Consider the following 72089-nt stretch of genomic DNA (forward strand, 5'->3'; position numbering starts at 1 on the left):
ATTTTCTAAAAAATTTAAGGTTGAAACGCAAGAGTTGTTTCAGTATTAAACAATGGAAATAATTCAAGTGCACACATCAAAGGGCGGACTTTCAGATGAAGTAACTGAAGGTCCCTTGAACTATAACAGAAAATGCAGTCCGCCCCGATAGCTGAGTGGTCAGCGTGACTGATTGCCAACCTACGGGCCCGGGTTCAATTCCCGACTGGGTCGGGTTTTTCGCCGCTCAGGGACTGGATGTTGTGTTGTCTTAATCATCACTTCATCCCCATCCGGCGCGCAGGTCGCCCAATGTGGCGTCGAATGTAATAAGACCTGCACCAAGGCGGCCGGACCTGCCCCGGCAGGGGCCTCCCGGCCAATGACGCTAAAAGCTCATTTACATTTTTCAACAGAAAATGTAAACAATGTAGTTTCTACTACAAAATAGTAATGGAGAATTTTGGTATGAAAGTGATATGAAAACTATAGAATGCATCTGCGGTGGAAAACTAGATGATATAATGGACAAGGCTGAAAATAAATAACTCGTTAGCAGAATATACTTCTAAAACGACTTTTTGCCATTTTTTTCCAGAAGAAAAATTAATAATATATTTGGCAGCTATCAAGTAGACTAAAATACGAACCTGACTGTTATCTTCACACAATACAGAAGGACTTGAGGCTATGACAGTCTAGAATGTTTTTAAAAGTAAAAGTTGGCATGGACTATTAAAGTAAGGCCACAATAGACACAAAGCTAGGAGCAGAGTTAGGAAGCCTAAAATGTAGATTGCTGAAAGACAATTTTTATACTTTTCGTAAAGTTAGAGGACATCACAAACTCTGATAAAGCATCAGCTTTAAAAAACACCTAACGTAATAAAGGTTTGATTAAGAAACTACATTCTTCCTAAGTTGGGTATAATATGTAAGATATTGTACAAATTTTTCTAGTTTCTCTTCATCCTATCATTCTCTGTGATATGATTCCACAAATATTTTAAGAGAAGCGGAGAGGGTATACTGTAGTAAACCCGTTGATGAAGTCATTATTAAACAATATACAGAGTAATCTGTTGGATGTTTCGGTGAATGACATTATAAAAGGCATCACTGATTAGCAGTTACTCATGGAAAACAAACAGTAGTAAATATTAATTACTGTGAAACGTCTCGGCAGATTATAACTTTGCTGCAGGCTGACACTCAAATTCACAACCCTCCCATTTGTGCGAACGCTCTTACTGACTGAGCTATGCAGGCACAACCCATCTTAACAGCTTTAATTCTGCTAGTATCTCTCCCAGTTTCACATTTTCACTAGAGCTCTGCTACAAAATCGTCAAATAAAAAATATTGTGGAGAACTGGTAAAGATGCAGCCTAAGTGTGGTTTCCAGAATGTTCACTCTCCAGCAGATTATGTATTACTTTGAAACTTCCTGGTACACCTGAACTGGATCGTAACAACTTTTTATCATTATCACCATTAGTATATTCTACTAAAATATTGTTATAATTATGACTATCTGGACATACATGCACCGTTGCAACCGAAAGAGTTGGTTGATTTCAGAACTGACACCGTAGGCTGTATTGACTTTTTGGAGATAAATTTTTTTTTCTGAAATAGTCAATGCTTCAGTGGTTTCACATTACATAAATTCCTCCATTGTAACATACAGATTATATTATTTAAATTTTACTCTACATTATGATATTGACAGATTTTTAAGTATTGCACTTTTATCTCCTGTTTATTACAGAAAAATCCAGAATCCTGTACAAAACTGATACTAGAACGAATTCATTCCTGCTTTCCCATGTAAGCTATATGTGTTTCCGTCCCTTTTAGTGTAGTTTCTCGTACGGTTGATAATAATGCACCATGTTGTTGTTGTGGTCTTCAGTCCTGAGACTGGTTTGATGCAGCTGTCCATGCTACTCTATCGTGTGCAAGCTTCTTCATCTCCCAGTACCTACTGCAACCGACATCCTTCTGAATCTGCTTAGTGTATTCATCTCTTGGTCTCCCCTTACGATTTTTACCCTCCACGCTGCCCTCCAATACTAAATTGGTGATCCCTTGATGCCTCAGAACATGTCCTACCAACAGATCCCTTCTTCTGGTCAAGTTGTGCCACAAACTTCTCTTCTCCCCGATCCTATTCAATACTTCCTCACTAGTTATGTGATCTACCCATCTAATCTTCAGCGTTCTTCTGTAGCACCACATTTCGAAAGCTTCTATTCTCTTCTTGTCCAAACTATTTATCGTCCATGTTTCACTTCCATACATGGCTACACTCCATACAAATACTTTCAGAAACGACTTCCTGACACTTAAATCTATACTCGATGTTAACAAATTTCTCTTCTTCAGAAACGCTTTCCTTGCCATTGCCAGTCTACATTTTATATCCTCTCTACTTCGACCATCATCAGTTATTTTGCTCCCCAAATAGCAAAACTCCTTTACTACTTTAAGTGTCTCATTTCCTAATCTAATACCCTCAACATCACCCGACTTAATTCGACTACATTCCATTATCCTCGTTTTGCTTTTGTTGATGTTCATCTTATAGCCTCCCTTCAAGACACCATCCATTCCATTCAACTGCTCTTCCAAGTCCTTTGCTGTCTCTGAGAGAATTACAATGTCATCGGTGAACCTCAACGTTTTTATTTCTTCTCCATGGATTTTAATACCTATTCCGAATTTTTCTTTTGTTTCCTTTACTGCTTGCTCAATATACAGATTGAACAACATCGGGGAGAGGCTACAATCCTGTCTTACTCCCTTCCCAACCACTGCTTCCCTTTCATGTCCCTCGACTCTTATAACTGCCATCTGGTTTCTGTACAAATTGTAAATAGCCTTTCGCTCCCTATATTTTACCCCCGAAACCTTTAGAATTTGAGAGAGAGTATTCCAGTCAACATTGTCAAAAGCTTTCTCTAAGTCTACAAATGCTAGGAACGTAGGTTTGCCTTTCCTTAATCTTTCTTCTAAGATAAGTCGTAAGGTCAGTATTGCCTCACGTGTTCCAGTATTTCTACGGAATCCAAACTGATCTTCCCCGAGGTCGGCTTCTACTAGTTTTTCCATTCGTCTGTAAAGAATTCGTGTTAGTATTTTGCAGCTGTGGCTTATTAAACTGATTCTTCGGTAATTTTCACATCTGTCAACACCTGCTTTCTTTGGGATTGGAATTATTATATTCTTCTTGAAGTCTGAGGGTATTTCGCCTGTTTCATATATCTTGCTCACCAGATGGTAGAGTTTTGTCAGGACTGGCTCTCCCAAGGCCGTCAGTAGTTCCAATGGAATGTTGCCTACTCCGGGGGCCTTGTTTCGACTCAGGTCTTTCAGTGCTCTGTCAAACTCTTCACGCAGTATCGTATCTCCCATTTCGTCTTCATCTACATCCTCTTCCATTTCCATAATATTGTCCTCAAGTGCATCGCCCTTGCATAGACCCTCTATATACTCCTTCCATCTTTCTGCTTTCCCTTCTTTGCTTGGAACTGGATTTCCATCTGAGCTCTTGATGTTCATACAAGTGGTTCTCATATCTCCAAAGGTCCCTTTAATTTTCCTGTAGGCAGTATCTATCTTACCCCTAGTGAGATAAGCCTCTACATCCTTACATTTGTCCTCTAGCCATCCCTGCTTAGCCATTTTGCACTTCCTGTCGATCTCATTTTTGAGACGTTTGTACTTCTTTTTGTCTGCTTCATTTATTGGATTTTTATATTTTCTCCTTTCATCTATTAAATTCAATATCTCTGCTGGTACCTAAGGATTTCTGCTAGCCCTCCTCTTTTTACCTACTTGGTCCTCTGCTGCCTTCACTACTTCATCCCTCAAAGCTACCCATTCTTCTTCTACTGTATTTATTTCCCCCATTCCTGTCAATTGTTCCCTTATGCTCTCCCTGAAACTCTGTACAACCTCTGATTCTTTCAGTTTATCCAGATCCCATCTCCTTAAATTCCCACCATTTTGCAGTTTCTTCAGTTTTAATCTACAGGTCATAACCAATAAATTGTGGTCAGAGTCCACATCTGCCCCTGTAAGTGTCTTACAATTTAAAACCTGGTTCCTAAATCTCTGTCTTACCATTATATAATCTATCTGATACCTTTTAGTATCTCCAGGGTTCTTCCATGTATACAACCTTCTATCATGATTCTTAAATCAAGTGTTAACTATGATTAAGTTGTGCTCTGTGCAAAATTCTACCAGGCGGCTTCCTCTTTCATTTCTTAGCCCCAATCCATATGCACCTACTACGTTTCCTTCTCTCCCTTTTCCTACACTCGAATTCCAGTCACCCATGACTATTAAATTTTCGTCTCCCTTCACTATCTGAATAATTTCTTTTATTTCATCATACATTTCTTCAATTTCTTCGTCATCTGCAGAGCTAGTTAGCATATAAACTTGTACTACTGTAGTAGGTGTGGGCTTCGTATCTATCTTGGCCACAATAATGCGTTCACTATGCTGTTTGTAGTAGCTTACCCGCATTCCTATTTTCCTATTCATTATTAAACCTACTCCTGCATTACCCCTATTTGACTGTGTTTATAACCCTGTAGTCACCTGACCAGAAGTCTTGTTCCTCCTGCCACCGAACTTCACTAATTCCCACTATATCTAACTTTAACCTATCCATTTCCCTTATTAAATTTTCTAACCTACCTGCCCGATTGAGGGATCTGACATTCCACGCTCCGTTCCTCTTGAGTAGTCCCCGCCCGGAGATCCGAATGGTGGACTATTTTACCTCCGGAATATTTTACCCAAGAGGTCGCCATCATCATTTAATCATACAGTAAAGCTGCATGCCCTCGGGAAAAATTACGGCCGCAGTTTCCCCTTGCTTTCTGCCGTTCGCAGTACCAGCACAGCAAGACCGTTTTGGTTATTGCTACAAGGCCAGATCAGTCAATCATCCAGACTGTTGCCCTTGCAACTACTGAAAAGGCTGCTGCCCCTCTTCAGGAACCACACGTTTGTCTGGCCTCTCAACAGATACCCCTCCGTTGTGGTTGTACCTACGGTACGGCTATCTGTATCGCTGAGGCACGCAAGCCTCCCCACTAACGGCAAGGTCCATGGTTCATGGGGGGTTATAGAAAACAAAACATTTAAATTTTAGGAAAACACAAGTAGTGTTTACCAAGTTTCTTTCTGAAAATCGATATCTTTCCCTAAGGTGGTCTTATTATACAGTGTTTCTATGACACGAATAAAAAGGTTGGTGAACAAGATTTAATCATAAGGTGAAACAGAGAAAGAGGAATTGGCTCAGAGTTAAATCAAACGGTCAACATTCTACCTTGATCGATTGCTAGATTTCTGCTCTCTTCATCAAATAAATATGTGTAAGATTCATCTGATCATGCGTCTAGAAGCCTCAAAATCGATCATGGGTTCATGAAATGAAAATCATTTGACTGAAATAAAATTGCCTTCGATTGAAATTAAATGACTAATTTTATTAAATCATTGCCGATCTTGAGGCTTCTAGGCTCATACTGAGATGTATATCTCTATATATAAAAGGCAATCTCCTGGCTGACTGACTTATCATCGCCTAGCCCAGACGGCTAAGGATACAATTTGAAGTTTGGAGAGGGTGTAGATCTTATACTGTAGGCATCGTTTAATAAGGTATTGCCGACATTCCAGTCCTAAAATGGGTGAAACAGGAGATGAAAGACTTTTTGAAATTATGTCACTACTAAGTAAATTTTGAAGCTCGAACTACGAAAACAAAACTGGTATTTGGTTTCAGGCAGAAAATAAAAAATACTTATTTCAGCATTTTTGGAAATTCAGCCGCTAAGGGGGTAAAATAGCGGGTGAAAGTTTTTTGAAAATAAATAATTACTAAGGAACAACGAAAGGATTTTTAAGGCTACATCTATGACAATTGGCATTTGACTTCTCGCTTAGAAATTACAGAAAAAAGCACATGTTTCAGTGTTTCTGGAAATTTAACAAAATGGTTCAAATGGCTCTGAGTACTATAGGACTTAACTGCTGTGGTCATCAGTCCCCTAGACCTTAGAACTACTTATACCTAACTAACCTAAGGACATCACAAACACCCATGCCCGAGGCAGGATTCGAACCTGCGATGCAGCGGTCACGCGGTTCCAGACTGTCGCGCCTAGAACCGCTCGGCCACTCCTGCCGGCGGAAATTTAACCTCTGAGGGAGTACAATAAGGGATGAGAAATTTTAAGAAAGTATTTCGTTACGTTAAAAAAATTATGAATATTGGTATTTGACTTCTCGATTAGATATAAATAAAAATTTGTTAAGGGATGAAGGTTGCTATGGGCAGGTAGTGGGGAACAAGTGCAATGGAAATCCCATCTGCATAGAGACATGAACCTTAGTGCCAAAACCCTTCGAAAGCGTAAAGTCGATCAGCGAACAGTAGAATGATTTCTGTTGACTGTTCCTAGGAGAGACAACGAAACAACAAAGAGATAATCGATAGACTTGTGTGGAAAACTCAGTTACAAAAGCAAAGTGTTGACGGCCAGGATGTATAGCCACGTAAAAGGATTGTGTGAAGTTCTTTGATTTCTTAGGGCAAGAAAATAACACGACTTAACGGAATATGTGTAAGTGACATTAGAGAATATGTGGGATCAACATTAATGCTTGCTGCTGAACTCCACAATGCATGGAAAAGTATAGAAGTTTTCATCGGGCACTGGATACCACAAGGTGCTACTGAAGGTGAATGTGATTACTAACAATAAATGAATGTTCAGTGTATTATAATGTGATAAAAAGTAACCTAAAATTCAAACAGAATGTGACGACATATCTAACAGGTGCTGATACAGAAAATGCCGCTGTGCGCTCCGCAATTAAAATACTGACCCTGAAGTTCAGATATTGTTCAAACATCAACCAGTTACAATAATTAGGAATCTGAAGTGGTACAGTTACGTAGCCTAAGATATAAATGACAAATGGGCGGTTTCGAGTGACTGGTTGGGTAATAGGGCAATGCCATTCTGTAGAAGAGATTATTTACTATGAAATCCCGATTACATTACTGAGGCAACTTTAAGAAATATCAGCTACATACATAGAAAAACAATGTGGACTCTAACAAGTTTGGTTTCCTTTCTGGTGAGAATAACATATGAGACATTTTTGATACACTTTACCAAGAAGATACACCGAGCGAGGTGGCGCAGAGACTAGCACACTCGACTCGCATTCGGGAGGAAGACGGTTCAATCCCGCGTCCGGCCATCCTGATTTAAGTTTTCCGTGATTTCCCTAAATCGCTCCAGGCAAATGCCGGGATGGTTCATGTGAAAGGGCACGCCCGACTTCCTTCCCCGTCCTTCCTTAATCCGATGAGACCGATGACCTCGCAGTCTGGTCTCCTTCCCCAAATAACCAAACCACCAAGAAGATACCAGAAAATTTTATTTTGCTTCAACTAGTTTCGGAGGTTTAGTCATCAAATATTGTAAATCAGTTAGTCGTGTAAGGCCCACCGGCGACCTGAAGATCAAATGACACCGATAAGTATTCTTACAAAGGCCAATAAGTACCCACGTTGAGGAGGTCAACCGGAGACTGGATCAGCGAGGTTCCTTATCGTATATCACAGTATACTTTCCTATGAAGTCGATGAAGATGTTGATATTGTCACTTGCTTTTTCTAATGGAAAGCTGTAGCGTTAAAGTAAAGCAATAGCACATAAACAAAAGATTGCCTTTGTAACGTCAGAGGTTAGCGTAAAATCGCGGGGAGTGAAGGCAATTGAGAAATCGACTGAGCAACAGACCAGCTGATGCCCATCTGGGTCATCAAAACTAAGGCCAGTACTAATCACTCAGGCAAATGAAAGCTTTAGAAGCGTCGACTTCTGTAAAAAGTATCCAGTGATGAAGACTAAAAGCTAAAGAGAATGCTGGGAAACTCACGGTAAAATTTTATTGAGTACGTTGTTGACGACTTCGTGTGATTTTAGTACGAAGCTAAATATATGGTTAACAACCCTATCCCACATACTAAAAATAAGTCTACACTGCCATACAGAAAGATGCGTTATTTACGTAGCAAAAACCAATGCTACGTGTCTTAAATTATTGTCTATAAGTAATTATTGTTAAATTGAAAAATATAGATTTCTTCTAAATGAATGAAATAATCATTTTCTGGATATATTACCCATTTAGCCTCAACGAGAGTCTACAGCTGCCGGTGATCGACCGCGTTGCTTCCGCCTGTACTGGCGCACTTCGCACATAGCGTCTAGCAATTATCTGAATTTCAGTGCACTACGCAGGTGCTTAATTGAATTGCGTGATTAAATATTCCATTAAGAGTCGCGTTTTGTGGACGACACTGCCACACGCGACGATCACACACCGTGAACAGAGCCTCATTGACATGTCCATCACCAACAAAAACGATTCATTCCATCCAGCTACCTCTAACGAACTGAAACAGTGCTTCAAAACTTTGAATACGAACCGACTCGTAATTCACATTTAAGGTCAGCTCATTATTAATGTCACACCCTCATACCTTTTTATATTTCAATAGTTTAATGTCTTTAACAAGAATTTTTAAAGACCTACGTATAAGGCATAATGACTACCATACTTTCTTTTGACCTGATGTCAAATACAACAATAATCACACGTCCTGAAAGTTTCGCCTTGAAAATTTTTTTACTTGAGTATATCACATTTATTGATAATATGTGTTAGGGCATGGTCTCTTACTTTTTCCATAAACAGCTGCTACTTTGTCCTTTTCAGTGGGATTGGTTTGTTTTGGGGGAAGAGACCAGACAGCGAGGTCATCGGTCTCATCGGATTAGGAAAGGATGAGGAAGGAAGGCGGCCGTGCCCTTTGAAAGGAACCATCCCGGCATTTGTCTGCAGCGATTTAGGGATATCACGCAAAAGCTGATCAGTATGGCCGGACGCGAGTGCAGTGTGCTAACCACTGTGCCACCTTGCTCGGTATCCTTTTAATTGTTCTGGTTATCAGTTAAGATATTTTTCCAAGTGTTATTAGCGATTTTTCAACCGTTTTTTTCTGTATATAGGTCAAACAAGCAACACCTTGTAATGAAAATATACTAGAAAATAGCGTCTAGGTGAGCCTGGTGTGGAGAAAGATCCGCGAGTGGGAGCAGTAGAAGAAGACAACTCTTAGATATAAGTAAACTTTCAGGCTCTGTTGTTTATATACATTCATTGAATTCGATGCTACTAGTACTGATCTGTAGCGAGTGCGGCAAATACACCAACACGGCGACTCAGTGCCGTAGAGAGACAGAGTACCACCGCAGTGTGAGAGGAAGTCTCGAGTCTCCGGCATAGCAGGCCGGTCGAGGTATCGGATGCTGTCACCATGAATATGGAAGGCCGTGTGTTTCCCCGGTGGCAGAGGGCAGAGGAGTCCCTAGTTTGAGTCACGGCACATGCTAAGATGACTAGATCCCAGTGTTGTATACCCACGGAGCTGGTAGCGTGCAGAGCTGTCCAACTGATTGGATGGTCAGCTGAAGTTCCAAGTTCTGAGGCTCGGCGAAATTGGTGGCAGCTGTACTGCTGGTTTCGTGTTGCCTGGCAAAGATTCGACGTCGTAGAAACAGTTCGACGACGACTGGCTGTGGCCAGCGAGTTTAAATACAGCTCTCCAGGACTGATCGTGTGGAAGACGTCACGTCACGCAGAAGTTTCCCAAAAGGAAGCTAGCGTCCACGGCGTGGAAGGAGGTCGACACAGAAGCAGACCACTGGCGGATGGAGGGTTGCAGTGTCACCACGGAGTAGAAGAGGATGCTGAAGCACTTCGTTCTAGCTGTGACCTGTGCCACTCATTTTCCATTCCCCTAAATAAATTCGGTCCAACAGATTCTTGTTGGTTACCTGGCTGAAATAGAGACACTGACATACTCACAATTTTGGTCCATTGTTGTAGGAGAACGCCGCAGCTGCAACAAGCCACAAATTTTCTTTAAATGAGGTTATTATATCATTACTAGATTCGCGCCTGAGCTCATCGTCAGATGGTGGCGTTGACTTCTAGCAAGTTTTACATTTGTATCGTTAGCTAGTTGTGCACTTTTACTGTTGTTCTTGATGTTCACTTTGATACACATTGGTCTCCAAAATTAAAGCAACAAACCGCTATTTCTCCGTCCTGTGTGTAATTCGTGATATAATCATTCAAACACTCAATAGATGTCCGTACGCTCGTGTTCGGCGCGGAAGATGGCATTTCCGTCAACGTGTGCGGTGGAGTGGCACAGAAAGAATTTGAAGCAGGATAGTCGCAAACTCATGTGGCCCGACGGCTTAACGTGAATCGTTCTGTTGGAAATTTGTGGTAAGTTCCTATGGGACCAAACTACTGAGGTCATCGGTCCTTAAGCTTACACACTACTTAATCTAACTTATGTTAACGACAACACACACACACACACACACATCCCCGAGGGAGGACTCTAATCTCCGTCGGGGGGGGGGGGGGGGGGGGGGAGCCGCGCGAACCGTGGCAACGCGCCCCCGCACCACGCGGCTACGCCGAGCGGCTACCCCGCGCGGCGTTCTGTTGTTTCTCGGATGTGTCAACAGTTTATAGGGATCTAAACTGTATTAATAAGACCAGTGCAGGGCCGTCCACGTGTGACGTCAGAAAGAGAGAACTGTTATTTGGCTGTAAGGGCCCGACGGTACCGCCTTCGAACTGCGCAGCAGCTGCATCTGTCCTCTCAGCAACCACTGGACGTGTGGTGTCGAGGAAAACGGTGTAGAGAAGGCCTTTACTGTCGGAGAATTGCTGAGTAAGTGTGTGTGTGTGTTTGTGTCTATGTGTGTGTGTGTGTGTGTGTGTGTGTGTGTGTGTGTGTGCGCGCGCGCGCGCGCACGTGCTTGATGGCGTTTACACACCTGAAAAGGAGACGCCATCTTTTGACCAAAATCAAGTTACATCTACATCTAAGTGATTACTCTGCTATTCAGAATAAAGTGCCTGGAAGAGGGTGCAATGAACCACCTTCAAGCTGTCTCTACCGTTCCGCACTCGAATCGCTAGCGGTAAAAACGAGTACTTAACTTTTTCTGTGCGAGCTCTGATTTCTCTTATTTTAACGTGATGATCATTTCTCCCTATGTAGGTGGGTGCCAACACAATGTTTTCGCAATCGGAGGAAAAAAGTGGTGATTGAAATTTCATGAGAAGATACCGTCGCAACGAAAAATGCCTTCGTTTTAATGGTTGCCACTCCAGTTCATCTATCATGTCTGTGGTACTATCTCCCCTATTTCGCGATACTACTAACGACCTGCCCTTCTTTGAACTTTTTCGATGTCATCGTCAGTCGCACCTGATGCGGATCCCACACCGCACAGCGATACTCCGTAATAGGGCGGACAAGCGTGGTGTAAATAGTCTCTTTAGTAGACCTATTGCGTCTTCTAAGTGTTCTGCCAATGAATCGCAGTCTTTGGTTTGCTCTACCTGCAAAATTGTCCATGTGATCGTTCCAATTAAGGTTATTTGTAATTGTAATTGCTAAGTATTTAGATGAATTTACAGCCTTCATATTTGTGTGACTTAACGCGTAATCGAAATTTAGCGAATTTCTTTTAGTACTCATGTGAATAATTTCACACTTTTCTTTGTTCAGGGTCAATTGCCACATTTCGCACCATACAAATATTTTATCTAAATCATTTTGAAATTCGTTTCGGTCATCTCATAATTTTACAAGATGGTAAATGTCAGCATAATCTGCAAATAATCTAATAGGGCTACTCAGATTGTCTCCTATGTCGTTAATTAGAGCAGGAACAACAGAGGGCGTATAACACTTCCCTGGGGAACGCTGGATATTACCTCTGTTTTACTCGATGACTTTCCTTCTATTACTAACAACTGTTAACATTCTGACAGGAAATCACGAATCCAGTCGCACAACTGATGCGCTACTCCATAAGCACGCAGTTTGGTTAGAAGACGCTTGTGAGGAACGGTGTCGAAAACTTTCTGGAAATCTAAAAATATGGAATCAATTTTACATCCCCTGTCGATAGTAATCATTACTTCATGAGTAAAAAGAGCTAGTTGTGTTTCGCAAGAACAATTTTTCCTGAATCCGTGCTGTCTATGCGTCGATAACTCGTTTTCTTCGAGGTATTTCATACTGTTGGAATACACTATATGTTCCAAAACCCTATTGCAAATCGACGTTATTTACATGTTCCTGTAACTCAGCGGATTGCTCCCACTTCCCTTTTTGGGTAACGGTGTGACTTGAGCAATCTTTCAGTCTCCAGTTACGGATCTTTCTGTGAGCGAGCGGTTGTATATAATTGCTAAATATGGATCTACTGTATCAGCATACTCTGAAAGAAACCTGTCTGGTATATAGTCTGGACCGGAGGCGTTGCCTTTATTAACTAATTTAAGCTGCTTTGCTACACCGAGGGTATCTACTTCCATGTTTCTCATCTTGGCAGTAGTTCTTGATTGTAATTGAGGATAGTTACTTCGTCTTCTTTGGTGAAAGATTTTCGGAAAACAGTGTTTAATTACTCTGCCTTAGTCTGTCATCAGTGACTTCACCGTTGTTATCGCGCAGTGAAGGTACTGATTGCGTCTTGCCACTGGTATGCTTTATGTATGACCAGAATGTCTTTGAGTTTTCTGCTAGATTTCGAGACAGAATTTCGTTGTGGATATTATTGAAAGCATCTCGCGTTCAAGTACGCTTTATATTTCGAACTTCTGCAAAACTTTACCAGTGTCGGCGATTTTGCGTTCTTTTAAATTTGGCATGCATTTTTCGCTGCTTCTGCAACAGCGATCTCACCCGTTTTGTGTACCATGGGGTATGAGTGCCATCACTTATTAATTTATGTGGTATATATCTCTCAATTGATGTCGATACTATCTCTTTGAAATCATTCCACAATTTCTCTACGCTTACATGATCAGATCGGAAGGAGTGAAGACAGTCTCTTAAAAAGGTGTAAAGAGCTTTTTCATCAGCTTTTTTAAATAGATATACTTTGCGTTTCTTTTTGATGGTTGTAGGTGTTCAGCCTAGCAGCAACTGCCTTGTGGTCGCTAACCCCTGTAATCGTCACGATACTCACTATTTGCATAGGGTTATTTGTTGATAAGAGGTCAAGGATGCTTTCACAACCATTTACGCTTAGAGTGGGCTCATGAATTAATTTTTTTAAATAATTTTCTGAGAAAGCATTCAGTACAATTTTGGATGACGTTTTATGCCTGCCGCCGGCTTTCAACGTATAATTTTTCGAACATATCGAGGGTAGATGGAAGCCACAACCGACTGTAATTGTATGGGTGGGGTACCTATTTGAACTGTTCAGCAACTATATCTTCAGTAGGGGGGGGGGGGGGGTCAGTACAACGATCCAATTAGTAGTTTAGTCCGATTGTCAGGTATAACCTCTACCCATGCTATTTCGCAGGAACTATCTACTTCAATTCACTAAAAGGCAAAATAGTTCTGACAGCAATAAATACTCCACCACCAACTGTATTTAATCTATAATTTCTGAATACTGTTAGATAGTTTGAAAAAAAAATTCTGCTGAATTTATTTCCGGCTTCAGCCATCTTCCTGCACCTATAACTATTTGGGCTTCAGTGCTTGCTATTAGGGCTTGGAGCTCCCGTTCTTTCCCAACACAGTTACGACAATTTATGACTACGATACCGATCGTTTATTAAACTACCTTACTGTGTTTTACCTGCACAATTTTAGACGAGCTCCCTGTCTGTTGTTCCCTGAAACCCTCTAACCTGAAAAACCACCCAGTCCCTTCCACACAGCCCCCGCTACCCGTGTGCAGTGTACCCCTGACCTATTAAGCAGAACCCGGAAACCCACCACCCGATGGCGCAAGTCAAGGAATCTGCAGCCTACACGGTCACAGAATCGCCTAAGCCTCTGTTTCCGACCCTCCACTCGGCTCTGCACCAAAGGACCACTGGCGGTTCTGTCGACGATGCTGTAGGTGGTGAGCTTCGCCTTAGTCTCGCAAGGAAGACTGGTGGTCTTCGCCATTTCCACCAGCCGCCCGAAACCAGATAGTCTCCTCTGATCCAGAGTGACACCCGTCACTGGTACCGTCATGAGTCACCACCTGCAGTTGACTGCACCCTGTACTCTTCAGGGCATCTGGTAGCACATGGAGTGCACACTGGCTTCCTTCCCCTCCGTAGCAGCCATGTTCCTAAGGGGCCCCATTACGTGCCTAACGTTGGAGCACCCAACTACCAGCAAACCCACCCTCTGTGACTGCCCAGGCCTTTGCGGGCCGAGAAGCTTCCTCTGGAACAGGGTGGATGACTGCAACTGGCTTAGAGACATCGCCAGCGACAGATAACGCCCACAACCTGTTCGTCAAACGAACCGTGGAGGCCCTGTACTCTAATGGACTTTTGAGTTATATGCCGCTGCTAGGTAGCGGAGTAGAGCATCCCAGTAGTTCTGACGTCTATTGATATAATAACGCCATTTTTTTTCAATTTCCATGTGGGCTCCTTCAGTTTCTCCATTTGAGTGCTGGAGCAATGCACTCGTACTGAGTTTATTAATGTGAAATAACTGACACAAATGCTTTATTAAAGCTGAAACAAAATCCCTTACTTAGTCTATTACCACAGTATCAGGCGTTCCAAACTTTGGTATTCACTGATTAATCATGGCTTGTGCCACTGTTTCTCTCTTCCTGTTAGGGGTGACTGACAGTTAAGAAACACGGAAAACTGTCACTTATCATTAGTACTTATTGATTCCGTGCACATGTTTGAGCCAATGGTCCGAGTATTCCATGCCGATCATGCGAAATGATTTATGTACCTCTGGTAATATAGTTTTTCGACGAATGAGTTACGCTCTTTTCGCACAAGGGACACACCTTGCTCGCTTGTCTTCCATCAGCAGTTTTGTTCTGTGCTGTGTTCTAGGGCACGGTAGCCGTTGTGTCCTGCTAAAACTGAATCATGAGTCTGCCTCAACACCTCGTTTCGTAATTTTACCGGTACAAGTATGCTAAAGGCATACCATGTCTTTCTGTACAGCATACCGTCTGATAAGCGTTGGAAAGTTGCTGGCGTATTTTTCAGCCCAAATGACATAAGCGACCAGATGCTGCTGTGGTTTTGATTCCCGCATTATCTTCTGGTGCTACTTCTGACTGATGGTGTCCACTTCGAAAACCGTAGTTGTAAAATAACGGCACTGGTACAGATTATCTAAAGTCTCTGTTACCATTAAGTATACGGACAATTCCTGAGAAAATTCGAAAAAGCGTTTTACTCCGTTTTTTCTTCATCACCATCGGATATCTAAGTAACTAACGACAAAAAAATTGCTCAAATTTTAGCGGTATTTTCTTTAGGCATCTATCTAGAAGTGTCATTCTCCTGTTTCCAAACATCTTTTCTGTCATCGACAAACACACCAAAAACTTGGTGTTTGGATATCAGAAACCGAGCTACGAATCCCAGGTAGCTACGCACACCAAATGGCTGAAATGATTACGATATACTCAAAGCATCATGATCTCGAACAACCTTCTAAATTTTCTTGATAATTTTATTCGTTTCCGAGATACAAAGGTTCAAAATTACCTTACTTCTACATGTAAAATGCGCACGTAAAATCCAGTATGACATGAAAACGTCGTTTATAAAGTGACGTAGCATGGAGAAATATGCTATAAAGTGTCACCGTCAAAAATCTAAATAACATTAACTGCAGCAAATTGCTCAAATTTTAGCGTCATATTCTCCAAGCATTTTTCAGAAATCTTTATCAGTTATCAGAAACACCCCAAAATCGTGGTTTTTGGGTACCAAAACCAAACTGCAGATCCCAAGTCGCCTATGCGCAGAAAATGGCTAGATCCCTATCTAGACTGAACCGTGGCACCATTGGGTTAGTAGACTGTTCTGTCTGGCGCCTCTGGCTCAGGTATCTGTGAGGAAGAGTTGCTAAATATGGGTAGTGTCCTTAGAAGGTCTTTGCACGAAGTTTGGGACTGGCGGTAGCATCACGACAAGAGGTGGTCATGAGGTCCAAGCAGCCGAAGCCACGAGCTGCGCAAGGAGGGCCTATGCAGAGTGAAGGTGAGTACTTCACCAGAGTCAGTTTCAACTACAAGCAGCAGGCCGACATCCCGTCGCTTGGTTGGCAACATTCGTGTTGAACAGCCGCTCGTGGCTGGCTGCACTTTTCTACCTGGCTTTCATGAGTAATCGCTGCGACGCACATGGATCCATGGAATTGCTTGCTGATAAAGGGGAATAACATTCTGTAATCCTCTTAGTGATTTGTTTCATTGTCTGCCTGCCGTCCTTATTGTTTTCTGGTTTGTACCTGTAAGGTTGAGCCAGACAGTAGGGGATTCTAGCGTTAATTTATTTCAAAGGGTTTATTTTATTCTCTTGCTATGGTCAAGCATTAGCCGGCAACCTCGGCTCCCTGTAATTTTCTCGTCCTACGGTCTGGCAACAGCAAGCCAGCACCGGTGTGGGCAATCTGGATTACGCGCCATATGCTGATGAGGTGACGCTATCTAGGTGATGCTGAACACGCCATGCTTCGAAACTTTCGATGCCGCCCCCGTGGGTTTTTCGATTTCTGTCCAATCGGGGTTGAGGAAGCCGCGTGGCCATGCTGGATGTAAACAACTGCCCGTCGGTGAGATTCCTCTATGCCGTGCAGACTGTAACTGTGAACGCCACCTGCCTCTCTTGGTGCTGCGGCGCCGTGGACTATGTCTCTGTAGGCACCACGCCATTCGGACTTGTCACACACCACTACGCTCTGCCTCATCCTCGTCTCCCTAGGCCTGACTTACGTGGCCCATCTGAATGCATTTTCTGCCAGTAAATGGTCTCTTAACTAAAATTGTCCTAATTTATTCCCGCCCACCGCCTTCCGCTCCGGCGATCCTGCACAAAACTGGTGTCATAATCGGGATATGTTCCCATTGCAACTTTGTCGCTAATCCAATTTTTTTCAGCAGATGTAATTGGTTCAAATGGCTCTGAGCACTACGGGAGTTAACAGCTTAGGTCATCAGTCCCATAGAACTTGGAACTACTTAAACGTAGGTCTAGCGGTTCTAGGCGCGCAGTCCGGAACCGCGAGACTGCTACGGTCGCAGGTTCGAATCCTGCCTCGGGCATGGATGTGTGTGATGTCCTTAGGTTAGTTAGGTTTAAGTAGTTCTAAGGTCTAGGGGACTGATGACCACAGATGTTAAGTCCCATAGTGCTCAGAGCCTACTTAAACGTAACTAACCTAAGGACATCACACACATCCAAGCCCGAGGCAGGATTCGAACCTGCGACCGTAGCGGTCGCGCGGTTCCAGACTGAAGCGCCTTGAACCCCTCGGCCACTTTGGCCGGCAAATGTAATTTGCCAATAGGCCGATGCCACAGTATCTTGCACTTCATCACCGAGAAGTTTGCGCATATAGAATGCGCTAGCCGGCTGCAACACTCGCCTCGCACAGGCCGTGGCTGTGTTAGTAGAAACGCGCAGGGCGCGTGCTGCAGCGACGCGTCCACTTGAGTCTCCTGGAACCGGCCATGCGAGACGGATGCCGTCGCGTCATTTGACGTCGCGCCAGGGGCCTGCCGCTCCGTGCCGGCCGAACCAACGCCGCCCGCCGCCGCCCGAGGGTCCAGCAGCCGCTCGTCTGCACCTATGTCAGCCGCCGGCCGAACCACCGGCGCCCACCGCCACACTCCATTACGCTGTCGCTGCCGCCAACGCGTCGCGCCGACCCATGCTTCATGTTAAGTCACACCGCTGCTTCAGACATTAACATCACGGCCCGTCCGCAGCTGGATTAGGTTATTTTATGACCTCTCTTTTCTGTAATAGTAATTTTTTGGTTCACTAGCGCCCCCTAATTATGTAAATATGCTGATGGGAACGAGAGCGACGGAACGGGATACTCCCGAAGAGGCAGCTGCCTCGCAAGACCTGCTCGAAACTATTAATACTCGAATGAACCAATTGTTCATACAAAAGCGAGAGTTAACTGGGCAAAACTTGAAACAGGCACTGGAAGCTAGTGAGCGAACTTCTGTGCCTGTGCCTGTGGCTGGCTCCAATCCTGTAACAAATGTACAACCCATGACAGTTTATACTAATTCTGTCACTAATACAATTGCCACAATTCCAGCAAACATGGCAACTGAAAGAAATTTTCCTGCAGCTGATTTCATTCCCACCTTGTCTGAAAAGTCCCAAGAAAATGTGGTTACGTTCATACAGAATATTTGTGATGTGGGTCATACTTGTGCCTGGCCGGATGATATATTGGCCAACGTAGCCAGAAAGTTGATAGGGGAGGCCAGAATGTTTATAGAGACAGTGGACGAATTGCGTGATACGCATGATTTTGAAGATTTGGCCCGCGGATTAAAAAATGGTTCAAAAGGCTCTGAGCACTATGGGACTTAACATCTGTGGTCATAGGTCCCCTAGAACTTAGAACTACTTAAACCTAACTAACCTAAGGACATCACACACATCCAAGCCCGAGGCAGGATTTGAATCTGTGACCGTAGCAGTCGCGTGGTTCCAGACTGTAGCGCCTAGAACCGCTCGGCCACCCTGGCAGATAGGGAGGAATAATGAGAAAACCAAAATGCTCAAGTACAAGGTAGGAGATCTTGTTATGTTACGCAATCCAGTAGTAAAAAAGTGGAGAACAAAGTTTACACCTATGTATGAAGGACCGTACCGTATCACGTAGCTTACTTCGGCGTTAAAAGCGGAAATTCAGTTAGCAGAACACACAGAGATCGTTAATTTTGACAGGTTAAAGTTTTGTAATCGTTCCTAACCACCACCAGCTGGACAGTGAAACAGAGTCTCTTACACCAGTAGCCCCAAGTAAGAAGGCAAGAAAGTAGGTAGTGCAAACGGCTAGAGCGCAACCTAGGTATGCTCTAAGGTCAAAACGTCCCTATGGTTTACACTCCAGGGACTAAGTCCAACATGCCATGTAATTAACTTGAAAAGCCTTTAGTGAAGCAGGAAAAGCAATTGAAGGGAAACTGCCATCGTCGCTATGTATTTATTTAAGTTGAGCATAGTAAACATGTTAGTTGTAAGTACTCATAATTACTGGCAACCATTGGTTATAGAATTTAGGTTGTCACATGTTAATGGAAGGGATGGAGTTTTTGTAATCATACTGTCTTGCATCGCCGGCCGAAGTGGCCGTGCGGTTAAAGGCGCTGCAGTCTGGAACCGCAAGACAGCTCCGATCGCAGGTTCGAATCCTGCCTCGGGCATGGATGTTTGTGATGTCCTTAGGTTAGTTAGGTTTAACTAGTTCTAAGTTCTAGGGGACTAATGACCTCAGCAGTTGAGTCCCATAGTGCTCAGAGCCATTTGAACCATTTTTTTTGTTTTGCATCACTTAATGTCTCCAGTAGTGTTGTCATAGCGGTAAAGAACTGGAAACACAGACATTCATTAGTAACGGAATTAAAGGGAAAAGTTGTCCTTGTCAATAGAACACACAGAGTTAAGAATCAATTAATCTTGTATATGTCAAATGGGTTCATACTTCACCTGTTGACACGGTGAATAGTGAACAGAAACAGCTGTTAAGGCTTTACCATAACAACATGTTAGTAACACGTATTCATAACTGTCATCAGCTTAAGACCAGTTACAACATGCTGCCATCTACCTAAAGTTTGAAACACACCATTGTACATGTATGTTTATACTAAGTGCTCACACCCTGATAGCAAAAATGATAAAAATGGAAATACAACTAGAGACAGTGCTTCCAATTAGCGAGAATACATACGTGTAAGCTAAACATCAAATATACTATTTTGAAAGTAAAAGGAGCCCTCCCTAAGTGTTATTTTATTGTTTTCTTAATATGCTCCTGGAGAAACAACAAGGTAAGTTTACAGTATACTACGTATTTAGTATATCAAATACAAATAGGAAAAGTCACATGGTCAGTGCCAGGCGAGACCGCCACTCACAATTTGTTTACAGACCACAAGCCTCGCCCTTCCCCGCCATCTTGTGACCGGCTTACCCCTCACTCCCCTCCCTCCGCCCTGCAGGCCACCCCACAAGTTCCACCTCTCCCCTCTGCCTTGTGAAGCGTACCCAGCTCCCACCGCTGCCAATGGCGCAAGCAGCATCTGCAACTCTCACCCACCACCCTAGCTGACCTTTCGTCTTCCTCCTGCACAGAGCACAGAGACACCCCAGCCCCCACCGCCTCGCTCCCCCTGTATGCGAGCCACATGTCTCCGCAGCTTGGATCAAGTTTCCACGCCACACTTTCGTAGATTCATACGGTTGCAGCGTAACCAGCCAATCCAAGAAGATAGTTGTGGAAATAAATGCACCAGCCTAATATTGTCCTAGAGATTTTACTAGTTTTACCCAAGATTGGAAATCTATTCATATCATCTATTTGAATTTTCAGTAAAATTAAAAAAAAAACTGGGAGAGGAAAGAAGTTTTTTCCTTGTAAACACTGTCTAGGCCACCAAAACTAGAAGACGTTGGAGTTTCAAACCAGTTTCCCGCTATGTTGTATACCACTCTTGTGGTTAACAAACGGATCCATACGGCGTCAAGGAAGCCGGCCCTTGTCGTAATATTTATTCTGTGAGTGACCGCTGTGTGGGAAACACTTCAGCCAAAAGGAGCGAGTTTCATATGCCATAGTATACTACAGTAAAGTAGAGTAAAAACGGAGTTCATGTTGATTAAGAATAACAGCCCTAACACTACTGTCAAGTTCAGAAGGTATTAGTCCTGAGTTCCAAGTAAAGGATATATGCCGGCCGGTGTGAACGTGCGGTTAAAGGCGCTTCAGTCTGTAACCGCGTGACCGCTGCGGTCGCAGGTTCGAATCCTGCCTCGGGCATGGATGTGTGTGATGTCCTTAGGTTAGTTAGGTTTAATTAGTTCTAAGTTCTAGGCGACTGATGACCTCAGAACTTAAGTCGCATAGTGCTCAGAGCCATTTGAACCAAAGGATATCTGGGAGAGTCAAGCCATCATCACAACTCATGCAGAAGTATAAAAATTCATAAATTACGTACATTTTAGGAGAACAGAGTATCTAAGTGAGTAAATAAATCATGATAGCTCTACGAACCTTAACGATTGAGTTATCTGAGCCCCTTGAAAAGAAGATCCTTCATGAATAACTGTCGTGAACAACATAAGCTAAGGCTAGGACAAATTTAGTGACCTCCCAGAAGAACTTGACTCGGCACATTGCAAGGAACACCATCCAGCCTCCACACGCACAAAGGCCCATTCTACCATCAACCCCCCCCCCCCCCTTTCCCGTCAGGACCAGACCCACTCATCTGCTTTGTATCTAGCCCCAGGCAAAAGAAACGACAGCTGAAAAAGTCCACACCCCTGCATCCCTGAAGTGTCAGATCCATGTCGCCCAATGCAATATATGATGTTAGCAATAGCAAGAAGTACCAGAAACATCTAATTTTATATGCGACCATTTTTACCTTCGCTAATGCAACTACTACTGAAATTAATTTTTAATCTGTTCCAACAGTATCATAGAGAGTGTTTTATGTACGTACTCATTAGAAGTTGTAAAGAAGGGAAAGATAAAAGCCCCAATTGAACATGACGCAAGTAACTTTCAACAGAGTAACAGTCCAAGTAAAATATAGAACTACCGTATATTTCAGTTTGGAAAGACACAACCCCTACTAGCATCGAACCCATGACCTGGAAAGCGTTACTGGAGAAGTCATCCACGCCTGTATTTACGATATTAAGTAGATGAGTTACACTGGTAGTCACCGTTAGTGCTGTTAAGCAATCACTGAACCCTCCTTTCACAGAGAATTATCCTGGAGTTATTTAGCACTCGATGTCCTGTAGTAGGACGGGCCCAGCTGCAGACGCCAGCACCGCTGCCACTCTGGTTAGAGCCAGTCATGTCTGTAACGTCAGCACTCTGCAATCATACAAGCATATCACCTGCTGCATCTCCATCGCCCCAAGTAGCACGGTTTCTCAACACGGAATTCTTAACCAATATACGACGAATATTTTGAATAACTTTATGCACATTTTCAACACCAAGGGAATTACCTTCCTTCCTATACACTCTACACATGGCTAATGAACTCTGATTTTATTCGAAAACCGAAACTCCGACAGGTAAGTTTTGTCGACTTCATCGAGAGGCAAACAGTATCGTCAAACTAGCGTTAACGGGTACTAGAAAGAACGTAGGTGAGAGAGTTAATAAAAGGAACAACAACAATAACCCAGCACAATTGGTTAGGAGGCTGCCAACAACTGACGTTATGTAATTACAGGACAAGGAGTACAAAATAATGCAGGAAATATCATACAAAATGTTTAATAGAATCAAGGAGGGTAATGGTAATTACTGATCTGGAGACTAAAGGAGACGTGAAACAACCTTAAATTAAAGACTTGCTAGAGGAAGTATTAACGTGACACTGTGCTATTATACCACATTACTCGTAGTATTGGCACAACTTAATGGCAGCACACCTGTAGGTAGACATACCAAAGACATGTCAATCGGTAGTGAGATACAAACAAAAGCATAAAAAGAATAACAGAGAATACATACACTTATTTTGCCATGAAATGTAACTGGAGAGTTAGGGAGTTTTGTGTAAGGGAAATGGTATTCTGTACTTTCGCTTGTATTGCGGTTTTGCCACTGCTTGTGTCACTCCGATGGGTTGCCAATTACTTATGGCTATGTATTACTTTAATTATTCATTTTGTCTATGTTTTATTATCAATTATTTAGAGAGTTTTGTTAGAGTTTTGCCAGCAGCAGTAATTTAGTAATTTTGTATCAATGAGCCTAATATTTCCATGTGTTACTTTGTTGCCAGTTATGAGGGTACTTCTTTGTTTTGTGGGATTTCAACTATGCTAGAGTAAGTTCCCGAGTATTGCCCATACTTTAAGTGTTTACTAATAATGTTCTAGGTAAGAAATTATTTTGGAAGTTTAACTTAAGATTTATTTACGCTTTATTTCATTTGTGTCTGAATGCTTATTTGGAGCGACATGTCACATGCCTCCCCACATGACAATATAAACCGATTGAACAACTTCCACAGGGTAGGAGACTTTGGCCATACATCTCATTTATTAGGCAAACCAGAGAACAATACCCACAAGGTTCAAAATGGTTCTAATGGCTCTGAGCACTATGCGACTTCTGAGGTCATCAGTCGCCTAGAACTTAAAACTAATTGAATCTAACTAACCTAAGGACATCACACACATCCATGCTCGAGGCAGGATTCGAACCTGCGACCGTAGCGGTCTCGCGGTTCCAAACTGTAGCACCTAGAAAAACACGGCCACTCCGGCCGGGTACCCACAAGAGCACGCATCTTGCGTGACGTAACCAGCAGTTGTGTGGACCCCTAGCTGTCTATGTCATTCCTTAACTTTTGAATTTTGCGGCATAGTCCGTCCTACCCACTTTCATCTTTTAATTTTCAACAGAAGAATACCCACAAAGGCACGCATCTTGTGTTACGTGACCGCCAATCGCATGGATCCCTAGCTGTTTATGTCGTTCGTAACTTTTCAATTTTGCGGCACAGTCCGTCCTATCCACCTTCATCTTTCAACTTTCCATAGAAAAACGTCTTTTCGAGTTTATTATCTGGGCGTATTCTAACGCAAAACTATGCAGTCCATGGGGACTAACACAGCTAGACTTTAATCTTTCATGTCACAGAATGGTCTAGGAGAACAGCGTTCCATCCTCTCTGACGATAGCTGTTTGAGCACTGACAGACATGAACCACATGTAGCCAGGAGCTTAACCACCAGTAAGCGGAAGTCTCAGTTCAAGACCTGGTGCTTTCTTTGACATTGTTCTTCCATTGTATTTTCTGAAGAGCCACCGACTATTGAAGCAGTACCATTTAACTATATGACGTGTCTCAGGACACTGTGATATATCCAAGGATAGGTGTGAGTTTTAAGCAACTAGCTGGTCCCGATGAGGCCAGCACCAAGGAGTTATTGAGACGGTGAATTTAGTCGCAAAATGGTGAGAGGATGAAGATGGCGAATCTGGTCACACAACAAAGTTTTCTTTTGTGAGAGATGTCGAGTTTGAAGAAGAAGTACATAGCAGCTACCTTGGAATGGAAGTGTTGTATAAACAGTTAACTAGGCGATACCGTTATGTTAACGATGCGGCGTACATTCAATTTTCATAAAAGAAAAGTTAATATGAAAATTACGCTCAACTTAGTCTTTTCTGACTCAGTCCCTTATGCTTTCTGTTTCCACTTTGGAAGTTTCTAGATTCTCGTCAAGTGTTGTTTTTCTCTTCTCGTTCTCAACGTTGCTGACATTCAATGGCACAATTTTCATGCCCTAGAACAGGAACCCATAATTACATGCCTTATAATTGTTGTTTTGTTGGACATCACTGAATAAATCATAACGATTGCGCTCATCTATCCTTCTTATTTAGTAATATTATACCCTTTTGTGACATTTATATTCGTCACGTCTCACTCTGAATTACATAAATACATTCATCAGGCACAGGAGCCCAAAACCATGTAAATTTTCTGTTCTGTAAGTAATCGAGAGAGCTAAGTACAGTCAGCCCAGTAAACAGCATCAGTATACCTTATTGCCGTCTCGTTCTTAGACCCACTGCTTACTTCCTGTATACGCAGTGACGTAGCACGAGAAGCAGCCTCGAAGTCGTCTGCCGCTCTGACATAGCCGCCGCATTAACCCTGAAGTCGTCTGCCACACACCACTCTGACGTAGCTGCTGCACTAGCCCCCACCCGCATTACTAGTGCTACCGCGATCTTAACAATTCGTTGCTATGAACACACAGACATATGAGATAGAAATCTCAAACAGTGGCTTTCTAGCAAACCGTTCTCATTGTGATGTTATCACGCCACTAATAACCTTTCATGCCACTATGGCTTACTCAGTATTCACGCTCATTTACCTACGTTTTCTCTGCCTGAAAGCTCATTTGTGGTACCTCTGTCAACTGATTTGCCAGATCACCTCTTAATGTCAATTAGTGAACTCTTAAAACATGAGGAATGACAGATATCTTACTAACATCTGTTAGCATACCTAAATGAATGGCAGAGAGCTACTTAACTACATACAACCACTATACCCAGTGCCACGGTAACCCCAGTCACTGCTACTCTTATTATTGTACTGATAAGGACCTTGTACTAAAAGGGATTTTGCAAATGGTTAAGACTGTCCCTCCAATGTTTCCAGAGTCCCAGCCTCAGGGTGAATATCGCCCATGATTTGATAGAAAAAGCTATCAAGGCAAGTGCCCTCCTTTAGTTTTAAGAGATCAGCTGTGTTGTCTACCAATGAGAAAACTTGTGCAGCATAGTGAAGTGCTCTCCCCAGTGTTAACCCCTTTGTTAAATGTGTGTGAAACGTGTGAACCTCCCCTCATACTCCACTGTGCTGAGTTCCAGTGAACAGACCTGGCCGCCGCCACGCCCCTTTCCAGTCAGCAGCCTGGGCACTGCCCACTGAGGACAACACAACGCGCCGCATCGCGCTGCTCAGTCCTGTGTGTAACTTCGGTGGTTATATGTATACTTTAAAAAAAAAAAAGAACACTTGGCTTATATGCCTGATTCAAACATTCCAAGATGTTTTATTCACACTTGTTAACTCATGGAAATTTGTTTTGATGTTTTATACTATTTATTCCTCTTTCTTGTGAAAACATGATATTGTTGAAGTGTGTAAACCCCTTTGCGACCCCTAGGAGGTCTTCAAAGTCTGCCCACCTACCCCTAGTTTAAGGCCCCTGCCGTCTTCTGTGGGAACCATTAACAGTCAAATAACATCTACTTTGTTTTGTAAACTACAATTGTCTACATTTAAATAACAATTACATTGAGCGAATTCGCATATATTCTCCGCCCCCACAGAAGGGGGGGGGGGGAGTGTAAGGTTGAGCCAGATAATAGGGGATTTTATCGTTAATTTATTTCAAAGTGTTTATTTTATTCTCTTGCTACGGTCAAGCTTTAACCGGCAGCTCCGGCTGCCTGTAATTTTCTCGTCCCACGGTCTGGCAACAGCAATTCAGCACCGGGGTGGGCAATCTCAATCACGCGGCTCCCTCGTCTGCTGATGAGGTGACGCCGTCTAGGTGACGCTGACCAGGCCACGCTTCGGAACTTTCCATGCAGCCCCCATGGGTTTCTCGGCTTCTGACCTATCAGGGCAGAGGAAGCCACGTGCCCGTGCTGGATGTACCCCGTCGCCCGTCGGTGAGACTTTGTCTCTGCCTTGTGACCTGTAGCTGTGAACACCACCTGCCTCTCCCAGTGCTGCGGTGCCGTGGACTTTGTCTCTGTAGCCGCCACGCCGCCACTTGTTTGAATGACAATCACCGCCACTATTCCTTAACTTCACCCAGTTTTGATGTGAACTATGCATTGCCTACCACTGCGCTGTGGCTCAATCCTGCCTCCGTAGGCCTGACTTAAGTGGCCCATCTGAATGCATTTTCTGCCAATAAATGGCCTCTTAACTAAAATTGTCCTAATACTTTATCCCCACCCACTGCCTTCCGCTCCAGTGATCCTGTACATACCTGACCCTCAGAGATTTACTCAGTCGGCACTTTGGTCGTAAATATAGGCAGTAGTATTGTACTAAGACACCAGTTGTCATTTGAAAATTTGCTCTGCTATTACACTACCTTTCCTTACTAGTTTGTACCTGACCCTTAATGTTCTAATTAATAAGCCCTTGGTCGTAAATATAGCCTGAACAATTGTACTAAGGCACAGGTTGCCGTTAAACAAAAGAGGAACCTTGTGGTCAGATTAAGCTGTTAACTGGTCCAGTTCTTTGATTGTAATTACATTCCTCAGTCATTAGTTATAATCTGATCAACCTGTTGTACTAAGCTGTTCGTTTCTGTGTTTGAAAGTCCGGGACATTATTGGTGTATTTTAATTGGATCTTGTGGTTCCGCCGAGTGAGCTCTCTTGTAATAAGTGTTCACTAGTAATGTTTTAAGACATTCCTTCAGGGCGTTCTTAATATCTGAAAATAAGTTTAACTTTGAAAATATTAAAAGCCAACTGTCATCAGGGCTTTAGTCAAAATAAAATTGTCAGAAGGGATGGGTTGGGATCCAGTCACACTTTAGTTGCTGCTTGAAATTAAGAGGTCGGTTGCTTTGAAGTTATCCTTATCATTGTCATATTGTTTGCTAATGTATTTAACCTTTAAGCACTTGTGCGCATCTTAACCCTGAACCTTTCGACATACAGATTTCAAATTAAAAGTTAAGTGATTTGTTTTGACTAGTTGAATCACTCTTGTCATAAATGGTGCTTATATAGTTTTCATGTGTTGCAGAAAGGCATTTAATAAGACAGACTGTTTCCAGCACGGCAGAAAACACCGTTGTTTCACCCGATAATGGGCGGGCTGTAGGTCCGGCTGTCTTGTAGTCATTTTCTCTTTGTCTGCTGTTTTGCAGTACAGCACTTCAGATTTCTTTTGCAAAGATGAAAAGCTTATACAGCTGAAGGTTTAAGGTCAAAAGAGCTTCGCAAATTTGTTCATTTTGTTAAAGAAAATTTTATGATTAAATACTTCGCTTATCTGCAGAACACAGTTAATATATTGTTAAATAAAGAGGTTGGGTCCTCCCTTCCACGTTTTCCTTAATTCCAGTAGGTACCACGTATCAGAGACCAAACTTTAACATTTTCGTCATATCTTTATTCGATTCCAAGATCCAGAATTTCAAAGCTACCCTATTAGAGAGCGGCACAGCATGGAGAAATTTGCTGTAAACCGTCTCCATTATCATTAGAATGATTCTGGGTGCCCCATGTTGTTGTACTGGAGCACATGCAAAATTTTTGTGCATCTAACATCAAGTCTGAGGCATAAAACTAACTTTGCTTTATTTAAACTTAGTTACGTTAATTATCAAAATTTTATTGACCCATGAAGTTCATTTCATATGCGCGAAGAAAAGAAGGGAACCGGCAGAAAAATGCTCCTACTGGAACACAGAAAACACGAATATGACTGTGTTTAAAAGGCTGACTGAAAAGTATTATTCCAGCCTGCCTCCCTCATTCTACCTTCCTCAGCACCTTTAAAAATTTTCCCAAAAACTTTCTCATTTGAACATATTCGAGCTCTTTTATTCTGAGAGAGAAGGAGGAAGTAGCAATGGGGGAGAGGTGGATAAGTAATAAATACTCTAAGATAGTAGACCGTGACCGCAGTAGAGAAAGATCGAAAGAGACAAACGCAGTGTGAGGGAAAGACAGGGACACAGTGGCAGTCGAACATAGTTCACATTGCCAGAACACTGCCAGGAGAAGGGTGAAAGAGACAGTACCAGTGAGAGAGCAATGAAAAGGAAAAAGTGGGAGTGGGTGAGAGGCAGTGATAATGAGATACAGAGTCTATGACGCTGACAACGAGGGAGAGAGAGATACAGTGATTGTGAGAAGAGACATCAGCATTGCGAAGGAAGGCATGGGATAGTAGCAGTGAGTGAGAGCAAGAAGGAAAGAATGATGGTGCGATGAGAAGTAGTAGTCGGGCAGAAGGAAGGTTTCTGTGACTGTGAGATGGGAGACAGTGACAGACAGACACGAAAAGATAATGACAGTGAGTTGGGTTGAATCAGTGAGTGAAAATGTTTAAGAGGGAGTGGATTGGTATGAGTAAATTACAGCAGTAGACCAGAAGATGACAGCGAGCTACAGCTAAATACTAAAATTTTTGGGAAAAATTTTAAAGGTTCTAAGGAAGGTAGAACAAGGGCAGAATGAGACCCAGTCATCAGTCAGAGTCGTTTGAGTAGGAGCATATTCGTCTTTTTTGTGCTCCGAAAGGATCATTTTGCAGTTGATTATTTAATGACCGATATTATCTAATGTTTTACATTTCAGAAGAAAGACTTCGATTCTGAACAACAATGCTGACTGAAATAATGCAAGGAGATTATAGAATGATCACTGTCGCATATATACATATCATGTATTAGTGCAGATACTCATCATATATGACAGCGGTTGGAAAGAAAATAACTCATTGTAGTTACCTCTTTGAATAAGTAGCTGAAATTACATGAAGTCTGATTACACATAGTAAATTACAGTCGCCATCTGGTAAGTGAAGCAAACCTAATAATTGTTAATAACTGAATTAAAACCGATATCACGTAAGTAATCACATATGTGTAGGTAGGCAGCAGTGGGAAAAATGCACAAAGCATGAGCTTTAATGAAAGAGCCACATATGATAAAAATCATTTAAGTTAATTAGTGGTGCATTGGGAATCTTTGTAAACAGTAAAACACAATACTGATTATTTACTAGCGGTATGTAATGCTATATGTGCTGAGCAACACCACTCACTGTAATGCCATCTGTTGTCAGGTTTCGTAAAGCAAATACCCACGACTAACGTAAGTTTTACGGTAGACATTACGCCACAAAATTTTATTAAGAAAACAAAAATAGTTTTTTTCAATGTCAGTGTTATTCAAATCGAAAGATATTGAACATTTGCAAACACACAACAACATTATAATAATCACTGTTTCTTAGATGAATATTCATTTTAATTCACCAGCAGCTTTAGACTGCTTTTTCTTTGCGTAATTATTACTTAGTTACAGACAAGATGGTTAGATGATGATGCGTCTTCTTGGGTAAAATATTCCGGAGGTAAAACAGTCCCCCATTCGGATCTCCGGGCGGGAACTACTCAAGAGGACGTCGTTATCAGGAGAACGAAAACTGGCGTTCTGCGGATCGGGGCGTAGAATGTCAGATCCCTTAATCGGGCAGGTAGGTTAGAAAACTTAAAAAGGGGAATGGTTAGGTTAGATATAGTGCGAATTAGTGAAGTTCGGTGGCAGGAGGAACAAGACTTTTGGTCAGGTGAATACCGGATTATAAATACAAAATCAAATAGGGGTAATGCAGGAGTAGGTTTAATAATGAATAAAAAAATGGGAGTACGAGTAAGCTACTACAAACAGCATAGTGAACGAACTATTATGGCCAAGATACACACGAAGCCCATGCCTACTACAGTAGTACAAGTTTATATGCCAACTAGCTCTGCAGATGACGAAGAAATTGATGAAATGTATGATGAGATAAAAGAAATTATTCAGATAGTGAAGGGAGATGAAAATTTAATAGTCATAGGTGACTGGAATCCTAGAGCAGGAAAAGGGAGAGAAGGAAACATAGTAGGTGAATATGGATTGGGGGAAAGAAATGAAAGAGGAGGCCGTCTGGTAGAATTTTGCACAGTGCATAACTTAATCATAGCTAACACTTGGTTCAAGAATCATAAAAGGTATCAGATAGATTATATAATGGTAAGACAGAGATTTAGGAACCAGGTATTAAATTGTAAGACATTTCCAGGGGCAGATGTGGATTCTGACCACAATCTATTGGTTATGAACTGTAGATTAAAACTGAAGAAACCGCAAAAAGGTGGGAATTTCAGGAGATGGGACCTGAACAAACTGATTAAACCAGGTTGTACAGAGTTTCAGGGAGAGCATAAGGGAACAATTGTCACAAATGGGGGAAGAAAATACAGTAGAAGAAGAACGGGTAGCTCAAAGGGATGAGGTAGTGAAGGCAGCAGAGGATCAAGTAGGTAAAAAGACGAGGGTTAGTAGAAATCCTTGGGTAACAGATGAAATATTGAGTTTAATTGATAAAACGAGAAAATATAAAAGTGCAGAAAATGAAGCAGACAAAAAGGAATACAAACGTCTCAAAAATGATATCCACAGGAAGTGCAAAATGGCTAAGCAGGGATGGCTAGAGGACAAATGTAAGGATGTAGAGGCTTACCTGTCTAGGGGTAGGATAGATACTGCCTACAGGAAAATTAAAGAAACCTTTGGAGAAAGGAGAACCATTTGTATGAATATCCAGAGCTCAGATGGAAACCCAGTTCTAAGCAAAGAATTGAAAGCAGAAAGGTGGAAGGAGTATATAGAGGGTCTATACAAAGGCGACGTACTTGAGGACAATATTATGGAAATGGAAGAGAATGTAGATGAAGACGAAATGGGAGATACAATACTGCGTGAAGAGTTTGCAGAGCACTGAAAGACCTGAGTCGAAACAAGGCCCTGGGAGTAGACAACATTCCATTAGAACTACTGACGGCCTTGGAAGAGCCAGTCCTGACAAAACTCCACCATCTGGTGAGCAAGATGTATGAGACAGGCCAACTACCCTCAGACTTCAAGAACAATATAATAATTCCAACCCCATAGAAAGCAGATGTTGACAGATGTGATAATTACCGAACTATCAGTTTAATAAGCCACAGCTGCAAAATACTAACCCGAATTCTTTACAGACGAATGGAAAAACTAGTAGAAGCCGACCTTGGAGAAGATCAGTTTGGATTCCGTAGAAATAATGGAACACGTGAGGCAATACTGACCTTACAACTTATCTTAGAAGAAAGATTAAGGAAAGGCAAACCTACTTTTCTAGCGTTTGTAGACATAGAGAAAGCTTTTGACAATGTTGACTGGAATACTCTCTTTCAAATTCTGAAGGTGGCGGGGGTAAAATACAGGGAGCGAAAGGCTATTTACAATTTGTACAGAAACGAGATGGCTGTTATAAGAGTCGAGGGACATGAGAGGGAAGCAGTGGTTGGGAAGGGAGTGAGACAGGATTGTAGCCTCTTCCCGATGTTATTCAATCTGTATATTGAGCAAGCAGTAAAGGAAACAAAGGAAAAATTCGGAGTAGGTATTAAATTCATGGAGAAGAAATAAAAACGTTGAGCTTCGCCGATGACATTGTAATTCTGTCAGAGACAGCGAAGGAATTGGAAGAGCAGTTGAACGGAATGGACAGTGTCTTGAAAGGAGGATATAAGATGAACATCAACAAAAGCAAAACGAGTATAATGGAATGTGGTCGAATTAAGTCGGGTGACGCTGAGGGAATTAGATTAGGAAATGAGACAAAGTAGTAAAGGAGTTTTGCTATTTGGGGAGCAAAATAACTAATGATGGTCGAAGTAGAGAGGATATAAAATGTAGACTGGCAATGGCAAGGAAAGCGTTTCTGAAGAAGAGAAATTTGTTAACATCGAGTGTAGATTTAAGTGTCAGGTAGTCGTTTCTGAAAGTATTTGTATGGAGTGTAGCCATGTATGGAAGTGAAACATGGACGATAAATAGTTTGGACAAGAAGACAATAGAAGCTTTCGAAATGTGGTGCTACAGAAGAATGCTGAAGATTAGATGGGTAGATCACATAACTAATGAGGTGGTATTGAATAGAATTGGGGAGAAGAGGAGTTTGTGGCACAACTTGACAAGAAGAAGGGACCGGTTGGTAGGACATGTTCTGAGGCATCAAGGGATCACAAATTTAGCATTGGAGGGCAGCGTGGAGGGTAAAAATCGTAGAGGGAGACCAAGAGATGAATACACTAAGCAGATTCAGAAGGATGTGGGTTGCAGTAAGTACTGGGAGATGAAGAAGCTTGCACAGGATAGAGTAGCATGGAGAGCTGCATCAAACCAGTCTCAGGACTGAAGACCACACCAACAACAACAGACAAGACGCAGTAGAAACATTGCATTATGAACTAGTTATTACTGCACCTAGTCTCATGAACTTGTTGAATTTAACTTGCCAATGCAATTAAGCCTCTTATTTAAAATAGTATTATATCTACAACTTACGATTCATTCAGCGTTAGTGGAGCAATGATAAGATCCTACTGATGGTTAGTGAAGCAGGGTGATGAGAAACACTGAAGTCAAATATGGTTTAACTAAAAACATTACAAGGATCAGAATAGCGCTACTACGATGCTCGCAGGTGGTATACGTATCTAAGCACCTAAATCTGCATCTACATGGTCAGTCTGAAAATCACACTTACGTGCGTGGCGGAGGGTTCATCGAACCACCTTCACAATAAATCTTTGTTATTCGAAACTCCAAAAGCGTGGGGAAAAGACGAACATCTGTAACATCCCGTAGGAGCTGTTTCCCTTATTTTATTACAATTATCGTTTCTCCCTATATAGGTCGGCGTTAAAAAAAAAAAAAAAAAAAAAAAAAAAAAAAAAAAAAAAATCATATTCGGAGGAGAAAGTTGGTGACTGAAATTTCGTGAGAAGATTGTACCGCAACGAGAAACGCCTTTGCTTTTATGATGTCCACCCGAAATCCTGTATCATGTCCTTGACATTCCCTTCCGTGTTTCTCAATAATCCAAAACGTTCGGCCCTTTTTTGAACTTTCTCGGCGTACTCTCTTAATTCTATCTGGTAAGGATCCCACACCGCGCATCAGTACTCGGAAAGAGGGCGCACAATGTAGTGTATGTCCTCCGAAATCCTGTATCATGTCCTTGACATTCCCTTCCGTGTTTCTCAATAATCCAAAACGTTCGGCCCTTTTTTGAACTTTCTCGGCGTACTCTCTTAATTCTATCTGGTAAGGATCCCACACCGCGCATCAGTACTCGGAAAGAGGGCGCACAATGTAGTGTATGTCCTCTCTTTAGTAGATCAGTTACATCTTCTAAGTGCTCTGCCAATAAATCGCAGTCTTTGGCTCGCCTTCACCCACAACATTTTCTACGTATTCTTTCCAATTCAAGTTGTTCGTCATTGTAATTCCTAGGTAGACCTATTTACTTGAGTTTACGGCCCTTTGACTTGATTCACTTATTGTGTAACCGAAGTTTATCAGATTCCTTTTAGCACTCTTGTCGATGATCTCACACTTATCATTATTTATGGACAATTGGCAATTTTCGCACCACACAGATACCTTCTCTATATTTTTTTCCAATTGTTTTTGATCTTCTGATGAATTTACTACATGATAAACGACAGCGTCATCTGCAGACAACCTAAGGCGGCTGATTAGATTAATACAGAACAACGGAGGGCCTATAACACTATCTTTGGGAATGCCAAAAGCCATTTCTGTTCCACTCGATGACTTTCCGTCAGTTACGAAGACTGCCATCTCTCTGAAAGGAAATCACGAATCCAGACGCATAACTGAGACAATATTCCATGAACACGCCACTTCATTATAAGCCGCTTGTGAGATGCGGTGTCAAAAACCTTCTGTAAATTTAAAAATACGGTACCAGTTTGAAATCCCTTGTCGATAGGACTCAACATTTCTTATGAATACAAAGCTGGTTGTGTTTCACAGGAATGGTATTTTGTTTATCTATGTTGGCTATGTGCAAATAGATCGTTCACTTCGAGGTAATTCATAACGTTCGAACTCAATGTATGTTCCAAAATCCTGCTGCACATCGACGTTAACGATATGGGCCCGTAATTTTGTGTATTACTCATACTGGCTTTCTTGAATATTGGTGTGACCCGTGCTACTTTCCAGTCTTTGGCTACGCATCTTTTGTCGAGCGAGCTGTTGTATACGATTGTTAAGTATGGAGCTATTGCTTCAGCATACTTTGAAAGGAACCTAATTGGTATACAGTCTGGAACGGAAGACTTGCTTTTATTAAGTGATTTAAGTTTCTTTATTACTCCATGGATATCTACTTCTATGTTACTCATGTTGGAAGCTGTCCCTGATTCTAATAGCAGAATATTTACTTCGTCATCTTTGGTGAAGAAATGTCAGAAGGCTGTTTTTAGTAACTCTGCTCTAGCAATGCTGTCGTAGATAGTATTTCCACTGCTATTGCGCAAAGAAGGCATTCATTGTTTCTTGCCACTAGCATACTTTACATACGACCAGAATCTCTTGCCATTTTCTGCCAGGTTTCGAGACAGTTTCGTTGTGGAAACTATTATAAGCACCTAGCATTGAAGCTCACGCTAAATTTTGAGCTTCTGAAAGATCGCCAGTCTTGGGGATTTTGCGTTCGTGTAAATCTGCCATGCTGTTTTCGTTGTTTCTGCAACAGGTTTATGACCTGTTGTGTATACCATAGCGGATCAACACCGTCGTTTGTTAATTTATTTGGTATAAATCTCTTAAGTGAAGTCGATACTATTTCTTTGAAGTCAAGCCGCATACGACCTGCACTTACAGCGGAGATTGTCTCTCACGAAAGAGTCAAGTGAATTTTTATCTGCTTTTTTGAATAGATATATTTTACGGTATTCAGTCTCGTTACGAAAACACTGTGTTCACTAGTCCCTGTATCCGTTGTGATGCTCGTTTTTAGCTTATGAGTATTTGTTGCTCAGAGGTCAAGCGTATTTTCACAAACGTTTACTATTCGAGTTGTTTCATTATCGAACTGCTCGAAATAATTTACAGAGAATGCGTTTAGCAAAATTTCTGATGTTTTATGCGTAGTCCGGATATAAACATGTATTTTCGCCAACATATCAACGGTAAATTGAAGTCAGCACCAACTGTAATCGTATGAGTCGGATACGTGACTGGCTTAATCTTACGTTAACGTAAGTTGCAGATGGTGCGAAATAGTGCATTCTTTGGTGATAACTGGAGGTGAAAAGCTGTTTTGAACAACAATCAGCTTTTATTAACTATGGTCACACAGTACAAATAATCAGATGGTAGTCTTCACAATGTATCAGGTAGACGTAAATAACAGCCTTCTAGCCAATCTACTGTATATCAGACACCATATAAATGTCAAACAGTATGAACCAAAACTTTGTTTCCCCATAAAAACCCTTTGAACTTTTTACAAAAAAATGGTTCAAATGGCTCTGAGCACTATGGGACTTAACTTCTAAGGTCATCAGTCCCCTAGAACTTCGAATTACTTAAACCGAACTAACCTAAGAACATCACACACATCCATGCCCGAGGCAGGATTCGAACCTGCGACCGTAGCGGTCTCGCGGTTCCAGACTGTAGCGCCTAGAACCGCACGGCCATCCCGGCCGGCGACTTTTTACAGCCACGGACAATCGGTAGAGATTCATAAAAATAGTACAAATGGCTCTGAGCACTATGGGACTTAACTACTGAGGTCATCAGTCCCCTAGAACTTAAAACTACTTAAACCTAACTAACCTAAGGAGATCACACACAACCATGCCCGAGGCAGGATTCGAACCTGCGACGGTAGCGGTCGCGCGGTTCCAGACTGTAGCGCCTAGAACCGCTCAGCCACTCCGGAAGCGGTACAGATTCCTTTTTCAGAACTAATGTAAATCTTCTTTCCAATATCGATAGCTGTCGCGTGACACTCTTTATTTTCTCCTCCCCCTACTTATTGCAACATATGAACTGCAATGCCATAATTGCAGGAATCAGTATCCGTATGCAATGGTAAAGTCAAATCTGAGTGATGCAAAATTTGATCTTTCATACTCTATTCTTTTAACTTTTCAAAGGCTAGTTGGAAGTTTTCTGCCCAGATAAAAGCACTTTTTCGTAAATTATATAAACCTTGAGCAATAAACCCTTGCCCCACCGCATATTTATAACAAAGATTGCAAATACCAAGAAATGATTTACCTTTTTTTGTTAGTTTTCGTATATGAGCCGTCTTTTATTTCTTCTATCTTTCGTGGGTCTTTAGTTATCCCCGTCATTGTTATTATATGCCCTAAAAATTCTAATTACCTTTTCACGGATTCAAATTTGTTTACCTGTAACTTCATCTAACCATGTCTTAATATCTCTAAAATTTCATTCATTGTTCTTCCCAAGAAGAACTTGTTTCAGCAGATCATCAAGATATATTGTAATTCTCGCAGACAGTTCTATTCCTAACATACTATCAAGATCTAGGATGAGCAGTGAAGCAGATTGAATGTCGCCGTAAAATGGCACTCATCATAAGGCTACATCAGTCATAAGAAGTATCATGTTTCGTACCTAGCTGTTCGATGTTCTTCGTCTCATGAAAGTATTAAAAGATCTGTTTCATACGGTTGTCATATGTCATTAATACAACAGTCTTAGAAAATATATTTGCCATGAAACACATTTGTGAGCCACCGTGAAGTGATACCTGTCCATATAAATGACATTATCAGTGATATAATTTAGATTTGTTGAGAATCGATCTTGTTATGAACCCTTCCTCTCCCTCACCCCATCTTTCACCAACGTGTATCTCCACCAGCCAGCCGGTTGCTCACTTCTGCGGAGTGAGCGCAGGCCAGCTCACGCCAGCGGGTAGGTAAACACGCTTGATCTAAACATTCCACATTATCTGTCTCACGTTTTACAACTTTGTTCAGATCGCGAGTGTCTATTACGACTCTAACTCCGCCATTTTTATCATTAACGAAAATCAGGCGATTATTATACTGACTCTTGCTTCGTTCTATAATTCTCCATTCTTCCATACTCTTTATTTCCTCTTGCACTGCCTCTCTCCTAGCTAATGGTGCTTGGTAAATATAAAATGGTTCATGCAGTACTGTTTCAATTCTATATTAGAAATTATAAACCAAACCAGATTTTTCTGAAAATACGTCTTAATTATTAATCAAAAAATGATGTAACTCCAATATTTGTTTAATTGATATGTTCGAAACTGGTTCTACGATTGTTGCCAATTCGTTCTCAGAATTGTAGACTCTGTTGAAATTTCGGACATGATAGATTTCCATTCCTTCACTTAATCCTCCACATACAGATAAAGTAATTAGTTGTGACTTGAATCATGATCTTTCAGCGTACTCACCATGTTACCGTCCTCTTACTATAGTTAATAATTGTCTTGTGTTTTGACATCCAATCTATACCCACAATTATTTCAATTCAGTTGCAGCTAAGAAGTCATATTCAAATGAAACATATTTAGTGGAAAACACTGTTAAAAGTTGAGCCTTGGAGGTTTGCTACAAACACCGTTAGAACGTATTGACTTCACACCTGTACCAGGCATCTCAGTAACATCTGATTCTGTTTTAATGTGTTCATAAAACGAGTCTGATAGAACACTAATCTGATCACCTCTGCCTGCTAATGGTTGAGTTTCTATTATATACATTTTTATAGGAATCATGATTTTTCACACTGCTCTGATTCATTACCTTATCCTCCAGTAACAAGTCTAGTTCCACTTCTAAATCCCTCCGTAAAAAGCAATCCTGTTCAGATAGTTCTGTTCCTGCCTTTACCTACTTCCTTTTCTTTTGATAAAAGACATGTTTTATTTCTTATGTATTTAACGTAGCAACAGTTTCACTGTCCTTATCACATACGTCAGGACACATTACGTCCACCTTAACTTCGTATAAATTCTCAACTTTTGATTCATTTGCTGACTTCATATGATTAGTTTCATTCTCTTGCACCAAACCACAGTTTCTCGGCTCTCTGCACAGTTCCATCGAATTTATTACAGTAGGGAATCGCGCTGATTAGGTCCTGCTTTATCTGCTCCTTACGTACATTTTCCTCTTGTTTATATTCACTAATTTCATCTGTGCAAGAGCTCTCCCAGATTGCGCGCTCCTTTCGTTTACACACTTCATAATTATTAATATGCTTCATATCCTGAACACTCCTCCTCCCCAAGCTGACTTTTCTCTCTCATTTCCAATTCTAACCCGTGATTCATTTGACCAAGTTGCCTCAGTCATTCCCTATTGTTTACTACTTCGACTTCACTGACTGAGACAGTTTGTCTTGTGACGACTGGATACTGTACTGTTATCGCTGAGCTGCAATACAAGTGCTCTCCTGATTGGTTGTTGCCCGTTATCTTCGTACTGATTATCATGGTCCTTGCCTTCTATGCGAAACCGCTGGCCGCGGTAGTCTAGCGGTTCTAGGCGCTCAGTCCGGAGCCGCGCGACTGCTACGGTCGTAGGTTCGAATCCTGCCTCGGGCATGCATGTGTGCGATGTCCTTAGGTTAGTTAGGTTTAAGTAATTCTACGTTATAGGGGACTGATGACCATAGATGTTAAGTCCCATAGCGCTCAGAGCCATTTGAACCATTTTTTTCTATGCGAAACCGATCGTGGTTTTAAATACGACACCTTTCCGGTTGTTGATTATTCGGCCATTACTGAAGTAACAGCACTGTCTCTGTTGACGGAGTCGCTTACTGCTACCAGCTGCAGTTCGTCCCGCTACTGTAACGGATCTTCGTTTTCGATAAAGTTATTTTCGCAAAGGTAAGCACTATAGCTTCTCCTTCTGCAGCCGAAGCCTCTTCCTCCTCCTCGACTTTTTTCTATCCTGGTGATACACCATATTTATTGTTTCGTTTGTTGTTACCTGTTAGTTGTTATTGTAGTTGGGCCTGTTATAATAATAATTATTATCATGGTACCAGTTCTCATTATCCCAATACCACATATCAGGAATCTTTCTTTATCGAATTCCCCAAATCTAATATAACCTTGGACATGTCAAGGTAATTTTCTGAGCAGCACGTTTAATATCTCTTCTTCCGTTACGACACTCTTCACGTTCCCGACTTTTCTGCGCAGTTTTCCACAATAAGACCTCGTGTCCATTTGTGTCCACGTTTGGTACTGAGGAGTGTTCGTGAATTGCTGATATATTTCTTTCTGTGTATTGTATAACTAGCATTCGGTCTCAACCCTATTCTAAAAATTCCTTCAAGGGTTTCGCAGCCGTCCGTTGCGCGATCTGCTCAATTACGCGAGTCTTCTCTGAGCTTCGTTTCAGCAATTAACACGCGGTTGTTTTCAGGGACCTCTGCAGCAATTAATTTCCTTACCGAACGAATGTCTTCTTTCGAATCAAATTTCTCTAGTTCAATTGATGCGAAAGAAGACATTCGTTTAGTAAGGAAATTAACTGCTGCAGAGGTCCCTGAAAAGAGCCGCGTGAATCAGTTTTCTCTAGTTCAGTCTTCCTCCGTAGCGCAGCGGTAGCGTTACCGTCTGACACGCAAAGGGCCCGGGTTCGATTCCCGGCAGGGGACCGGGTGTTCTGTGTCCTTCATCATCAATGACTCGTAAGTCACCGATGTGGTGTCACCTAAAAAGGACTTGCAATACGGCGGCAGAACTCCCCCGAAGGGTGTTTCCCGGCCAACAATGCCATACGATCATTTCCATTTTTTTCTCTAGTTCAGCACTCGATTGTGGCACAGCCCTCCTAAGCTGAAGATGACAACCAACCTTTTCATTCTTTCTAACCTTTCAGTACGCTCATTGATGTTACTTGTTTCGGATCTCCAACTCTTTGCACCTTTGTTCTCATACTCCTGTCTCTTTCGATCTGCGTTAATCTCTACTCTCTGAGTTTTACGATGAACGTGTGTACCAAATGCAGTTACAGTTTCGGAGAATGTGTTGTTACCTGCTATACCCACATCTGGCAACCAAATTATCGTATCGTTTTGAACCTGCACAGTCTGTTCCTTCAAAGCATCTATCGATTCACTCAGTTCAGTACGATCCTTAACTTCCTTTTGAGTGGCAGTATAGGGCTCCACTTACCGCTCACGTTTTTCATCCGATTGTTCACTGACTAGTACAAAGTTTCTATTTTCTCGTCTAATTTACTGTCCAGTTTACTGTCAGTTACCTGTCTATATTTCTTTTTTTTTTTTTTTTACTTGCTGTCCCTTGACCTATCCAACGCAACCTTTTCACTATTGAAAGACTGACCTGAATAATTTATTTCATTTTTTATTTGATCGTTTACAATAGTTATTTGGTTACCAAGTGCTTGATTTGACTAAGATATTTCACCCATCTCACTATTCGTAATTTCAATTATCTCCACTACCACGGTCAAATCGCACGTCTGCTTCGATGCCAGTTCCGTTTTCGTTTCAAATTCATCTGTACACTCTGACTGCCTGCTCCGAAATGTCCTGACAGAAACCTGTGACTTCTTGTTTTATCGTTAGGTAATTTAAATCTCCCATATTCACCGCACTATCTTCCTTGCTGTGACTAGGTAACTGTTAAATATTTCTAACTATTGTTTGACATTGGAAATTCGCTAGCTACAGTTGTTTTTTAACTAAATTTTAACTTCACCAGGCTCAGGACACCGTATATATAACATAGGATTCATATCGACAGACGATCACTACATGTAACATAATTTCACTCTTCCGTGTCTTCATGATTTAATGACCTGTGTTACCTGTTGTTTGCATCTCACAACAATAATGCTAACCCAAAGACGCAAAAGATTATAACTCAATCGCTATCGCACAGAACCTGGTGTTGCAGGGCACGATTGGAAAGAAGTATGGAAATACACACTGAAGCACCAAAGAAATTATTGTGGGCGTGCGTATCCAAATACAGAGATGTGTAAACAATCAGAATACGGTGCTATGGTCGGCAACGCTTATGTAGGACGACAAGTGTCTGGCGCAGTTACGAGATCGGTTACTACTACTGCAGTGGCAAGTTACCAAGATTTAAGTAAATTTGAACGTGGTGTTATAGTCGGCGCACGAGCGAGGGACACATCTCCGAGGTAGCGATGAAGTACGGATTTTCCCGTACGACCGTTTCACGAATGACCCGTGAATAGCAGGAATCCGGTAAAACATGAAATCTCCGACATCGCTGCGGCCGAAAAAAGATCCTGCAAGAACGAGACCAACAACGACTGAAGACGACCGCTCGGTGTGACAGAAGTGCAACACTTTCGCGTATTGCTACAGATTTCAATGCTGGGTCATCAACAAGTGTCAGCGTGCGAACCATTCAACGAAACATTATCGATTTGGGCTTTCTGAGCCGGAAGCCCACTCGTGTACCTTGATGACTGCACGATACAAACCTTTACGCCTCGTCTAGGCCCTTGAGCAGCGATATTGGACTGTTGACTGGAAACATGTTGCCTGGTCGGACGAGTCTCGTTCCAAATTCTATAGAACGCACGGACGTGTACAGATATGGAGACAACCTCATGAACCCATGGACCCTGCATGTCCGCAGGGGACTGTTCAAGCTGGTGGAGACTCTATAATGGTGTGGAGCGCGTGCGATTGGAATTGTATGGGACTCCTGACATGTCTATATACGACTCTGACAGGTGACAAGTACATAACCATCTTGTCTGACCATATGCATCCTTTCATGTCCACTGCGCATTCCGACGACTTGTGAAATTCCAGAAGAACAATGCGACACCCCACACGTACAGATTTGCTACAGATTGGTTCCAGGAATATTTTTCTGAGTTTAAACACTCACATTGGCCACCAAACACCCGAGACATGAACATTATTGAGCACATTTGAGATGCCCTGCAAAATTATATTATATCTTTCACTTATGATTCATTCAGCAATAATGGTCAAATGAGGGGAGCCTACTGGTGGTTAGTAAAGTAGGAAAATAAGTAACACTCATGACAATTATGGTCTAACTGAAAACACTATGTTCAGAGTAGTGCAACGACGTTGGTAAGCTGTATTCATAACTAAAAAAGCTAAATGGCTCGATCTTGCTTTGATTCGATTTGCGGATGGTGCGACGTAATTCATTCTGAGTAAATAAATATTGGTGACAGGCTCTTCTTCAACAACGAGCAGTTTTTATTAACTTTGATCACGCAGTACTCTCCTTTCAAATGGTCAATTACTAATTCTTCTTGAGCACAAGATATTATGTGCTCGAAATCAATTTACAACGCCATTCGAAGCTTAAAACAACTTTTCGACAGTAAACATTTCATTACTCCACTGAGCGCCGCTAAATTGCAGCCATACTACACTACCAATATCTTGCAACTACTCTGTCCCTTCCGTCTCCCACTCTCAAGGGACGATCATGTCCAAAAATGTCATTGTCTACTTAAAGAATATTTACATTTGTCTTTTACGTAAAGGACATTGAAAAAAATTGATAAATTTAATACATATCAAAGAAATTACATTAAAATTACTGAATTAATTAGTTAATAATTATGAGCACGTGTATCGTAACGTTTCAGGTGTAGCTCTAGGTACCACACAGGGTCCTGGGTTTGGCCTGTGCCGTTACAGTATTCTTGGGAGATTATGTGGAGCGACAGAAGAAAAGAAACCGTACTATAAACCACAATTTGAAGGTAAATTATACAGATGAAAATGTAAATATTTCAAGAACAAGGTAAAGTAAAACAAAAAGACTAACTAACTGGTCTATTTCAGATGGCATAATGTCATTATTTACAGTAAGCTGTAAAAGATAAGGTAATAACTGCAGACATTTGTATCAGACGCAACAAAAGCAGACGCACATGTATCTGTCTAGAGCTGGATGCTATGTCAGAATTTATACGGAGTTAAGTAAATACTGACAGGAATAAATAAGAAGCTACACATGGATGAGACGATGCCAATCAATCTAAAAGAAGGAAGAATTTTTTTCATGTAGAATCATAGCTAACACATGGTTCAGGAATAATATAAGAATGTTGATACGTGGAAGACGCCTGGTGTCACTGGAAAATTTCGAAATTATTATGTAATGATAACACAGAGATTTCTAAAACAGTATTTAAACGATATAGAATGCTGAGGGACAGATGTGCAGTCTGAGCGTAATTTATTGCTTACGAACTGAATATTAAAATTGAAAAAATTGCGAAATGGCTGGAAATTAACAAGTTGAGACCTGGATAAACTGAAACAACTAGAGGTTTTTGAGAGATTCAGAGAGAGCATTAGGCAACGATCGACGGCCACAGAGAAATGAATACAGTAGAAGACGAATGGGAAGCTTTAATCCATGGGAAAGTGACGGCTGTAGAGAATTAAATAGCGAAGAAGATAAAACATAGTAGAAATTCCTGGCTAACACAAGAGATATTAAATTTCACTGACAAAAGAAGATAAATATAAAAATGCATCAAATGAAGCAAGTGAAAGGGAATACAGGCGCATAAGAAATGACAATGGTAGAAAGCTGAGCATGACTGACTAGAAAACAAACGCAAGCATAAGTAAGGGAAAGACATACGCTACCTACAGATAGATCAAAGAGACGGCTGTATATCAAGAACTCAGGTGGTAAACCAGTACAGAACAAAAAAATGAAAGCTAAAATTGGGACAAACAAATAGCAGCCTACACAAGGGAGATGAAAATAATATTACAGGAAGGGAAGAGGAAGTAGATGAAAATGAAAGGAGAAAAGTTAGGGAGGTCTCTGAAAGACATAATTTGAGACAAGACGCCTGAAGTAGGCCGCATTCCATCAGAATTATTGAACCCTTGGAAAAGCCAGCCGTGACAAAACTATTCCACCAGGTGTGTTGCATGTATGAGAGAGTGAAAATTTCCTCAGAATTCTAGAAAAATCTAATAATTAAGGTTTCAAGTAAAGTAGGCACTTTCCGGTGTGAATATTATCGAACTGTCAGTTTAATATGCTATAGTTGCAAAATAATGTCACGAATTAGTTACGAAAGAAGAAAATAACTGGTACAGGTAGGGAATATTGGTTTGGTTTCAGGAGAAATGCAGGAACACGTGAGGCAATGGTGTCCCTATGATTTATTTTAGAATAGAAGTTATAGAAAGGCAAATCTACGTTTATAGCATTTGGAAATTTAGGGACAGCTTTTGACACTGTTGGCTGGGATACACTCTTTGAATTTCTGAATGTAGCAGGGATAAAGTACAGGGGTGAAAGGCTGATTTCCAATTTGTACAGAAACCAGACTGCAGTTATGAGTCGAAGGGTGCAAAAGAGAAGGGGTGGTCTGGAAGAGAGCGAGACATATTTTCAGCCTTTATCCGATATTACTCAATACGTACATTGATTAAGCAATAAAGAAAACCAAAGGAATTCGTAGAAAAGGAACAAAAACTTAGAGGTTTTCTAACGATACTGTAATTCTGCCAGAGGCAGTAAAGGGTTTCGAAAAGCAGCTCAGCGTAATGGAGAGCGTCTTAAACAAAAGGATGAGCTTCAGCAGACGTAACGCAAAGGAAGCGGAATGAAGCCAAACGTAGCAGAATGAAATCTGGCGATGCAGAGGAAATTTAAAGTAGAAGATTATTTTTGCTCTTTGGGCTACAAGTGATGATGCGTGGAGTGGGTATAAAATGCCAAATGGCTGTAGGAAAGAAAACATCTCTGAAAAACAGTAATTTGCTATCTAATACAAATTTAAGTCGTTCTGTGTTCTTTAGGCAGCCTAAAATACGTCATTGGATAATGGCCTTGAGGCCGAAGTAGTCCTGATTTTTAATGACGAAAAACAAAAGGAGCAACTTGTCCTGGCATTCTGTACCAAACAAATTGAAAAGTTAGGAATTTACTTTCTGCCGTTATTGGTCCGAAGTGTAGTGTTGTGTACGGCAGTGAAATGTGAATGATAAGCAGTTCAGACAAGAACAAAGTAGCGTTTGAAATGTGTTACAGAAGAAACCTGAAAGTTAGATGGGTAGATCGATCAACTAATAAGAAGGCACTGAGTCGAATTGGGGAAAAATAAATTTCTGGCACAACTTGATTAAAAGAAGGGACTGGTTGATAGGACACAGCCACGGATATCAAGTAATCGTCAGCTGGGTAATGTCAGGAAGTGTAGCGGCTAAAAATTTTAGAGGGAAGCCAAGGGATGAATACAGTAAGCAGGTACAAATAGATGTAGGTTGCAGCAGTTGTTCAGAGATGAAGACGCTTTCACGGTATAGAATGGTGTGGACAGCTAGGGGAAGGCGGGGCAAGATGGGGAAGCTAGCTTTAAACCCTTGCAAAAGGGACAAACATAAACAAATTCAAGTAGGTTTGATTATCATTTGTTTACTTAACCTTTGAATTACAATAGCATGCAAAGAAACATGCAATCTTGTTACATTTAGTTAGAAATATCTCGATTTGAAACATAAACTACCAATTCCCCGTCTTGCCCCATATGCGGGTTAAGATGGGGAACTAGCATGAATTCATCTCTAAAGCTTATATAAGGACTGTAATAACGAAATCATGTGACGGTAAGGTTTCGGAACATGGTTCTGCGAATTGTAGAATCAGGTATTACGTTTTATTTAGGCCTCTTATATTCACATAGTACACTACTGTGGACAGCCTCGTCATCATCACTTTCTATCCCTGCACAAGTGTCGTGGGCCCAGCGTCCGCAGCTAATATACCGTATCCAGACTCCTTCAGAGAAGTCATAGCAGTATAAACGTTCTTCACTCTCTTCCACGTTGTCATTCGACCTCAGTTTATTGTCCCTTGAGCATGAAGGGGTGGTTAAGACGTCAGTAACGTTCGTCACTTTTTCGTTGTCATTATGTCCTTTTGGTGGAATCCCAGGTTTATTAAACGTCTTTGAGAAGAGTTTTCGTTTACATGCAGCGCATTTGAGGACTCCTTTTCGTTTAATTTCTTCAGATAGTTCACGCTTGTAAGGAGATTCGGTTAAAACAACGGGTTTTCCACGCCTGTTAGATGGTTTCCTTTTGGTTTTTTTTATCCACCTTTGGAATAGTTAACACCATTTCAGGGCTGGTAAACTGAAAGTTAAACGAAACAGATCTGAGCTCTTGATATTCATACATGAGGTTCTCTTTTCTACAAAGGTCTCTTTAATTTTCCTGTAGGCAGCATCCTTCTTACCCCTAGTGGTATAGAGTATTTGAATTCGAAAATGCATCTTTAATAGCACCAAAATCTGACAATCATCAGACCAAAACCTAAGAAGGACGGGCTGTTCGGTAGTTGACGGGGTACAAAATGAGGGAAGAATGAACACAAACCAATAAACGATTTTAACTGTCATTTAATGCGTGTTCTTGATTGCACTTATTTTATCAGAATCAGGTACTATGCTTGAAGGGGAAATAGTATGACCTAGAAGTTTTATTTCTTCTCTGCCAAACTTTGACTTTTGCATATTAGCTATCACTTCGGTTTGTGAAAATTTGTACAACACCATATATAGTAAGTCCTGATGCGATTTCCATGTGGCAGTAATAATTAGAATGTCATCAACATATAACGTTACCTTACCAATGAAGTCAGGTCTCAGCACACTGTCTAGCGCTGTAATCCCTACACCAGAGCTCACAGTTCGAGTGAAGAGAATCACAAAACTGATAGCTCATACCATCTTCAACAAAGGATGTGTATTTTCCAGACTCAGCTGTTAATGGGGCTAGATAAATATTATACGCTATGACACTTTAGCAGTTGTTCATTCAAATTCTCAGGCTGTGTACATATTGCAATTTTAATTTTCTTCATTGCATGTGTGTCTAGGACCCGCAGTACTTCTCCGCTAGGTTTCAGTACAGGTAACAAATGACTACAATATGGAGACTGTGAAGGCTTAATAACATTTTATGATAACATTCTCTTAATCTCGCGACCTACAGCCTCACATTTCGACCATGGGGTGGGACTTCCTACGAAAGTATCGTGCGGCGCAACGTTCCTGTGATAAAGTGTTTTGGTCAGTCCATATGAAATCAAACAATAGTCTGGTTCTGTACATGTCAGATTTTGATAATTTTTTTGTATTTCAGCACTAGGAGTTGTTTGTATGTTTAAAATTTTTTTTGGACCTTTCTTTTTGAGTTACTAATTTTTTATGTTCTGCAATTTTTGTCATCTTTTGGAACTTTCAGATACTCAAATACTATTTGACTTACAGACTTGAAATTTTTACCAATTTATTCATTTTCGTGAAAGGCTAAAAATATATAATACTTTACTAAATTTATAAAAATCTGAATTTTCTAAAACCAAAACTGTTTTAAAATTCCTAGAATTTCAAAATCGTAATGTGTGTGCCAAATTTCATGATAGTATTGGAATGAGAAGATATAAAAATGAATTTTATTTTACTGGTAAGTGCACCACCCAGCATGTAGTCGGTAGGGGTGCATATTTATTATGAAGCTCGAATGGAAACCTTAAATAGCAAAAACCATATAAGGCTGTCAGACCATTGTTATTTTCATTTAATGGCTATTTATCGCGTTATTAGAATTTGAAATCTCTACTGGCATTATATTTGAACATACAATATAAAATTACATGCTCAAGAAAGACTACAAGTAATTTACTTCACTGTACCTGTATTTTACAAATAAATTTGTAGTAATATTAGTAATTAAACGTTGGTGTAGCTCCTACTCTTTAACAGTGAGTTGCTTAAATGCCTTTCAGTGAGAAATTTTCTATTCATCTTCAACCAAAAAAAAAACAAAAAAAAACACATTGTAATGATCCAGTCACAATATTAGTAGGATCTATGACTACAGTATATACTGCATCCTTCCTTAGTATGCCGTTACCTAGTCTTCTAAAGCAATATCGACGATTATTGATATCACAACACATTCTTCTGCAACATCATTTGTGAGGCTTTTCTTATTTCTTCATCTGATAGTCTTTACGTACTTCCAGTAGGGTGTAATTTGAAAAATATGAAGTTCTTTGGAATAGCCAACTTCTCACCGTTTTGGTAATGAAAAGGAAGGAGCTGGTTCACAAGGCTGAATAAATAAAATGTTTACTTCGGCTTCTTTTTTCATCTCTTAACAGCGCACATCCCCTCCACCATTTGTTATTATAAGCACAAGGAACAAACTCTGTCATCCTTTCAAATGACATGTCATATGCTTCTGGACGCACTTGAAATTTATGACATTAGAAATTTCAAAATCATAGACAACTTTTGCTTAAACCTTGTGTTTGCTCAAAGGAATAAACGCATGGTGTTTCCGAGTCCTTGTGACTGCTACGGTTTCATAAAACCTCTTCGCCAATATTCTTTATTCTGCTACATGCTCATCGTTTGGTAGATAGAAAATAGTGACTGGTGGGATGTTTGCTTTATTCCACTCAGACAATTGGAAGTGCGTTAACATTCCGTTACTGATAGGATTTTGCAGACCTGCTTTGGTCCCAAGTCTTACAACTGTGCCGCCAACACCACTGCACACTCCCTATCCATGTGAGGTTGTGTAAAAATGCCATTCTGTCTCAATTCCTTCAAAATCTTCAACATGATGGCGTGAGTTAATAACCTCTTTTCGATTCTTATATTGTGCTGCTGAACTATCATTGAAGTAGTAATTTTTTTCAAATTAGGAAGAAAATGAAGTTTGATAAATCTATAAACTTCTTTTGGAACATATGTATGAGTACTGCCTTGTGTGTCAAACAGTCTGTTATTAAAACAACACTTTTGCTGGTGAGTATATTTTTTTGATTATTTTGACTTTGTGTCGTATAATAAACGACACGTGGATGTACTGTGGCCATAGAATTAATCCAATGGAATCCTTTGGCTTCATATTGAAGTACAAAACAATAATTTTCGACGAACTTGCATACGTACTGGTGGGATTAGTAGTGACCTGAGACATGCAGGACACAAAAGGAAATTTATTTTAATAACTTCCCATTGGAATACCATCATGAAATTTGGCAGACACATTAACAAATAGTGTACAAGTAACATGTATCTTTTTCCAAAAGGAAAAATTTCCGATTTTGAAATTTTAAGAATTAAAAAATTAATTTTTGAAACTTTAATCTTTTATGAATATAATAAATAGGCGTTTGTTCTTGGGCCTTATAAGGTACTTAATAAATTGGTATAAATTTCCGGCCAGTAAATCAAACAGCTTCTGAGGTATAGTCAACTTAAGGTTTCAAAATGTGCCAGAAATTGATAATTTTGGTAACCTTCAAAATTAATAACTCAGAAACAAAATGCCCAAAAATATCTTGAATTCTGGACTTTATCTTATTTTGATAGGTAGAATAAAATGAAAAAAACTTAAAAATTCTAAATCTCTAAAGTTCCAATGTGGTTTTTATTGGTTGATTTCACACAGAATGTCCTATTTATTACAGGTTTTTTTAACTGGAACTCGTATTAAGTCGACTTCAACATGTGCCAGTACAAGTAGTACTTACCTTGGGAAAAGGCTACCAATCATCCTTGGCCATTAAAAACTCAACGCCGGCCGCGGTGGTCTAGCGGTTCTAGGCGCTCAGTCCGGCACCGCGGGACTGCTACGGTCGCAGGTTCGAATCCTGCCTCGGGCATGGATGTGTGTGATGTCCTTAGGTTAGTTAGGTTTAAGTAGTTCTAAGTTCTAGGGGACTGATGACCTCAGATGTTAAGTCCCATAGTGCTCAGAGCCAACCATTTTTAAAAACTCAACGCCTATCAGACAGCCAACTACAAGATTCCTTACAATTAGGAAGGAGTATGAAACCACTCCATTAACTCTTAAAATATTTATTTGGTTTGCTACTCGACAGCCTGCGACCTGTCATCAAAAGCTCCCATTATCTGACAATTCCTTATCCGGTAAATTGGTACTTTGTTTACTTCTTTAATTTTATTAAATGGGTTTTGTGACATGACGTTCAAGGAGGCCCAAGTATCTGGAATAAATATGGCAGGGATTGTTCCTACAATGTCATTTATAGATGTTTGCACCTTAACTTGCATTTTACTCGAATATGTATGCTGATCATTGAACCATACTTCTCTGATATCATTACCTTCATCATAGCGGGATACCTTAATGTGACTGCCAACATTGCCTCCACCCTGTGATAGGACCAACGATGGAGGGCTTAATGAGGTCGAATTTGTTTACTGAACCATCAACATGAACAGCGGGTGGCGGTTCATTCGTTACCTTAATGGTATTCGCTGAATGACCTTCATTTTGCCAGCTGTTATCAGGCGGACCCGGTCGCACCTGACTGTGGTGTGGATACGTGCTCTTTTCGTTGCTCTGGTTCTGGTTTGCATTTTGTGCATGCTGATAACCATTATTATTGTTCCTGTCATTTCGTCCACCATCATTTCCTTGATACTAGGGTTGATACCGGTTATTACTATTACACCTCCCGTTATTACTTCTCTTCATATTCGGCGGACGATGATCAGATCGTCTCGCGTCACACCCGACGTGACGTCATTGGGGTATCGCGGAAGCCATTAGACCGGTCATTGCTGTGTTGCTTTGCGCGTAGCTGGCTCGGCTGCGGTGCACTGTCAATACCCGTTGAAGATGTTATTGTAACCTTTCACATCTTTGTGTGAAAGGTCAAATGAATCTAGAAGCAACATAAAGTTTAATAGCTCCTTTTCCGGTATGTGTGCTGACTTTCGCAAATATCTAACGGCAATTTTGATTTAAAAATTTTCTGCATGTCTCCGTGTGAAATAGGCTCATTCCAGTACCCGGTCTGTTTTAAATACGAAGAAACTGCGGAGACTGCCTTGTTTAGAACTGAATTGTTCTGGGTTAAAAACCTGTTTTTTATGTTTTTCCTGGTGACCAATACGCCAATATTTCGACAATGAACCTCGGCGTTGGGCGACTGTAAGCTCGAGTTCGATAAAACGGCTCTATCAAACTGTTCATAAGTGTGACAGTACTCACCAATTCCAGCTCCCCGTATCGGATGAGATAATCTCGAAAACTATCCATCGGGTAAAAATAGTGGATAAGACAAGTTCGTAAGCTCAAAGGGGAACATCAAATGATACTACACGTGACCTCCAGCCCCCGTCCCCTTGGGTGGGGGCGGGAAGCACGTTTTAAATCTTAAATGGAAACACCCATTTTTTTGTAGATTCGTATTCTCCATAAAAAAGTAGTCAAGTTTTGTCTGAAACCTTTTTTTAACCATTGACAGATTGCGCAAAAATTGAGAAACATTAAAATTGGGGAAGAACTCCAATTTATTTAGAATAATCCGAGAAAGACGCATCAAACGGATAAAAAACGTGCACCAATTCTTTCGTTACGTCAAATTAAGCTATTTTTGTACAAAATGTACTGTACCCTACTTTTAGCGTTACCCAGAATCAACGACATGGACGTAGTAGAATGATGCTCCCATGGGGCGCTTCATTAGTGTGAGTCCCCTTGCCTCTCAGAATTTGGGGTGCTTAATTAATGAAATTAGCCACGAAGAAATTGTTCTAAATTACCCCCATTTTCTTCAGTGCATGAAGTCAATCATCTGCGAAAGTTGTCCACAGTTTTGAGCGGCACATCCCGTGGTATGGCTGCACACGCTCTTCGAATGCGTTGCTCCATATCGTTTCGGGTTGTGGACTGTCTTTCATAAACAATATTTTTTAAATAATCCCTCAAGAAAAAATCAGGAGATGTTAGGTCTGGTGAACATGTAGGCCACTGAATTGGTCCGCCGCGTCCTATCAGCCGACCAGGTTACCGTAAATTTAAAACGTTCCGCCCATTTTTAGCATAATGGGGAGTTGCCTATCTGCGACTCTTTACTAAAAGTCGGTTTAATGAACCTGAGTTCTGTTTCAACAGAATCACTAGAAATGTTACAATTCGACACGGCGGCAGTGAGCGTTTCCCTCACCACTCGTCTGTGATCGGAAATTAATTTATCATTGATTTTCGTACCTTTCTTTGTCAGCCGTTGCGGAGAATCGCAGACAGTGACTTCCCACGTTTAAATCGTTTTTGCACTATCGCTCCCAGCTCATCAATGAAAGTATTTTATTTTATAATAGTTTTACGGTACCACATATTTATTTTTACTGTTTCGTCAAAACTGATAAGGCTTCTGAAACATCGTGATAAGCTGTTTCCAGTTGTGATACGTCAGTTGTCGAATTATTGTATTGCGTAAACAAATTATTAAAAGTAGTAGATAAAGTCGCTAATTCATTGGATTGTTTTTCTGTGCTATTTTAAGACTCCTAAAATCTTTACTTATCTCATTAGTCTCTTCAAAACTACATAATTGGATCAATAGGCTGATTATTAATTTGCAAATCAAGAGAAGCATTCTGCGGCGGAACATTTGCTGTGAAACGTCATTAGTTTCAAAGCTTAAATTTCAGTTTTGACCGTCTGTATGCTGCGTGAATATCGTTTTCACACAAAATGTTTCCAGCTTAAATATGTACTTCCATTTAAGAGCTCGACTCCGGTTCGGGCTCGGAAAAGTGAGAATTTTCTATATCGACAATGTGAAGTTCACCTTGCTTAGCATTCATCTCAACACTGTTGTTATCGTGTGAGGCCATTTTGTTGACTTTTCCTATCTTCACCATAACAAATAAATTCAATAAAATAATGTAGAAAAACTTTTCAGCAACCCAAGACTAGAAGAAGTATCTGCAGAACAGAATTAAACCAAGAATAAACAGTGGTTAACATAAGCAATTGGCTTCAAGCCACATCCTGTAAATTTGTCATTCTGCATTACACGTAAGTTAAGGAAATAGCGGCCGTCTTGTGGCATATAGCTCCTAAATGATTGACGCATACGACTAAATCCAATAAAGGAAAATTCATAGTTAGCAAGTATTTAGTGTTATTAATTGTACGCACTGGAGTAGAAAGCTTGCTATGCCTAATGTCTGGACGTTGTTGCGTTGTCTTAAAAAAGGGGTTCCAAACTTAAAATTTCTTAATACATTTGCGTCCAGTTTTGGTCTGGGAGAAGTTGTCTTCTACTCTGAAGAATTTTTTCGTGGGAAACCAGTCAGGCAGAATTCATCGAAACATGGAAGAAATCAATGCTAAATTCTATACGTGCTGAGTCGGCCTCTCCATTTATAATAATAATAATAATAACATTTAAAATAGTTCTACAGTAAGATTACTGAGAGCAAAAATATTATTATTACTGTTATTATTATAAAGAAAACAAGACTTTTTGACAATTACAATGAAAGGATCGGCGTAGCTGGTTTTCTGGTCAGTCAGTAATGGGGTGATGCTAGACCGCGCATCTGTAATAAGGGTTTGTCTCACCAATGCTGGCGTGTATGTAAATGCATACAAAAAACTGTAATCGGACTTCGTAAACAATGTAAAAACAATGAGGGCAGGTTCTATGATGATCATGCAAATTTGCATATCCGCTGCTACAATGACAGCTGATGAGATGCATCACCTTTCGAAGACTTTCACATTGTCTCGTCTGACAAATTATGAAACAGACAAAACCGGGTTAGGGCAAGGTAGACACGATAACCTTTTCCAAATCAGAACATTTGCAAGTTTAAAGCACGTATATTATCATAAAAGACTCAAACATGAGAAAGCACCTACTCTCAAAGAATGCGTCTAATGGTTCAAATGCCTCTGAGCACTATGGGACTTAACATCTGAGGTCATCAGTCCCCTAGTACTTAGAACTAGTTAAACCTAACTAACCTAAGGACATCACACACATCCATTCTCGAGGCAGGATTCGAACCTGCGACCGTAGCGGTCGCGTGGTTCCGGACTGAAGCGCCTAGAACCGCTCGGTCAACGCGGCCGGCGCATACGCCTACGCCGGAGGCTAAGATAAAAGAAGAAAGAAATGAATGAGGGAGATAAGATCCCTCGGTAAAGAAGCTAGAATCATTTGTTTCAGAGATTGTTTTTAAACAGATCGCATCGTTCCATTTGTGGAGTGGTCGATTGTCCAAATAATGTACAGAAGTAAGGCCTCCGTATTTTTTATTCTGCTCTCAGTATCTGTAGAGCTATTACATGTCATGCATATGACTCGGTCGACTTTCCACTTCGCTGCTGTTGCAAGCTGAAGCTCTCTGCCGATACTAGGGCTCCAGATTGGAGCGTGTACTTTGGTAGTACAGAATGTAACTACGTCGGTACGTGAGAAACAACGTGCAGTAGCCTCTCAGAAAACTGAAAGCACGAATCTGAAGACTTCGTTCCACATGGAGCACCCTCTCCTTCAGCATCTGCATCTGCATCTTCATCTGCACCTGCGTTCATCAACAGGATGACTACATTGAGAAACAAATATGTAAACATAAAGAATTTAGCTTATTGACTCAGACAGATATTTAAAATTAAGCTTTCGTCATGTATGTCGTTCATTCTTGAGGTAAGTTACGAAAGTGATTATTTTCAGCCTACTCGCGATATGGATTCTTAGACACTGCGGACATTATGTTCAGCTTCTTGAAATTAGCCTACTTCAGCGGTGAGGAGGGTGTTCCGAAGACCCAGACTGGACGCAGCTCGTGGTCGTGCGGTAGCGTCCTCGCTTCCCGCGCCCGGGTTCCCGGGTTCGATTCCCGGCGGGGTCAGGGATTTTCTCTGCCTCGTGATGACTGGGTGTTGTGTGCTGCCCTTAGGTTAGTTAGGTTTAGGTAGTTCTCAGTTCTAGGGGACTGATGACCATAGATGTTAAGTCCCATAGTGCTCAGAGCCATTTGGACCCAGACTGGAAACAAGACTTAGAAAAAACAACTACAAGAGATGCTATTTCAATCCCTACATAAAAAACTTGAAGTGTTGATTCATAAGATTCCTTCCTTGCGTGGAATATTGCCAGTTTATTTTTTCTGCGAAAAAAATGACTGAGGTTGAGAAAGGCCGTTTTGACATTCCAAAGAGTAACGAAGTTCCTATAGTGACAGTAGGTCAGACAGTTGAACAACATGATATATTACTAGATGGTTCGAATAGTTCTTTGTTAATGTTGCTGTGGTCTTCAGACTGGGGGCTGGTTTCACGCAGCAATCCACGCTACTCTATCCGGTGTGAGTCTCTTCATCTCTGCAAATTACAGCTACCTACATAAATTTGAACGTGCTTTCTATATTCCGAGGGCAACGGCCTTGCCGCAGTGGATACACCGGTTCCCGTGATCTCACCGAAGTTAAGCGCTGTCAGGTGTGTTCGGCACTTGGATGGGGGACCATCTAGGCCGCCATGCCATTTTCCTGGGTGCACTCAGCCTCGTGATGCCAATTGAGGAGCTACTCGACCGAATAGTAGCGGCTTCGGTCAAGGATACCATCATAACGACCGGGAGAGCGGTGTGCTGACCCCACACCCCAGCTATCCACATCCTCAGCCGAGGATGACATGGCGGTCGGATGGTCCCGGTAGGCCACACGTGGCCTGAAGACGGAGTTCTTTACTATATTCCGACCTTGGTCTGCCTCTACATTTTCTACCACTTGCACTTACCAAATTAATGATTCCCTGATGCATCAAGATGTCTCTTACTAATCGATCCCTTCTTTTGGTCAAATTGTGCCACATATTTTTTCCATTTTGATTTGACAGGTGTTCAATAGTTACTCGATCTAATCTCCAGCATTCTTCTGCAGCACCACATCACAATTCAAAGTATTCTTGTTTGAACCATTTATCGTTCATATTGCACTTCCGTACCAGGACATACACCACACACACACGTGCAGATGTGACTTCCAAGCGTTTAAATTTATGTGCTGAGTCGTCAAGTTTCTGTTTTTTAGAAATCTTTTTATTGTTATTGCCAGTGTGATTTTAAATCTTCTGTACTTCAGTCCTTGTCAGTCATTTTTCTGATCAAATAGCAAAAGACATTTACTATTTTAAGTATTTCAATTCCTAATCCAGTTCACTCATCATCACCTGGTTTGATATGATTTCTTTCCATTATCCAAGTTTTACTTTTATCGATGCTCATCCTGTGATCATTTTTCAAGTCCCTACCTCTTCTGTCCAAGTGCTGTTCAGTTATCTTGTCCTCTGACACAATTATAATATCATCAACAACCCTCAAATTTTCTGTTTCTTCTTCTAGAATTTTCTTACCAGTTTTCTCCTCCGTTTTTTTTTTTTACTGGTTGCTCAGTGCACAGGATCAATAACATCGGTGACAGGCTGTAACTTTGTATCACTCCTTTCTCAAGCGCTGCTTCCCTTTCACATCCTTCGGCTCTTATAATCGCACGTTGGTTTCTGTGCAAGTTGTAAATAACATTTCGATTCCTGTATTTTTCCGTGCTATCTTCAGAATATTTGGAAGAGTGTAGTCCTGTCAAAATTGTCAAAATATTTCTCTAAATCTACACATACGTCGAATAAATAAACTTATGTGGCCTTATAATGCAATTAGTAACTATTAATATTTTTTCACTGGTTACTCAGCTGCTGCAGCACGGAGGTATCGTGAACAATGTTATCTATGTAAGACAGTTTCTGCTGCAGATAAATATGTCTGTCGCATAATGCTTCGACAAAGGATGGTAAACTACCAGACGTCTTCCATATAGTCGATATTCAGTGAATTAATTGATAGAAATAGAAACATAACGATAGCTTTTTACTAAAGATGATAAGACAAAATCTACTCTCATTTAGCAGCGTTTATCAAAAGAGCACCGTAGGTAGACAATACTCTGACGTTAAGTGGTTGTGGCAAGTGACAGTGCTGCCATTTTGTTCACAGGTGGTCAGAGGCATATGTGCATAAGTGAACTGTAGAGGCTGGACATACGTTAGTTGTTGGGCTCACTCTCACCTTCTTATTACGAGGTGTGTTCAATACAATGCACTTGTCCCACGCCCTTTGCCAATCCTGGAATACGTGTAGGAAGCCATTCCTTGACATGCCTTTCAGGTTCGCTTAATGAGCTGTCACTGCCTTGGTCTCGTTGTCGAATCGACGTCCCTTAAGCTGCTTATTCGCCACTGAGTTAAGAAATCGTCACACAGAGCTAGATGGGGTACAGTAGAGATGCGTTTTTTGTGGCAGGAACTCGACAACAACATTAGCAGCCTGTGCCACTCCTGTAATGAATCTTCCAGTGTCTAATGAGATTCCTGGTGTGTTGGAGTGTTTTCTTTTACCAATTGCTTCAAGACGTTCTTATAGTAATCTGCAGTGACTGCAGGGTCTCTTGGAGCTGCGTGAGTGTACATCATTCCCCGTTGTTATTCGCCGACTTCTACGCTCGAGCCTTTTGTGGTGGGGCACGACCATGTTTTCTGCTTCGAAATTATTAATAAGGTAAGCAAATCAATAAAGAATGATTACAAGGTAGGCAAATAGATATGTCAGTCCATGTGGATCAGAAAAGAATTAAAAACTTAATCCTGATTGATTTACTTTCATTCAGTTATTTGTGCTCAGTTTCTTTCGAACAAGAAGGATGATATTTTCCATATAAACATTCGAATCAAATATACCGGGTAATCGAAAGGTCAGTATAAATTTGAAAACTGAATAAATCACGGAATAATGTAGATAGACAGGTACAAATTGACACACATGTTTGGAATGACATGGAGTTTTATTAGAACCGAAAAAAATACAAACGTTCAAAAAATGTCCGATAGATGGCGCTTCATCTGATCAGAATAGCAATAATAAGCCTAACAAAGCAAGACAAAGCAAAGAGATGTTCTTTACAGGAAATGCTCAATATGTCCACCATCATTCCTCAACAATAGCTGTAGTCGAGGAATAATGTTGTGAACAGCACTGTAAAGCATGTCCGGAGTTATGGTGAGGCATTGGCGTCGGATGTTGTCTTTCAGCATCCCCAGAGATGTCGGTCAATCACGATACACTTGCGACTTCAGGTAACCCTAAAGCCAATAATCGCACGGACTGAGGTCTGGGGACAAGGGAGGCCAAGCATGACGAAAGTGGCGCCTGAGCACACGATCATCACCAATCGACGCGCAAGAGATCTTTCACGCGTCTAGCAATATGGGGTGGAGCGCCATCCTGCATAAACATCGTACGTTCCAGCAGGTGTTTATCAGCCGGCGTACCTCTCGGGGCCGGCTGTGGTGGCCGAGCGGTTCTAGCTGCTACAGTCTGGAACCGCGCGACCGCTACGGTCGCAGGCTCGAATCCTGCCTCTGGCGTGGGTGTGTGATGTCCTTAGGTTAGTTAGGTTTAAGTAGTTCTAGGGGACTGATGACCTTAGAAGTTAAGTCCCATAGTGCTGAGAGCCGTACCTCTCACCCGTCACGGTAGCAGTTTTGCTGTCCAGCGCCATCTGTCGGACTTTTGTGAACCTTTTTTTTTGTTCTAATAAAACCCCATTCCAAGCACATGTGTCAATTTTTACTTCTCTATCTACATTATTCCATGATTTATTACATTTTCAAATTTATACTGACTTTTTGATCACCCGGTATTTGGAGCATCAAGAACAGGTAATGAATGTTGACTTCGTATAATTACACCGTTACTTTGCAAGGTTCGGTGGAAAACAGATTTGGTTTAACTCTTTAAAAATAGTTCATTTTCAGAAATTAATTCTGATGCATGCCACTCATGCGATAACAATAACCGAAAAATCTGTTCTGAAAGCTGATCATGAATTATGCTGTGAATCGTACTGCATCCGCCTTTTTATGCAATTCCTGCTGGGTTTCAACAACCAAATTGCTATTTTGAAGCCTGAAATAAAATTTTTAACTTGGCGACGAAAATAAACGTCACATGGCACATAGGCGTGCAGTCTGGCAATTTGATTTCTACCACGCAAGCCTGTTGACCATCACTATCTATAAACATGACACTATTAGTTCGTCCAACACAGGAATCCAATATCAGACAGAACTTGTTAACAGCAGCACATGGTTTAAAATGTGCTCACGATATGTAATGTAGATTTATTTTGCCAGTTTGCCATATGTGGAACAGATGAGGTATACATTTCTTAATGAGTCAGTTGAACGACTGATGCCTTCTACACCCCAAGGAACAAATTAAACATTGATTCCTTATAAGCGCAGGCAACCCTTAGGCAATCATTTTCCAGGCACTGTGATGGAATTTTGCTCCATGTATGAATGCGTTCCTTTATCTATACTACGGCAATTGCAATAACAGTTCGTTTTTCTCCCTTATGCAATAACGTTCATCGACTGCACGTCTTCACAACACTGTTACTCAGAACTGTTTTCATACAACCAGGTTTAAATTACAATTTCTTACTAATCCACATTGTTTGAAAAATTTATTTGCCTACCTCGCTACTATTCCTTATTGATTTACTTACCTTATTATGACTCCCGTTCGAACCAATATCGATTTGTTGTTAATTACTCATGAAAGAAAATGCATTTGGGTATCATACACAGGTTCTCTGCTTCCCAGACAATTGTCTCGGTCTCTAAGCTAGTGGCGCTTTAACGGTGACCCCTCGGGTCAGAAGGTCAGTGGGCATCGATCTTGGACTGGTGAGGCGTTGATGTTACACGTGTGAGGACCGGTGAGTGTTCCAGTCTTATGCCCGGAAGTGTCAGCGAAACAGCGGTATCTGAAATAACATTTTATAACCCTGATTGCTACAGTGAATTTTGTCTTTCCCGGCTGCTTACTCGGATGTCATCGAAAATGCTAGACACAGCACCTCAGCACGTCTTTTATCTTGCGCAGGTCAGGAACACTGCCTGACAGCAAGGTGGCGCGAGGTGCGGTTACGGGAACAACGGGGCAGCCCGTGGACGTGACTCTGTGGATACGATGGGCCTCAGCGCTCTCGAAGATAGACGCACGCCTAGACCTGTACCCACTGCACCTTCCAGATGGCGGTTGTCATAAAGTGGATGCACCGGTCTCCCTCAGCACACGTAGTGTACAGCCAGGACGGTGGTACACGTACAGCCTGGAAGATGGCACTCAGGAGCCCATCCAGAAAACAGAAGATGGTAGCTTGCAGTCAGACAGTTTGGCCATCACCAGAGGAAGGCACAGTATGTCTGCATCTTCTAGAGTGACTGTCGTTCCATTAATATCAGTGGTGCAGATGGAATGACCACATACTGAGGATGAAATGGCTGAAGTCGGGTTATTTAAAGCCAGACATTACATCGGTGAAGCAGCTTAGTTGGCCTTTTCCCCTCGTTTAACCAGAGGTGTCTGCAGTCCGGTCCACACAGTGGTGTCTCAGTTACACATGGTTTTCCCTGCCTGTTCATTTCTCATCAATACTAGGACGCCTCGGAGCGTTGGGGCTCGGATATTATGTGTTATTTTTCCTTGCTGCAGAATTTGCAGAACGTACTAGGTTGTAATTGTTAGATACGATCTGAGTTGGACTTGGTTCTATTACCACCTGTGTCGAGTAACAGTATCAAAAATTTGTAAGTGCAGCCTGGAACTGGTTTGCAATTCAACAATCCTCGCATCTTCTAAAACTTCCTTCCAGGCTTTGGATCGGTGTCACACTAGAACAGTGTTTCCCAATCTTTCTGAGGTCATTACCCCTAAGTCAAATCAAATATTACCTAGGACCCCCACCACCACTCACGTCATCAACAACAGTGCGTAACTAAATTTTCGAAAGAAACAAAAATTCTGTTTGAACGCTTTAATTTTTAGAATGACGAAAGGTATTTTCTGCGGGTGTTTTATTGTGCCATGAATTAATGATTCTGCTTATTTCTAAAAATCTTTTTTTTGTAGAATGATGAAACACAGCAATGCACCACGAGTGCTACGTATAACTCCTCTTCAGAAAAGAAAGCTTTTTATCCACATTAATGCTAGACACTTGAAGCAGAATACGCTTTCTCTGCACCACTCCTCTCCTTAGCGATTCTTGCTTCATCCATACTCTACACCCCCATTTAAAAGCAGCCTAATTAAGATACGTGGAATACACTTCCTGTTTGTAAATTACTTCCACTGCTAGACTCCTTACTTGTGAACTGGCAGAAATTGGAAGACCTTATGCTACCAAAGCTTTATATCAGCCAACTACTACTAATAATTATAACACTGTGAAGGCACTGTAGCAATTTGGTACTCATTACGTAGTTACTGTTGTGTCCTGCCTCGATTAGATGGGTTATTGTTGCCAGATAAATAATGAAACAATTTGCAGTCCGTCGTGGGAACTTCCCACAGCTCAGAGACGGCATTTTGAGTGGATATTAAAGCATATGTGATGTATGCACCTCAATTTTACTATTATAGACACATGGAACACAGTAAAAAGTTTCTGTGTAAAAGGCGGACTATGTCCATTCTCAATCAAACAGTGTCACGGGATAACACTCACGTTTGAGGAAAAAAAGAAATAACGATGGGTAACTTATTAATCAATGTTACTCTCTTGCGAAATATAATAATAGTGAACTTTAAAAAATAATTTAGTTACGTAACCGTAACACAATCATATTATTTTGTGTTTACCCGTCAGAAAATTTCAATTTACCCCTCAGGGGACAATTACCCCAGGTTGAGAACCAATGCCCCAGACCAACTTCGTATACATAGGCTATATTTAGAAATGTTTACGTTTAGGAATTATTGTTTAACAACTCACAAAGTCAGTTTTGCTGCTCATTACCAATCCAATCTTTAAAATCTAGTTTTGCTCTTTAATTACTACTATCCAATGACAAGTACACGACCATTAAGTCTAGTTATAATTGTTTAAGTATGGCGTCAAGTCATTCTACAAGGTTGGTGTGATGGTAATCCTGAAGGACTGGCAGTCGTATGCCTCAAGCGTAGGTAAAGTATACTACAATTGGCTATAAGAATCACGGCTATGTGCCTTAATTTCTGTCGCTATGAGCTTTCATCGATTTACATTTTTTTCTTATTTTATCAGGTGTTTTTTTAATTCATTGTTCTAGTACATATCCGAAACTTTGCCTTCGATACAAAAATGCATTACGTTTTCTTAAAACCCACATCCCTAAACAATGTTTACATAACAGCTACTTGCAGAACTACCACATGCAATATACTGGACAGCTATGGTTACCTCTCTTACAAACAGTTACTTACAAATTAACTACACCTTTGAATGCCATGCCTTCTTATACCTTTCCGTCTCGAAACCAACTTTCTTGTGCTCTTCGGCACTTTGCCGTATGCATTGACTCTTAGTGATGGGTTAGCAGTTTAGGGGGCGTTCTGTTAACATGACAGTAGACCCTTGCGACGATGTAACACTTGAAACTGTCTCGTTGCGATGAAACACTCTCTGACCAAATTTAACTGTGCTTTTAAGAACAATTACAAGGCTTTTCTCTTACCATAATTACCCTTACCATTGCAAGTATCGTAAGATTTACCCCGATCTTCAAGCTTACATTCTGAAAAGATTGAGTCTTGTGTCTTGGTCATTAGCTTTACAGGCAATTTTCCTCCTTCATATGTTTCTCCGTCACTGCGATGAAGAAATCGTCGCTACTCCAAGTGGCGATAAATCCGCCATTAATAAATGTGTCTGTATTCATCGTTCACAACATTCGCAGTACAATTAACATCATTAACTTCTTGTGAATTTTTAATAGCATCTACCATAAACTCGCCGTCTGCAGTTGCACTCTGCAGGACACAAAAATCAGTGTCTCTTGTTCTTCCTTGTACACCTGGCCCAAGCTCTACAGCTCAAAACAGCAACCATTGTCACCAGTTGTAAAAGTCAACCCTGAGGTAAGGAGGTCATTGGGAAACGAGGTTGAACAGTTGAGGCAGTCACATTACAATTGTCGGAGGCTGATCTCTGAGAGGTGGTCTGTGTTCCAGTCTTATGCCTGAAGCCGTTTAATGAAATTAGTGGTGTCTGTATAAACAATGTTATTGATTGCTGTGATGAATATTGCCATGTCCAGCGTGCAGAACACGGGCCATGCTGCTCGTTCTTCCAATGGCGTGGGATGCACAGGGCATTTCGACAGCTCACATGGCCTGCGACATGTTAGACAGACTGCCTGTCAATCGGCGGTGTAACAAGTAAATACAAGTCAAGTATTGTCATTCTTCCTATTTGTAATAAAAACTAATAATGTTATTTGCTGGAATTGTTGTATAACTTTCCGAGAATGCAACATCCTTTAGGCACCCTATACGAGTTGAAGGGGTGAGGGGGGGGGGTGAGGGGGAGCTGGGTGCAGTAGTGGGGGCTAGCGAGGTGACCCACAGACGGGCTTCTGGGGTACGATGAACCTCAGCGCTCTCAAAGATGGACTTACGTTGGCACCTGTCTTCAGAGCAACTTCTCATTGGCGGTTGGCGTTACGGAGGATGCCCAGGACCCCCTCAGCACACGCAGCGTGCAACCAGGAAGGTAGTAAACATACAGTCTGGGAGATGGCAGATTCTCCCCCAGTATGCAGAAGATGGCAGCTTACAGGCAGTTGGTTTGGCCTTTCACAAGAGAAAAGCCCTGTAGGTTCGCATTTTCTACCAGTCGCTAGTGGCAGTATGTAGTGGTGAAATCCAACCACAGTGGGCAAGCCACAGTGTCGTAGTTGAAGTCTTCTTGTAGGCAGCAGGCGGCACATCTGTTTGCCAGTAGGATTAACCCGTAACACAAGACACTTTCAATCAGTCGAGATGGCGTTGCAGATGGAATGTGTTCTGGTGTAACCACAAGCGCCGGGACAAAGAAGAAGAACACAAGGCCAGAGAAGGCGTTGAAGCGACGTCGGCCAGTTGCGTGCTGACTAGGTGTCACCATGACAGGAGAATCATCTTGCTCAAGTGAATATAAGTGCCGCTCCTGCCAACTTTGGCTGGACATTAGTGGACAGTATTCGCAGAGTATTAGCACGGTCTAGCAGAGAGTGCTACGAGAACAGTTATTATTGAGCCACAAACTGTGTGTCAAACTTGCATAAACATTGTATAATTGCAAAGGACACGGATTTATGTTGCATGTCGCTCATCGCTTGCGACACATTTGTAAATACAAGTTAAGTATTGTCACTCTTCTTATTTGTAGTAAAAACTACTAATGTTATTTGCTTTAATTGCTGTACAGCATTCCGAGAATGCAGCATCCTTTAGGCACTTTATACGAGACGAGTGGGCAGGACCCCACAATTGGCGATGAGCACTCAACAGAATGACCGGACACCGAGGACAAGATGTCTGACATAGGGGTATTTAAAATCATACATCATGCCATTGTAGGGGGTAAGGCGACCATTAGCCCACGTGTAAACGTGTAACCAGAGGTGTCATCTGTCCTGTCCGCAGTGTGGTGTCCTACTTGCAGATGGTTTTCCCTGCCTCTTCATTTCTCACCAGTACTAGAACGTCTTGGAGTGGCAGTCTCAGATGTTACATGTGATAACTCCGTGTTGTTCAGTTTGTAAAAAGAAGTTCCGGGTGCTGTCCTTATGCACTGCTTGTGCCCATTGCTATGGCACTCCTCACAGTGCGGCAATGAATTACAGTGTTGCCCCGTTTTTGAAACACTGATAATCTTTGCGTGCTTCTGATATAGGTTATGAGTGTGACAAACGGTCTGAGTCGGTTTTGGTTCTTTCACCGACTTGTCGAACAATAGCTTCGAAAACGTATTCGTGCACCTAGGAATAGAGTCGCTGTGCAACAGAACACAGGTTCTCTGCTCCCTAGCTAAACGCCTTGGTCACTACGCCAGAGGTGCTTTCGTTGCACAGCATAACCAGCAGTAAAAAATGCTGTTTTCCTCGATTTCTAGGAAAATATTTGTGTGTGGAAATTATTTATTGTAACGTAATATATCCAGTTTTCAGTTACCTGTCAAGCTCGTCAATGCTGACTCGCTTGCACATCATAAACTTTAAAGGTGGTTTTCTCAAAGACGAGGGCGTTGTTGTGCCAAAATATCTCATAATCCTTCAGTTTAGATTGTACACAAGCGACATGCCAATGTGAACAGGATCGGTTGACTATGGCTGTGTTCTTCCCATTGTCAGTGAACTACTGATCAGCGACAGGAGACGTTTACAAAACGAGGGTGGTTGGATTGTCAACGTAAGTGAGACACGGTGGCTGCTTCTGGAAGTTTATCCACTGACGTGTAAATTCCGTAGCTACTTAGACATAAACGCTACCATAAATCGAAAAATAATCTAGAAATATCTCATCATAGAATACTCTGGGGATAAGAAACATGATCACAAAAACCAAAGCTTGTAAAAAATAAAGATTGTACAATCTAAAATCGCTAAGGAATTAAGGAAGAAAAAAGTAAACAAGAAACCTACGTACATTACTTGCAAAATATTACAAAAGGAAACATCAAAACTTGCAAGCAGTCGAGAAAATGGGTAAAAACTGTAGTCTGCGAAGCACATAAGTAATCTTGGAACGGTCCTCCCTCAGGTTGGACGTTAAGCCCACGATCGTTAAACGATAGTTGCAAATATCTAAGCTGAGGCAACGGAGGTGCCTTTAAAGTCAATGACATTGATATGTTCAGTGTTTTATTCTAAAAAGCTCTTAACCTGGTAAAGCAATGGTGAAATGAAATGATCGTATGGCATTGATGGCTAGAAATCGCCAACTGGGAAAGCTCGGCCGCCGAGTTGCAAGCCCTTTCATTGACGCCACATTGGGCGACGTGGGTGTCGATGATGAGCGGACAGCACAATACCCTCGAGCGAAGAATCTAACCCAGTCCCTCTACGTGGCTGTCAGAAGCGCTGACCACTCAGCTAATGAAGCGGACAAAGTAATGGTAATTCCAGTGTACATTCCAATTTTTGCAGTAAAGTTTCAAAGTACTTGGGAAAATTTTTAATTCTATATTCTTGTTGCCTTAACAAGCGGCTATGCTCGCTCGCATTAAGAAGAGCCAACAGAGGCGACGCCAAATAGTAACATAACTTATGTATTTATATTACACCTGAAGCTAAAGGGAATCGCAGAAAAGTATAGATAAGAAAGAGAAGACACCAAGAGAGATCTCTGGATCACTGGACAAAAGAGGGTGATGATACAAGCAGAGAAACGACAGAAAATTCTGTAAGCATGAAGAATCGGAAAAGGTGAGAGTGGTCAATGTAAGAAACAGGTAATGAATGCTGACATATCTGAGATTACCCTCAGACACAAAGTTACTGTCGTTCCCAACATAATACAATTTAGGACAGCATCGGCAACCAATAATTTAGGCACTTCTCAGTTTAAATCACAGTATTACAAACATAATTTTCATATGAAATGGCGCGTACATTAAAGGTTCTTAATATTGAATTTCCTCACGTAAACAACAACAGACTATTCACGAACAGCGCTAGCAATAACACCATTTAAGTGTTCGTTCTTTAAACTCGGGAAACTAGGAGCATACCTGTGTAGGCAATGGTGTCCAGACGTGAGATAGCGTTGACGGGTTTGATTTCTGTCGTTCGTTGTGCTTGTCGCCGATGCTCGTTCACACCATCAAATTTGTCGTCCACTCAGTTGGCGTTAGTGGAACACTTTTTTGGTAACTAGAATACAGTCAAAAACCCGGATGTATAAGCGGGCAAGAGAAAATTCCCGGATTTTTCCCTTATTTCACGGTTAAAAATACACTTTTCTTGTCTGCAAATGGAATCTTCCCGAGTAAAACTAAGTATACCCGTAACGAAAGTACTCTTTTCCTGTGTTAAGTGACAATATATTTTCCCTCGGAGTTGTAAATTGTATCAATTCTGTGAATGGTAAAGGTATTACACACCGGTGTAGAACTTCACGAGACTCCCAGAAAACACCTTTGGAAAATTTTTTTATGCGCGGCAACATGTACACTGCATATTTTGATATAACGGAAGTATAAATACGAATTCAACAAATATACAGCACGGTGGCTTTCCTAACATAGAACGCCGAAATAAGAGAAGTGCGATTCTCGTTCTACGATACGTAAACACAGACCACAGTAGCGCTCTGAGTGGCCTGGCAGTGACCTTCAAATTCAGGAAAACTTGGCGTAATAATATGGATACTTACTTTGCGAAATACGACTACTAGATGATATTTTTCATCGAGAAAGGCTAAGCTTTCACATATAATAGTGGTTGTCAATTTTTTGCTGTGTTTTCCGAGTGTGTGGTTAGAGAGGATCCCAAGAGCACAGCTTAATTTACAGCAGTTGAATATTTCTGACATTCACGACGGTAAATTTCACTGCTGTGCACCCGGTTGAATAAATGTTCCATCGAGCACTTTAGTTTTCCCATAGAAAAGCCGATTATGTGTGAAATTGCTCAAGAACTCACCTTGCACTTTTTTAAGGATAATTATATTTTCTGCCATCGCTATTACATAACTTTCAATCTATGAAAGAAGTGAAAAACTAACCTTGTAGACTGATCTTTTTCAGCGTGTGCTACCCTTTACGTGTATCAAATACAAATGTGCTAGTAAAATTTTAAATCATGGCATAAATGGTTGGTCTTCTGGGCTTAAAATTTTCGTAAGTGACCGGTCGTCAATGTGTTATGTTTTGAAAGAGTCAAACGCTTCACGATTTAAGAAATTCATCGCACCTGCTCACACGTTACACAACTCGTCTTGCGTAAGAGAAAACTTACTATGTAACAACACATCTCAAACCACCATTCGAATATTTTCCTGCGAACTGTAATAAACGTAAACAGTTGTGACGTCACGCTCATCGAATGCATTTTGCTGTTTCGAAGTACTGCATAGCCTAGGTCTTACAGCCCTTGACACAGTTTGCTGTCGGCAGACGACTGCATGTGCACTGTTTTGTTATTGTAGACAGCGCAGTTTCTTTGCAACTGAAGTTTTATATTCGTTTTATTCAATCGTTTACGTCTTATTGCTGCAGTATTAATCTGCAGTAGCGGGCTAAAGTCAAACTGAACACTAAAATAATGAAAAATTCCCGGAATCTTAAAAAATTCCCGACTATGCAAAAGCTGTCGGATTTTTCCCGGATTACTCGGTTGTTCCGGTGCGTGTGCACCCTGAAAACATTTTACTCGCAATTTGCTGTCAATTTTTTTGCACCACAGCTGTTGTCCTGGAAAGAGTGCTAAAATCGCGTTTAGGATGACCAAGACGCTTCCTTCGGAACTAATGGATAAACCAATGTGCATTGTTTGTAAATTTTCAACACTCATAAAAGTTCTTTGCAAACTTTAGATAACAGTTTTATTTAAAGTAAACTAATGCTTAACAAAGCCTTACACTTCTTAGAACTGAAAGGCTAAGTTACTTCCACATCGCAGCGTAAATAATTGGATGTTATTGGCAGGTAACTTCAATATATTAAGTTTGCTCGCTATAAAGGAGATACGTCGTAAAATGAAGCTCCACTTGGGACGTGGTGTGTAACAGAAGTGTCCCACAGTAAACATGTGAAAGTTTGTAACATCTGTGAGGCAGGTAACTGCAGTTACTTCACAGTTTCATATCAGCCACACACACCAAACGCGTGGAGAGAAAGGTATACGACGCAGCTGCGAGGTTTTGAGAAGTGGATACGCGATACAGAACTTCACTTCCCCCGCCTAGCGGGGCACGCAAGCCTTTCTCACAGACTGACTGCGATGACAGTGTCCCTGAGACACTGTAAATGTAGCTGTAGGGCCAGGCCAGTGACTATGAAATGTGTCTAGTTCACTTTTTAATTGGTTCCAGTTTTCTAAATTGGGGTTTTGTTAAGGTTACATATTTTATTTCTGATTAAGGGCTATTCCCAGTCGAGCCGGAGAAATGCGAGTATGATCCCGCTGCTTCATTAGTCATTGCTGATAATTGTATTTAAATAAATTACATACTTAATCACAGCTCTCCAGCGCCGACTGTGCCTGACCAGTTAAGTACACCCCAAAATCTTGGAACGACACGGACTCTGGCTGGCGTCCAATTATTGATAGTCACCGGGCCAAATATCTCACGAAATAAACATCAAACGAAAAAACTACAAAGAACGAAACTCGTCTAACTTGAAGGGAGAAACCAGATGGCGCTATGGTTGACCCGCTAGATGGTGCTGCAATATGTCAAACGGATACGAACTGCGTTTTTTTAAATACGAACCCCCATTTTTATCACATATTCGTGTAGTACGTAAATAAATATGAATGCTTTAGTTGGACCATTTTTTCGCTTTGTGATAGATGGCGCTGTAATAGTCACAAACGTGTAAGTACGTGGTATCACGTAACATTCCGCCAGTGCAGACGGTATTTGCTTCGTGATACATTACCCGTGTTAAAATGGATCGTTTATCAATTGCGAAAAAGGTCGATATCGCGTTGATGTATGGATATTGTAATCAAACTGCCCAACGGCCGTGTGCTATGTATGCTGCTCGGTATCCAGGACGACATCATCAACGTGTCCGGACCGTTCGCCGGATAGTTGCGTTATTTAAGGAAACAGGAAGTGTTCAGCCACATGTGAAACCACAACCACGACCTGCAACAAATGTTGATGCCCAAGTAGGTGTTTTAGCTGCTGTCACGGCTAATCCGCACATCAGTAGCAGACAAATTGCGCGAGAATCTGGAATTTCAAAAACGTCGGTGTTGAGAATGCTGCATCAACATCGATTGCACCCGTACCATATTTCTATGCATCAGGAATTGCATGGCGACGACTTTGAACGTCGTATACAGATCTGCCGCTAGGTACAAGAGAAGTCACTGGACGAAGACAGATTTTTTGCCCGCGCTCTATTTAGCGACGAAGCGTCATTAACCAACAGCGGTAACGTAAACCGGCATAATATGCACTATTGGGCAACGGAAAATCCACGATGGCTGCGACAAGTGAAACATCAGCGACCTTGGAGGCATTATGGAAGGAAGGATAATCGGCCCCCATTTTATCGATGGCAATCTAAATGGTGCAGTGTATGCTGATTTTCTACGTAATGTTCTACCGATGTTACTACAAGATGTTTGACTGCATGACAGAATGGCGATGTACTTCCAACATGATGGATTTCTATCCGTGGGTAAAGGTGAAGGATATTTGGTATCGTGAATCACCGACAACACCCGACAACATGCGTCAGCGCATTGTAAATGCCTGTGTGAACATTACGGAAGGTGAACTACTCGCTGTTGAGAGGAATGTCGTTACACGTATTGCCAAATGCAATGAGGTTGACGGGCATCATTTTGAGCATTTATTGCATTAATGTGGTATTTATAGGTAATCACGGTGTAAAAGCATGCGTTCACAAAGGTACATGTATCAAACTGGAACAACCGAAATAAAATGTTCAAACGTACCTACGTTCTGTATTTTAATTTAAAAAACCTACCTGTTACCAACTGTTCGTCTAAAATTGTGAGCCATATGTTTGTGACTATTACAGCGCCATCTATCACAAAGCGAAAAAAGTGGTCAAACTAAAACATTCATATTTCTTTATGTACTAGACGAATATGTAATAAAAAATGGGGGTTTCTATTTAAAAAAACGCAGTTGATATCCGTTTGACCTATGACAGCGCCAACTAGCGGGCCAACCATAGCGTCATCTAGTTTCCCCCTTCAAGCTAGACAAGTTTCGTTTTTTCGTTTGACGCTTATTTCGTGAGATATTTGGCCCGGTCACGATCAATGGACCACCCTGTATACACAGGCGATACCCGAGACACCCTTGTTCATATTACACAGTGCCAGCGTCTCCGCAACCAGACCCGGATCCCGGGACAGTAGTTGGCGTTCGAGGAGTTTCGGCGGCGCTTTGGAAGCCGCTTACATGACCTCAGCCGCATCGAAACTTTCGCTGTAGTGCCCGAAAGCTAGCCGTCCGGCCAGGCTGGCCACGGTACAGCGGGGCTTCGCATCGGCGTCCGCTGTATGTTGGCTTCTGCTGCGTGGCCGCCAATGATTTTCCGCCATCCCGATGGGACCGCCAGTCCGGAGGTCAAGCAGCAGCCTCGATGGGCCGGGGGTCAAACTGAGGTCACGGGATAGCCATGTGATCTGATTGTGGATTACCTTTACAACGTATGCACTGTGTTCTAGTTAGTTAATGGTTCAAATGGCTCTGAGCACTATGGGACTTAACTACTGTGGTCATCAGTCCCCTAGAACTTAGTACTTAAACCTAACTAACCTAAGGATATCACGCACATCCATGCCCGAGGCAGGACTCGAACCTGCGACCGTAGCGGTCACGCGGTTCCAGACTGTAGCGCCTATAACCGCACGGCCGCTCCGGCTGGCTCTAGCTAGTTACTGGAAACATCTATGCGTATGTATCATGAATAGCTTAGCGCCCGCTGCTTAGCTTGCATTTGCGTAGTAATTACACTAACAATTATTTTATAAACATATATTATGCCTACCGAAAAATTAATATGTAAATCAGCCGTTTTTCATTCTCTGCAATTTGTAGTCGTGACTATGAAATAGCTTTCTTTAGTTTTGTTCACAAATTTTAACATGTTCTAAACTTTTCACGTTAATTAATTAAGACTTCTAAAGCATGGTCTTTTCCGAATGTAATTCATTATGGTGCCTGGAGTCCAAGGTTTCTGTTAATCATGCCTTTTGCGTTCTTGCGGTGTAATTTCAATGGATTGCTCATGCGCTGCCTGCGATATGT

Source organism: Schistocerca piceifrons, chromosome 1, assembly GCF_021461385.2.
Source record: "Schistocerca piceifrons isolate TAMUIC-IGC-003096 chromosome 1, iqSchPice1.1, whole genome shotgun sequence".
Taxonomy (NCBI): domain Eukaryota; kingdom Metazoa; phylum Arthropoda; class Insecta; order Orthoptera; family Acrididae; genus Schistocerca; species Schistocerca piceifrons.